Consider the following 72,089-nt stretch of genomic DNA (forward strand, 5'->3'; position numbering starts at 1 on the left):
GCTTTTCCTTTGATTTTCAGCTTATTCTCACAGCAGCTTCCAAAATAAGCCATTTTTATTCAGTTTACCAAACACAAAAATGACCCTCAGCTTTTTTTCACAGTGGTTTTTTTTAAAATCACCTCAATCCCGGGAAATTTGGAAAAATAACCAAATTTTAGATCTCATATAGAATTATAACCACCATTTTAATTTTATGATAATTATAACCAAAACTTGATGTAAAAGTATTAATATACCTTTAATACTAGGGTTTCTCATAACAACCACAACACAACCTTTAAACTACCTTAAAATGTTGAGGATTACTGCAGATTGAGGCCACTGAATTAACTTTCTTTTTAATTAGCAAGACAACCTATGAGAATGTTCTTCAGAAGGTACTAATTCCATAGCTAATTATTATTTTTGTAATTAGATACTTCGATTTAGTGTTTCACTGACTAAATTGCATACATTCCAATATATTTTTCCAGTGGATGAAGAAAGAATACGAAATTGCATATGCAAAGTGAATAGTGAAAACAAAAAAGTGATGAAGATTAATTTCTCATTTTAGGATAGTTTAAAGGTTTGTTTTGGTTGTTGTGAGAAACCCTAATATTAAGGGTATATTAGTACTTTTACATCAAATTTTGGTTATAATTATCATAAAATTAATATGGTGGCTATAATTCTATATGGGGTCTAAAATTTGATTATTTTTCCAAATTTCCCCTCAATCCCAAACGGGATCTTAGAACTATTTCTGAAGAGGGACTGCTACTTCTAATTATGTTCCTGTTGTTTTATGGCAAGAAGATTCCGCGCGGTGTGTGTAGGAAGGAAAGGAAACTTCCCCGCAATATCCATGCTATATGAATGTGGAGGGCTGAGGCTTCTCTTCTCCACGTCGCATTTTCTCATAGGGATTAACCTATTATAAAAAACCACTCAAATGGAGATACGGCGACGGCGACGGCGACGGTTGGGGAACATCGAATTTTCGATGGGTGGTGTCCTTTGTCGAGCGGTAGAGGTTGTGAACGATACGGATCCGGGCGTGGAGCTTGCGATGACGGAGGTGGAGGGCAATGAAACGCAGGGCACAGAGATTCTTAGGCTCGGACCTGGGGAGAGGAGAATGATCAAGGGCCGCCAGTTCATAAAACGAAGCTCGATTTCTAAAGTGCACCGAAGCATTCATGTCACTCCCGTGCTTGCCAGCGGCGAACGAGCGAAAAAGGTCTTGTCGGCAAACCATTTTGCTCGGCACGGGAAGGTCACATTCCGGATAGTGGAAGGGGAACTGACAAACGACTCGGTAGAGATCTCCGATCTCCGCCGCTTGAGGTGAACATTAATTAAACTTTCTGAGAGCTTATACTCAAACTATATTTGCGATGATATCGTATCGATTCATGACCTAAATTGTATGTGTTTTGCTTGTTAGGTTCTCCGCCTGTCTTGGAGGAAACCGGTACATATCTCTTTCCTTTCCGAATAATCTGTGCTTAGCAAGTTTTGCTTTTTACTCTGACTCTGTGTTTTGATTTTCTACTTTGATTTGGTGTTTCGATTTTGCACTTTGGTTTTGTTGTTTTCTGATCTGCTGCGCAAATTTAGGATTTTTTTGTTTGTTTTTTCTGAGATAATATTATTTTCCGGTGAGAACAGTTCCCAAATTTTGTATAATTCGGTATGTCTTCTATATGTGCATTAGTAAAAGGAATTTTCCGAGAGCTTATTATACTCAAACTATATTCGCGATGATGTCTTATCGATTCATGACCTAAATTGTATGTGTTTTGCTTCTTAGGTTCTCCGCCTGTCTTGGAGGAAACCGGTACATATCTCTTTCCTTTCCGAATAATCGGTGCTTAGCAAGTTTTGATTTTTACTCTGATTCTGTGTTTTGATTTTCTACTTTGATTTGGTGTTTCGACTTTGCACTTTGGTTTTGTTGTTTTCTGATCTGTGCTGCGCAAATTTAGGATTTTTTGTTAGTTTTTTCAGTCTTGGTGATTTGTGTCTCTGTTCTGATTTAGATTGCAGGATTGTTGACATTATTTGTGGTTTTTTGAGGTATAGCAACTAGGGAAAGCTCTTCTTTTCGAATTAACAGCTTCTGCTTTGATATTTCCAGTTGTATTGAAACCTGTAGTATTTAAAAGTGGTCATTTGTATTCTAAGATAATATTATTTTCCGGTGAGAACAGTTCCCAAATTTTGTATAATTCGGTAGGTCTTCTATATGTGCATTAGTAAAAGGAATTTTCTCTTTATTGTCATACAGTCTTGTTCACTCCATTGAAACAAGTCCACTATTCTATCTTCCTTTCTTCCTTGTCTCGTCTTTCTCTGGGTCTTCATCGAATGGCTCCTCCTCTTCACTCTCTGGTCTTCAGCGGATGTGGCCAACCTTTCAATTTCCCTGCATCACTTTGTTTCGCAACCTCCATTGTGTTCCTTTTGCCCAATTTTAGTGCATCTATTGTTCTTGAATGACGAAAACCGTTTCCACTTTGAGAAATGGGCGTTTTGTTTTGTTGCTGAGGAAGTTAGATAAATATAAGCTTGATTGGAAATGGAAATCGTATTTGCATATTTGGATTTTGTTATTTTCTTGTATGTCTTTAGCAATGGCTGGTTCGGATTGTTGTATATTTCTTATGCCAGTTACGGTTTGATGTGAACCTTGAGATTAAACTTGCAAATCCATGATTTAGTTGCACTTTAGTGAGCAGGTTGCCCAAACAAGTAGCTGTATAATGCTTCTATTACTTTAAATACCATCACTTCGCAATCCCTTGGTACTTTGAAGTCCCTCAGTTTGTTACCAGCCCTATACATTGGTCTAGTGAATTTTGCCAATGCAGTTCAGCCACATTACTTATCAGCGACACTCCAAAATAGCCACAACCATGGCCCGTCTAAATGTCACACAGCTCCTTAACCACATACAAATTGAGAGTATTTACTGTAGTGCATCACTTTGTTGACTGGGATTTCCCTGACCCACTTTATGGTTTTATGTGAACTGAGTTTGGTGGAAATGGCTTTAGTCGCAAAATGTGTTTTTGTTCATTTAACTTTTCAATTTTGGTGATTTGTGTGTTGGATGATTTTCTTACATGGTTTCTTTTCTGGTTTGGATTGCAGGAGTCGCTGAAGTCCTTGTGCTGTTTTACGGGGTATAACGATATTGGAAAGCTGGTATTAGAAGTCTGAGTTGGAAGAATCTGATTTAGGGGGTGTAGTTAATTTAGATTTCAGAGGATTTTAATGTACTTTTTTAGGTGGCAGATTTCAAAAGAGTTTAGAAAACTCTAGAATTGTATATAGATTTTGATAGATTTATATGGATTATATAATAGATTTTTATTGATTTGCATGGACTTCTTTCATGGATGGATTTCGTAGTATTTTGAAAAAATTGGAAATCACATACAGAGCCGTTAGATCATTTTTAATAAAATCTTATGGCTGATATTAAACTGCATTCATGACCTACTGCACACCAAACGACGCACGCAGCATAAGTACTTGCCTAAGAGAGCATGAGACTGGTGGGGTGTCCTCTGTGGAAAGATTAGAACTTGCCAATATAAGGAATTAGGGTTTAGGGTGAGTCACTTCACCTTGGAAAAAATGGTCGTAAAAATGGTGGCTGCTGTTGTATTCTCCCAAATTCCCTTTTTTCACCAACACGCCAAGATTAGAACAGGCAAAGGGGATTAGAACTTGCCAGAACCCAATAGTTAATTAGGGATTAGAATGGATTTTTTTATTAATTTAGAATTTTATTTGTGAGTTTGGATTGCAGGAGTCGTTAAATTCCTTGTGCTGTTTTACGGGGTATAACGATATTGGAAAGCCGGTATTGGAAGTCTTGAGTTGGAAGAATCTGTTTTCAAATATTTAATCGCATCGTGAAGAAGTGTAATCTTGCAAAATTCAGTGTTTTGATAATGTGGATCTATAAAAGGATTTTAGTTCTTATTAGCGATATTTCAAAGCTTTATTTGCAGTATACCCATATCTGGCCCTGTATGCCAAGCACAGAGGCCATGGATTCTCGATTTGCTTCGGTGCGTCGAGACGTCTGGTTACTGATTTTTCATGCATCATTTCCAACAAAAGCGCCTCTCGAGCTCTGATGTCATATCTCTGCCGTGAAGTTTTTACTTGCATCCAGTTCGTCTCATGGTTCCACATATCCTTCAATTCTTCATGTTCCTTCCCCCATCACCCACCACTTCTCCCACCCCCCAACTCTCTTTCTCTCGCACCACTCTCTCTCCCCAACTATCTCATTCTCTCTTAACACTCTCCCTTACTCGAAGAAAACCCCGATCGATCGGGTCAATGAAGACCACCACCATCTCCGACGAATTTCAGACCACCAACACCGCCATTAAAATCTCTTTTTCCCCTTGAACTCATCTCTGACGTCAGTTTGGAGAAAAAGGAACCCCAAACGTCGATTCGACGAGCTCCGACACGGAGCTACTTTGCCGGCGAGTTTTGCCCGTGTACTGGGGGAAGATCTTGGCGGGGAGGTTCTCGTCGGAGATGGAGGCGCAGTGGAGAGGGAAGTGGCTGCGGGTGATGGGGATGGGGGAAGGGGTGGGTGATGGAGGGTGGGCACGGCCGGGGAAGAAGGGGAGGAAGGGGATCTAGGTTTTGTTTTTTTTTTTTCTTTTTTAACTTTTCTTTAAATAATTTTTTTAATTTTTTAATTTTTTAAATTAAGTTTTTAGTCACGTAGCACAAATGTGGCAGCCATGTCAGCACACATGGGAACCTTATATTTGCCACGTTATCACTTAACAGTTTACTTAACAGATTTTCTAACGGATGCATGAAATTGAAATAAAATGATAAGTAAATGTTTTAAAGATGATGTAAGGAATTGAAATCGACCTCAAACATGAAAGATTAAAATGTAATTTACCCATAAATTAATGAAAAATGATTTTCTATATTTTGTAGGCGATGAGAAATACAATTTTCTATTATCACGTTTGCTAAAGACGAGAAAATAAATATGAAATCGTTCGACAAATTTGTAATCTTAATATCTGGTTAGGGATGAAATTGAAAAAAGAGAGCTAAGTAGAAAGAATATTAGCCCCTCCGCACGTGAGTGGGTGCGTGCGAGAGGCAGATTCTTTTCTTAGGGATCTCGTGATCTTATCTGTCTATCGTATATTGTATGGTCAGTTTTCTTTAGGTACTATTCATATTTAATTTTAAATTTTGAAATAAATTATAACCGCACGATGTACGATGAATAGGTGAGATCACAGGATCCCTAGGATTCCTAGGAAAATGATACAACGAGGATCCTCTTTGTTTTTTTTTTAAGGGAGTTTTAACGAAAAGTCCATGGTACTGTTCACTTTAACGAAAAATCACATTTTTACACTAAAAAGTCAAACCTGCTACTATTCACTTTACCTTTTATTTTATCTTTATCATAAAAATTTAAAGTTTTCACGTTATTTACATTAGTTTTTTTTTTTTTTTAATTCATTGGTCCTGCACGACCCTAAAGATTATATGTTTGCGTGAGACGGTTGTCAAAAGTTCCAAAAGAGATCATATTAATAATAAGAAATTAAATGAAGGTCACCAAGAGCATTCGTATATGTACTCCCTCTAGAAAGCTCGCTAATTCAGAACGTTAAAATGTATTCTTTCAATGTGTTGTGTGTACCTATTGAATAATTATGACTCATTTTTGCTATAGAATAGGGCATTAGGGTTCAGTCATTGAACATTGTATATCATCAACACCATCATACTCACGTGCATGCGAAATGCCTTTCTTAAATCACTGGTGCTATGCGCTCTTAAAGATGTCTGGCATTAGTTGTTTTTCCTTGTAATTGTCAAAATGCCTCACTGAACAAATTGAAAACGACTAAAGCAAGAATTACAATGAAAAACAACTAACACAAGACATCTTTAGAGCGTAACAAATTTGTTGATAAATATGTAAACGAAAATAACATTAATGTTTAATTGTATGGTGTAAGTCACATTTTTTCAAGTTATCATAACCAAGTGATGGTATATTACGATACATTGATCCAAAACAAAAAGATGAACAATATGTACATACAAAAACATAAAGTCTACTTGTAATGTGATGGTGCCATTATCAAATCATGGTCGTGCAAGAGATTTTTTTTTGGGTAAAGTACAAAAAATTACCTCAACTATTGGTGTCGCGACACTTTCATATCTCATTTTTTAAAATTGACAATGTTATACCTCATCCTTAGAATTTGTGCCAATGTCATACCTCCGTCATTTTTTTTGTTAATTTTTCTATTAAGTGCTGACGTGGTTTGATCCGGAGCCCATTTTCTATTAAAAAATGATTAAAAACTAAAAAAAATCATTTAATATTTTTTTAAATATTAAAATAATAAAGAAAAGTTAAAAAAAAAAAAAACCAACAATCAGTTCGTTCCCTTCCCCCCTTCTCTCTCTTCTCCCCATCTTCTTCTTCTTCCCCCTTCATGCAACTTCAACCTAGAAAAAAAGAAGAGAAAAAAAAAAACTAATTTGTCTTCCCCGCTCCCCACCCCCTATTCTCCCTGCACCCAACCTCCCTACCTTCCCACCCACCCTCTGCACCCAACTTCGCACCCACTACCTGCAACCCAAAAAAAAAAAAAACCCCAGATCTCGTTGAGGTGGAATCAGGAAACCTTCGAAGGTTGAGAACTTGGGCGCGGAGAAAATGGGGGGAATGGATGTGGAGGGAAGAGGGTGGGTATGTGGGGATGGGGGGCAGGATGGAAGAACTGGGTGTCCTTTTTTTTTTCCTTCTCTCTTTTCTTCGTCTTCTGCAGGTTGGGGGGGGACGAGCTGGGTGTCCTTTTTTTTTTCCTTCTCTCTTCTTCTTCTTCAGCAGGTTGGGTGGGGGGGAACAAACCTTTTTTTTTTCCCTTCTCTCTCTTCTTCTTCTTCAGGTTGGGTGGGGGGAGGGGAGACGGACGAACTCGGTTTCCATTTTTTTTTCTTTTTTTTCTTCTTCTTCTTCCTCCTTCTTCTTCTTTCTGGGTTGGGGGAGCGGGTTGGGGTTTTTTTTTTTTTTTTAATTTCTTTTCTTCTTCTTCTTCTCTTCCTCATCCTTCTTCTTTCTGGGTTGCAAGAAGGTGGGTTTGTGGTGGTAAGAGGGGGACAAACTGGGTTTGGTTTGGATTTTTTTTTCTTTTCTTTTTTCTTCTTCTTCTTCCTCATCTTTCTTCTTCTTTCTGGGTTGCAGGAAGATGGGGAAGAGAGAGAGGGGGAGGGACGACTTTCTATTAAAAATGGGAGAGAGAAGGGAGAGAGAGAGTTTAAAAAAAATTATTTTTTTAATTTTTACTTACTAAAAATATATTTAATTATTAGTGAGTGGATCCTGCATGTAGCCACGTCAGCATTTAACGGAAAAATTAACAGAAAAACTGACAGAGGTATGATATTGGCACAAATTTTAAAGATGAGGTATGACATTGTCAATTTTAAAAGATAAGGTATGAAAGTGTCGTGACATCAATAGTTGAGGTAGTTTTTTGTACTTTATCCTATTTTTTTAATCACGAGCGCTAAGCGGTTCGAAATATATATTGTGCCAGTTGTTCTCATGCAATAGTGAAACAACACGTGCGTGTGAGAGGATTAAAACAACCTTTTTTTAGGAGGCATTAGGTGTTTATTTTTCTATCGACATTCATATTTGTTGAGAGCTGATTGGCGAATTTCATTTATTTGCGAGGGGCATTTTCTTAATTGCTCATGCGGCTTGAAGGTCGCTAGCAAAGGAATCCAGGGGTCCTCCCAGATTTTGATCCTAGAGCCCTCACCAACAAAGACCCAAAGTGAAAATCTGTGAAATATATTGCAGAAATATACCAATTATTTATATGATCAAATATATCAAATCAAATGTATAATCACTATCAAACTTATGAAATTTAAATTGGGAAAAAGGAATAAGAAAATCTGGCCTGTGAACCAAAGAGAGGTGCGATGTCGCTGCCCTAAAGTCGTAGACGCCTCCCTACGTGCAGGTTATGGTGGTGCCTACAACTCCAAGATACAACCCAAAGCCTCACAGGATGTCTGATCCAATATGCACGTCAACGGCAGACGGGATTGCCAAGTAGTGATCAATTGCCCAAGAATTATGAAGTAAGAATGTAAATAGACTGACAGAGATATGAGAATTGAGGAAGACATAAAAGTTTTAAGCGTATATTGTTTTCTGTCTGAGGTTTCATATTTAAAGAACTCCTCATACCCTTTTAAAAGGAATATGACTTTTCAAATAAAACACAACTCTTAAATATTATAAATAAATAAAATAAAATAATAATAAGTTTGGAATCTTTAAAATAAAATATTATTAAAATAATTAAAATAACCAACAATCCTCCACAAGATTCAAAACTTTATGAGGAATAAAATAGACACAATTGAAGAAACGGAAGTTTGGGCAATTTGTATACCATGCAATGGGTGTGGGTGTCTTTTGGACTTGAACCTACACTTAGTATTCATAGTTTTCATCTGAAGGAATCATAGTGAACTAAGTCTTGAACTAGATTCCTCTAATTCAGATTACAACATATGACACACATAGTATTGATAAAAAACTTAGCGCGGGTTAGCACTATTAATGGCCTTGTGCTTAATCTTGATTCTCATGAGTGTTTTTAGAGAACAACCCAATTCTCACAGTCACGGCCTCACGACTACTCTCACTTAGGTGAGTCCTCCAAGAGTACATATGACCTGTACTCTGCGGGAGATTGCCCGCCTTGGAACTCATTCAAGACAATGTCTTTCCTTAACATCACATATCATCAGCACAAATGTCATAGGGATGAGCAGGGAATTTTATTTCAAATCTCCTATTTTAAAGTGCTGAAATATAAGTCACGCATTATGGATTGTTTCTACCCATTGGACCTTCTTCATGGGATCTCCAATCACAAAGGTTGGGTTTCTTCCCTAGGTGACTTCCTTATGGGTTTAAGCCCATCCCCCTTGACAAATCTAGGACTCCATTCCTAGATAGACCTTTGGTTAATTGATCGGCAATGTTCTTTTCCAACTTCACATAGTCCAAAGAAACAACTTATTTAATTTCTTATTTGTATGTGTCTATCTCACTAAATCTATCACAGCCTTATTATCACAATGTATGGAGATGGCAGGTATAGGCTTGGTCACCAATGGGATATCAAGCAAAAAATTCTTAATCCATTCAGCCTCTATACATGCAGTATCAAGAGCTATAAGTTCAGATTCCATTGTACTTCTAGAAATTATTCTTTGTTTCTTAGATCCCCAAGATATAGCTGCTCATCCCAATAAAAATACATAACCTGAAGTGGATTTCACTTCGGAGCTATCAGTGATCCAATTTGCATCACTATACCCTTCTACTACATAAGGAAATCTTTTATAGTGTATAGAATAATCCATAGTTCCTCTTAGATACTTAAACACTCGCCTTAACGCATTCCAGTGTTCTTTACTTGGATTATGAATGTATCTACTTAGCCTTCCAACCGCATAAGCTATATCGGGTCTAGTTTTATTTGCCATATACATCAAAGACCCAATCATTTGAGAATACTCGAGTTGACACACGGGTTCACCACTATTTTTAAGTAAGCTCACACTTGGTTCATATGGTGTCGATACAGGATTGCAATTGAAAAAATTGAACTTTTTAAGCATTTTCTCAATTGAACTAGCTTGGTTTAACCTGCTTGTGTTCTTTCTACTTTCATTCCCAAAATAATATTGGCTTCTCCTAGATCCTTCATATCAAATCTCTTTGACAGATAAGACTTTACATTTTTCACAATTTCCAGACTTGTTCCAAATTGTAATATATCATCAACGTAAAGACATAAAATAACACACTGTCCATTGCATTCCTTATAGTAGACACACTTTTCATGCTCATTAATTTCAAAATCATATTCTAAAATGACTTTATCAAACTTCTCATGCCATTGCTTAGGAGCTTGCTTGAGTCCATATAGTGATTTAACCAACTTACACACTTTATGTTCTTGGCCTTTCACTATAAATTCTTCGGGTTGCTCCATGTAAATTTCTTCATCTAAGTCTCCATTCAAAAATGTTGTTTTAACATCCATTTGATGTACTACTAAATTCTGTATAGAAGCTAATGTTATGAGGATCTTAATTGTGGTAATCCTAAACACAGGAGAGTAAGTGTCAAAATAATCAATTCATTTCTTTTGAGTGAATCCCTTGGCTACTAGCCTAGCTTTGTACTTGTCTATACTTCCATCAGGCTTCAGTTTCTTCCTAAATACCCACTTACAACCAATTGGTGTAGTACCGGGTGGTAAATCCGTTAACTCCCAAGTGTTGTTTTGTAAAATAGACTCAACTTTACTATTCATAGCTTCTTTCCAAAATGGAGCATCGACGGAGATCATGGCTTCCTTATATGTTGTTAGATCACTTTCAATTAGAAAAGTATAAAAATCATCACCAAAGTTCTTCTCCACTCTAGGTCTTTTACTCATTCTAAGTTCAGCTAGAGGTTCTTCTTCATTGTTACTTGATGGCTAATACTTGTGGAGGCTTTATCAGTACTAGTGCATGATCTATCTACCACTTGCTTTTGCATTCTAGTCTTGAAAGGAAATATGTCTTCAAAATATGTTGCATCCCTAGACTCCAATATAGTGTTATTCAAAATTTCATTTATTTCAAAGTTGATGACTAGAAATCTATTGGCACTACTATTATGAGCATAACCTAAGAAAACAGTATCCACGGTTTTAGGTCCTATCTTCTTTCTCTTAGATTCTGGGATTGCAACTTTAGCCAAACACCCCCACACTTTCAAGACTTGGAGATTTGGTGTTCTCTTTTTCCACATTTCATATGGAGCAGTAGTGTTGTCTTTAATGATTACTCTATTTAATATAAAACATGCAGTCAAAATTGCTTCCCCCCACAAATTTTCCGGTAATCCAGAACTCAAAAGCATTGCTTTCACCATGTCCAATAAAGTCATATTCTTCCTTTCTGCAACTCCATTTGATTGTGGAGAATAAGGTGATGTTACTTCATGTATAATACCATGCTCTTCACAAAAAACACTAAGATCGGTAAGAGTGTACTCACCATCTCTATTAGACCTTAGTCTTTTTATCCTTTTCTCTAATTGATTTTCCACTTCTGTCTTGTAAATCTTGAATTTACCAAAGACTTCATCCTTAGTCTTTATCAAATAAATATAACAACACTTCGAACAATCATCTATAAATGTGACAAAATACTTATTACCAGCTCTAGTAGGTAATCTATTTAAGTCACAAACATCACTATGTATAAGCTCTAAAATTTGGGTATTTCTTTCGACGGACTTAAAAGGTTTCTTGGGTTGTTTTGTTTGTAACAAATTTCACACTTATGCTTGAGATTCATGTTTGACTTTGGGACTAGATCCAAATCCATCATTTTCTTAATTTTGAACAAGTTTACATGTCCCAAACGTCCATGCCAAACATTACTAGATTCAACATTAAGAACTTTTGGAATATTATTGCACTCGGAAGAAACACTTAACTTAAATAATCATTTACTGATAAAACCTTTTCCAATAAATACATTATTCTTGGTTATTACAACCTTATTTGATTCCATTATAACTTTGTAGCCTTGCTTTACTAAGCATGATCCACTAATTAAATTTCTTCTAATATCAGGTACATGTCGCACGTCCTTCAAAATTAAGACATTTCCAGATGTCATCTTTAGTTCAATGTCTCCAATTCCAAGCACTTGCGACATTGAGTCATTTCCTAGAGTTATACATCCTCCACCTGATTTTTGATAGGTTTTAAAAAATTCACGATCAAAACAGACATGTATGTTAGCTCTAGAATCTACCCACCAATCCTTATTTTCATAAGTAAAATTGACAAAGGAATCATACTTAAAATGTGGTTGAGAAGATTGTTGCTCCATCAGCATATTCACTTGGGCTTTTAGACCATTATGATTTGACTTATACTTGTTCTCCTCAGTCTTCTTGTAGAAGCAATCCTTAGCCTTATGATTGGCTCTTCCGCAAACAAAGAAAACCCCCTTCTCTCTCCCCTGATCCTTAGTCTTGTGAAAGTTCTTATTTTGGTTGGGTGATTTGAATTTAAAATTTGTTCTTCTAGGTTTTAAATTCCTCTTATTATTTATGGTGAACTTGGTTTTGTTTTTTCATATTTGTTGGTGTCATTCTCAACTAAGTTCACAGTTGTTTGTCTTTCGGTTTCCTTCTTTTGGCTTGACCTATGCTTCTCTTCGATCCTAATTGAATTTATGACTTGAACCAAAGTAAATTCTCCTTGTTTATGCCTTAAGGTTCTAGTATAGTCATTCCAAGATTGAGGCAATTTATCAATAAGGCATGAGACTTTAAAGTCCTCACTAAACTTCGTTCCTTTCTTTTCAACACCTCTTAATAGCTCTTGATACTCATGTATTTGTTCCCCCACAGACTTATTATTTACCATCTTATAATCATTAAAGTTTGAGACCGTGAACCTATCCATCCCAGCATCTACAATTCCATATTTCGCTTCTAAAACCTCCCAAAGTTCTTTGGCGGTAGATGTAGTAGCATGATACACATCATAGAGATGATCAGAAATGGCACTTAAGATTCTATTGTGACAATGGTATTCTATGAGTTCAGGGGTTAGTTTAGAAGATGACTCTTTAGAAGAGGAACCTTTGTTTGATTGAGTTTCTTCAAGTGCAGATACAAGTCCTAAGACAGTTAGCCAATATTTCACTTGTTTTTGCCACCTACGAAAATTATGCCCACTAAATTTTTCAGGCTTAACACTATTGACTTCTTCTAGGCTTGCCATTTGTTATGTAATACTGACTAATAACAAGAGAGAGATATAAGATTGCTATAATACTGTAGAAATTAAAATAGTTTGTCACTCAAAAGTTTCAACACATGTAGAAATTAAAACTGTTTAATAATCACAGATCAATTAATCATGCACAGATTTAATTAAAGCATAAAAAAATTCACAAATATCAGTATGCAAATGTAGTCAAATTGTAATAATCTCGTTCAGATTTAATTAAAGCATAAAACAACCAACCAATGTCAGTATGCAATTGTAGTCCAATCACGTCTGTTCCAAAACTATTCAATTGTACTGTAAATTGATGACTGTTCAATATTTAATAACTACTTGCAGTTAATTATTAGGATTTTCAAAGATGCACGGGTTCCAATGATGCAATGAACGTGATCTTGGCTTTTAATAATTATTTGATACTGAAAAATCACACACTAATGCAATTGTATGCAAATCACAGTACACAAGTAATATTTAATTATTAATTGTGGTTTACCAAGATTATCAACCCCAGACAAAGTTGACAGATTTGCAATATTAAAATGTTTTGGTACTACAAAATAAAAAATAAAAAAAATAAAGAGAATGCAAAGAGTCCAAAAGACAATGAATTAAAGGCAAGGTTTGTCTTCTTTGTCAATTCAATGACAGGACACAATAAATTAAGCCTTCTCAGACAATTCAATGACAGGGATGAATAAAACAAATGCACTGAGTTAAAAAACAACGACAGGACCCGAAACAAAAATTAATAATAAGAATGCAGAGAGTCAAAAGTGTATGAACGACAGAACCCTAAAAAATTTCACTTTCAACACAGGAAAAACTACAATTTTTAGGGCTTTCAAGGTATTGTAAAAATAGATTGTAAAGTTTGCAATTATATTATCACATGGATACGGATTTAGATTGTGATATATTACAGAAATATACCAATTATTTATATGATCAAATATATCAAATCAAATGTATAATCACTATCAAACTTATGAAATTTAAATTGGGAAAAAAAGAATAAGAAAATCTGGCCTGTGAACCAAAGAGAGGCGCGATGTCGCTGCTCTAAAGCCGTAGACGCCTTCCTACATGCAGGTTATGGTGGTGCCTACAACTCCAAGATACAACACAAAGCCTCACAGGATGTCTGATCCTATATGCACGTCAACGGCAGACGGGATTGCCAAGTAGTGATCAATTGCCCAAGAATTATGAAGTAGGAATGTAAATAGACTGACAGAGATATGAGAATTGATAAGACAGAAAAGTTTTAAGCGTATATTGTTTTCTGTCTGAGGTTTCATATTTAAAGAACTCCTCATACCCTTTTAAAAGAAATATGACTTTTCAAATAAAACACAACTCTTAAATATTATAAATAAATAAAATAAAATAATAATAAGTTCGAAATCTTTAAAATAAAATATTATTAAAATAATTAAAATAACCAACAAAATCTTCCTAGCGGCGCAAATACTCTTTCAACAGAATGAGGCATCCGAGCTAACCTGAGCTTCCATGAAGAAGCATGTTGGAAAGTATTTAGCTTTAAGGACATAAGCCACCAAAGAATTTGGCTCCGAGAATCCGCCAACCCTGTTTAGCGAGCATACTCATATTAAACGTATACAGATTTCCAAACCCAAGTCCACCTTCCGATTTTGGAGAACACAAATTGTTCCACGAGCTCCATTGGATCCGATTCTCCCGTCATTCCCGTTCCACCAATAAGAAGAAATAAGCTTGTTCAAATCATCACAAAAGGACTTCGGGAGCAAGAAACATCCCATCGTATAAAGGGGGATGGCCTGAGCAACAGTTTTCGCCAAGATTTCTTTGCCGGCAGCGCTGAGAAGCTTACCTTTCCAGCTTTGAAGACGTTTCCATAGCCTTTCTTTAATATACCCAAAACAATTGCTTCGATTTCGTTCCACGAGAATAGGCGTCCCCAAATATTTGTCATGTCTGCTCACACACTTACCCCAAGTAACTGGGCGATGCGGATTTTGATTGGGGCCTTAACATTCCTGCTGAAACAAACCTGACTATTTAGGAGGTTGACTTTCTGCCCAGATGCTTGTTCATGTGCATGGAGAACATTTGAGATTTGTCGGCATTCATCTTCCCTAGCACGGCAGAATAGCAAGCTGTCGTCGGCGAACAAGAGGTGGTTAACCGACGGAGCACCATGGCAGAGAGAGATACCCCGGGTTAAACCATCCCGTTCCAAATTAGCCATTAGAGCCGACAGTCCTTCCGCACAGAGGAGGAAGAGATAGGGAGAAAGGACCCTGACGAAGGCCGCAAAAAGGGCGAAGAAAGCCACGCGGACACCCGTTGACGATGAATGAGTACGAAACAAGGAGACGCAAGCCATCAAGAGCTCAACCTATCGATTAGGAAACCCCATTTTGGAAAGGATCCCCCTAAGGTAGTTCCACTCGATACGGTCATAAGTTTTACTGATGTCCAGTTTGAGAAACAAAAGACCATTCTTTTCCCTGCTGACGCCGTAATAATTGGTTGGAAATCTCAGACGCGAGGATGGCATTATCAGCAATGTTCCGTCCTGGTACAAACGCACCCTGGGATGGGGAGATAATCTGGGTCAGATGACATTATAGTTCACAAGTAAAAATTGACGATGGAACACTAATTTACCCTTGAATTTGACGAGATAGTTGATGAACTTTACCGACAATGGATTAATCGGTTAATTTTAAATAGTTTAAGGGTTAATTTTTAAAAGAATAATTTAGGTCAATTTCAATTGAACTAATAATTCAAGTGACAGTTTACACGCTAGAAAAATTTCTGCTACCACGCGTAAGCAAAGTAAAGGAAAGAAGTTTGCGGAAGTTTCACGGGTTGTCCATTTCCTGGAAGTTGTCCCAACCTTTACTTTTATTTATGGAGTCGTGTCGAACCTTTTCCTGAAGAAAGGAGAGATGATAAGAAAACTTTCTCAAAAATCTATAGACTCTTAATAAAAATAAAAAAATAAAAAATTGGACCGAATCTTACTCCAAGAAGTTTGTCGGCTCCGTAACTTCAAATGAAATGATGCTCAGGGTTCTTTTTTTATATTAAAATGAGTTTTAACGAATCGTTTTTTGTATTGTTTATTTTTAATAAAAAATTATATTTTAATTTATTTTAGTATTATTTACTATATTTTTATTTATTATTTTTCATTAAAATTAGATTTTTTTTTTAACTTTTCGCTAATTTTCGTTATATTAAATGGATTAGAGCGCGGTTGTCGATTTCGGTGGAAATTGTCCCACCCTTTACTGTTACTTTGGGGGTCAAGCGTCAAACCTTCTCCTGAACAACTGTATATTTATCCTCCCCGGCAGCAGGATCACCTCTTTGCTGGAATAAATCATCAGTTTTAGCTATGGACTGCCATGATTCGTCACTCATCACACCAAACAGAAGAATAATCCGCCGTCAAGAACTAGACAGGGCGGAGAACGCATGGAAGAAACTGGAAGGCGTCGGCGAAAAACAAGAGCAAACAGTAAGGCGTCTGGAAACAACGGCGATGCTGTTGGTCGGATCTTATGTCTACCTGCAAAGCCTCATATTCCAATCTGTTAGCCGCATGCCGTGCGAGTTCTGGTGGGCGCCGTTCAGCCTCTCGTGTCTGATTTGCGTCGTCTTCGCCATCCCCTTCAAGAGTTTCGTAACGAAATGGGAGCGCACGCAACGTTATTACGAGATCAATTTTCTTAAGGAAGATTTGGTTCACCTCCAGATTGTGGTTTTCTCCCCATCGGATCACGATGAGCAGCTGGAGCGGCAGCAGCAGCCGGCAGAGATATTGAGGAACGATGCTGCGAAAATGTATCAGAGACGCGCTTTCATCTGTTTGGTTTCTTTAGCTCTTGTTGCGTACACGATTGTTGTCCTAACGGCGTGTAGATCTATTCCCTGTCAGAGAGTTGCTATTTTGTAGACGTACGGTACGTTCTCCTATTAATCCTTTCAATTTACATGCGAATTTCCGAATTCAATTTGAAATGGAAAGCAGATAATAAAGTCAAAATACCCTCTGAAGACCTTCTTGCGGGATCGGAGGAAGCTTTTGCGGCGTGGCTGGATCTTACGATCTCTCTCGAAATTTTCTGACGTCGTTTTCTAACGATCCGTCAAGGTCGATTACTTGGTTGTTCTGGATTGTATATGTAAGGCATTATAACAATCAAACAATTTCATATTTTCTTCATTTTGAATTCTAACAGCTACAAAATATGAGGAAATCACTTTCCGTAGAGAAAGTTGATTAGTACCTACCCAGAGGCGACCGAACGGCAGCCACTCGGATTGCGAGAGCTGCTTCGGATCCATTTATATTTGTAAAACGTGAGTAAATATTAAAAGGGAATGTAAAGATTGTGTAAATATTAGGAGTTCTTTATTAGGAAGGATATATGTTTGTGTTCTTTATTGTTTCCTTATGAAACAAGGATTATATGTGTATATATTTCAATTATGTAAACAATGAAATTTGTTTGTACCATACTTGATCAATCCAGAAATGACTAATTACCGGTCAACGTTATACCGTCAAGGACTCAGAAGAGTTTCCCTCCAACCAGGAGGCCAATCACAGTGCAACACGTGTCGACATCAGAAGCCAATCATAGCACAACACGTGTTAACATCAGAAGTCAATCACAACATGACACGTGTCAATGTCAGAACAAAGCTAGAAATTCTCTTCTATAAAAGGAGATCATTCTCCCACAATATTTCTTTGTACTAAATTATTCACTAGTACTCAATAAATGAGACTTTCAACTTATATACTTGTGTAAACCCATCACAATTAATGAGAACTCATCTATTCCGTGGACGTAGCCAATTTGGATGAACCACATACATCTTGTGTTTGTTTCCCTGTCTCTATCCATTTACATACTTATCCACACAAGTGACCGGAGCAATCTAGTGAAGGTCACAAACTTAACACTTTTTGTTGTATCAAAGTCCTCACTGATTTTGTGCATCAACATTTGGCGTCGTATGTGGGAACGACACTTATTCTCACTCTCTTCAGCTTTGTTAAGCTAGTTTCCACCATTCGTACACTTTCTTTTGACTTGGCATCCCTTTCCAACATGAGAGCGAAGGAAGCCACAACACACAGAATGACACCCCTCTTGCACCTAATGCAAAGTAACGAAAAAAGGAAGGAAAGAAGATTGATCTTCAAGCTAAAGTCGATGAGCTAGAAGCTCAGAACAACAAGATAGCCATGAAGAATGAGATCCTCTAGGAGCAGTATGAGAAGCTCTTTGAAACGCTCCACGAAACTAGACGTACTCAAACACGCGAGCTCGTTACCTATGTGGACATCAACCATCATCTGGGTGCCCCCAACACGAAAGGTCACCTTCCTTCGACATGGGTATCCCTGATGAGGAGCGAGCTAATCATCAAAACATTGATCAACATGAGACTTCTCTCAACCCAGCTGCTTCAACCCGAAGCAGGAAAAGTGGACGAAGACACCTCCTTGCAGAAGGGTTTGAATGATTAAAAGCCGTTTATCGTGACTGCGGAGACTTCCTAAAGCAACATCGAGAGAATCCCCTCCACATATGCTCAAGATTAATGACCCAATGGTTTCTGAAAGACTCGGTCCCCTCCTACGACCCAGGCCAGCTGCCAATCTAGGGAATGAACGACAGGTCCCAGAGGAACATGAAGGTACAGGAAACTCGAATGTATTTCGACAGACTCGCCCTAAAAGTCAGTACGGCGAGTCCAAGGAAAAATCACACGTTCTTGCTCAAACTTTCCTACTTCCAAGAGGCGATGGAGATTTACGAAAGAAAATTCCAGTGGTATATGACTCCACTCAGGACCCCCTTATCCTACAGCTCATTGAGGAAGAAAACAAGTTGAAGGCCGAACGTCAGGCCGAGACACCTGACTGGAACCAACCCAGGCCTGACCTTCTCACAAGGAGGATCCTTGACACCTCCTTCAAGCGAAGACAAAACAAAATCTTGGTTTACAACTCTATACTGAAAGAGAAGACCCGATTGAACACCTTAACCTCTTTGAGTCCACCATAGCATATCGGATGCACACCGATGAAGAACAATGTCTTCTTTTCCCTTCCACCCTCTCTGGCGGAGCTCTAAATTGGTATTGCTGTCTTCCACCTGACACAGTAGACTCATTTGAAGAACTGAAGAAACTGTTTGTCTTTCAACACATCTTCCAAATCGATCGCTTGCATTCTGCAGATGAGTTGTACACTATTCACCAGAAGCCAGACGAGTCGCTAAGAGAGTATGCCGGTTGTTTCAGCCATGAGTATTCTCGCTGCGCTGAGGCAGATGACAATACCACCCTCAAGGCCTTCACTGCAGGCCTACGTGATTGTTTCTTCAAGTACATGATCAATGCCAAAACTTGGAGGATTTACTCTGAGGTGATGGCATATGCTTACAACCATGTCTCCGCCGAAGTAAGGACATACCAAGGGAACCCCCATATGGTTAACCTCTATCAACAAGTGGGAAGTGGAAGTCAAGTTCTACCAAATGAGGAGATCTTGACCATTCAGATACTTATTGCATCATCTCCTGCCTCATTTAGCTCTCAGCAACAGGGATAAAAGTTCGTATCAAGACAACCAGGGGTGAACGTACCGTCGACTATTATGATTATGGGGCTAAGCCTCACTCTTTCAAAGTGGAGGACTAAGTATTGAAGCAAATACTATTATAAGAAGGCATACACATTACAAATGTTTTAACCCTCAACCGCTTGAGATCTTTTGTCACACAAGCCATTCGGCAAATATTTAAAGAAGAGGGAATTCAGACAACTTCTCTTGAGTCTTTTGCATTCCTAGCACTTGGACCCTTGGTCTATGCTGACCTACCCCTATACTCTAACTCAAAGCTTCAACATGGGTACTTTGACACAAAGTATGTGATACTAAGTGTTACAACCAACGTGGTTCACATATCGAAAGCATGGATCCCTTCACGCATAGCAAAGCATTCATAAGCATCACTTATGTCAATCAACATAAACATAATACATTCTAACACATTCATACATAAACATCATACATTCCAACACATTCATACATAAACATCATACATTCCAACACATCCATACATAAGCCAACTGTGCTTCGAAAGGGTTCAACATACTTTGTATCATTCGACACTTGCCACAATGTGCCTTGACACCTTACTCTTATTCTCACCAACCAGGTGATGAAATGTGAAAAAGGAACTCATCTTCATGCCACCAACATGTGATAAAATGTACAACACATACTCTCCTTCATGCCACCAACCAGGTGATGAAATGTACAACTCGTACTCTAATATCATTTGGTAACTTGGCACTCATACCACTAACCAGGTGAAGAAAGAACTCATCTTCATGCCACCAACTAGGTGATAAAATGTGATGAAAAGTGATGAAGGAATTCACATTCGTACCCCCAACCAAGTGATGAAAGCAAATCACCATTCATTCCACCAACCAGAAGACGAATGGTACAACTTGTAAATGTAAACTCTTAACATTCACAAATAATCAAAAACCCTCAAGCTTTACAACTCAACTAGGGGATGACTTATGTCTAACAAGAGTTATAGTCACCAACAAAGTCTTATTGCAAGCCAACAACGGCTTCAGTGCATGGTATACGAAGATCAAACTCTTTAGCCCTCTTGCATCTGCTTCAGACATTTCTCCTCTGTAACAATGCAAACACTACAACTCATAGAAAGCTTCACACACTTTTGATCAAGACTGTTCGAAGCAAATTCAATTCATATAGTTCATCCAAACCTTCGACTACTACAAGGTGTGACTTGCATCACAATCTCTTGCTCAATATTGTGGAAGCAAAATTTGTATACGTTGTCTCTCCCACATTTTTAAATTTCTAGTTTTCCCAAAAAAAAAAAAAAGGAAATTCAACAAAGCTTCATCAATGAATGACAACTACAAATTCTCAAAAGCTTCACACACTCTTAATCAAGATAGTGTGAAGCAAAACCAATTTATGGTGGAAATCAAAAGCTTCATCAATGGAGGGCAACTACAATCCTCAAAAGCTTCACACACTCTTGATCAAGATAGTGTGAAGCAATGGAGGACAACTACAATTCTCAAAAGCTTCACACACTCTTGATCAAGACAGTGTGAAGCAAAACCAATTTATGGTGCCAACAAGAGCTTCATCAAATGAGTTCAACCACAATTATCAAAAGCTTCACACACTCTTGATTAAGACAGTGTGAAGCAAAACCAATTTATAGTGCCAACAAGAGCTTCATCAATGGAGGGCAACCATAATTCTCAAAAACTTCACACACTCTTGATCAAGACAGTGTGAAGGAAAACCAATTTATAGTGCCAACAAAAGCTTCATCAATGAAGTGCAACTACAATTCTCAAAAGCTTCACACACTCTTGATCAAGACAGTGTGAAGCAAAACCAATTTATGATGCCAACAAAAACTTCAACTCCAAAGTTTCAACACAAAAGCTTCACCTACAAAGCTTAAACACCAAAGTTTCACCTATAAAGCTTCACCTACAAAGCTTCAACACAAAAGCTTCAACTCCAAAGCTTCACTTACAAAAACTTCAACTCCAAAGCTTCACCTACAAAACTTCAACACAAAAGCTTCACCTACAAAACTTCAACATAAAAGCTTCACCTACAAAGCTTCAACTCCAAAGATTCACCTACAAAGCTTTAACTCTAAAGTTTCACCTACAAAAGCTTCAACTCCAAAGCTTCACCTACAAAGCTTCAAAACCAAAGATTCACCTACAAAGCTTCACCTACAAAACTTCAACCTCAAAGCTTCACCCACAAAAACTTCAACACAAAAGCTTCACCTACAAAAGCTTCACCTACAAAAGCTTCAACTTCAAAGCTTCAAGCTTCACCTACAAAGCTTCACCCACAAAAACTTCAACATAAAAGCTTCACCCACAAAAACTTCAACATAAAAGCTTCACCTACAAAGCTTTAACTTCAAAGCTTCACCTACAAAGCTTCACCTATAAAACTTAAAAATATATATATATTTTTTTTCAGAAATTAGAAAATTCAAAAAAAAAATTGAAAAAAAAAGAAAAAAAAGGAGAGCTTAGGCCTCTCCTTCTTTGGGTTTAACAACTTTCATAACAAATGTACATGAAATAGGAGTTTTGAGTTACCACTTAGAAAAGAAAATGGTGAAGTTTTGTTACTTTGGAAACTTGGCTACTAGCAAGGCACCTCCTTCGTCAACTCCCTCGACCAAAGACTTGGGGGATTCCTACCATATGCTATTGCACCTTGATACTCGGAAGTCTTACGACCACTCAGTGACTTAGATTTTTCAAGTCTCCAATCGAGAAGTTTACCTCACTCGGAAAATTCAGGGAGCACTACCTCAACCTACATGCTTCACTCACAAAACTTCAACATACAAGCTTTAACAAAAGAAAAAATTCAAAGAGCTTAGTGAAGAAGGCTTTGCTGTATTTAACACAATACGTTGAAATGTAGCAAAGCTTATTTATTGATATCTCCGATAAGTTACCAATATGTACATATACATGAATCAAAATAAATAAACAGGAGGGAGCTTTCACAAAGGTTGCTCATGAGAAGTCTCAGCAGTCGGCAGAGCCCCAGAAAGAGAAGACACCCGAGGGTGATCATTCGGAGCCTCAGTATTGGGCAGAACTCTAGAATGAGGAGGCACCTGAGGTTAATCATTTGAAGCTTCATTACGCGGTACAGCCCAATAAGACTAAGGCAATAAATGCTTTTGGAACAAACCCACAAACCTTTGATGATCAAGTAAAATCTGACCATCAGATTTCTGCAGCTGATCAAGCTTTCTCTTCATGTTTGTAGCATAGTCATGTGCGACCTGTGCAACTGTTTCTTCTCATGCTTGAGTCATCTGATCTCCTGTTTGAGACTTATCACTTCAGCTACCAATGATTCAACTTGGCGGGTTCAAGCAAATAGGCGTTAGGCAATATTAGACACAGAACCTGCACACTGAACACTGAGAGCCAGAGAATCTTTAACAGCCAACTTATCAGACCGTTTGGAAAGTAGTCTATTATCTTTGGGAGTAAGAATGTTCTTAGCCACCATCGCAGCGGTCATATCATTCTTCATCATAGAGTCCCCAACGGTAAGAGAACCAGTAGGGGATAAGAAAGATGGACACCATATGTTGTCTTGAGGAGGCATGGCTGCCTCTTCACCAAAGTTCAAGTCAAAACAACGGTCAGATGGACCAGACATTTTCAGAAATGATGAATAAGAAATGAGGTCCAATAAATATATGAAGTACAAAAATAAAGGGAAAATTCTTACAAGCAATAACTCTTTGAACGTACTTCTTGCACACAATTGGTACCCCTATAAAAGAAATTGCAGCATGGCCATTTGTTCAAAAATCGAAGAGGCACCATTCTCCGGATTTCGAGAAGCGGCTTTTCCTGAGTAAAATATGTCTATAATCTCCACACACAACATCAGCTCCTGGGGTACCACAGATAACTTTACCAAAGATCTCCAACAAAGTTTAGACACATAAATTTTGAAGGTCCAGCTACTCTACTATTACCCACAAGGGTAAAGGAACAACACCACTGCTTGATAACTAGAAAGTCCTTATGCGTGCCAACCTCCGTGCTCCGTGGCAAGGCAGACTGGTAAAAATGCCCAACCTTTACTCACATTTGATAAAACACTCCCAACAAGATTGCTTGCTCAAAAATCGAAGAGGCACCGCTCTCCGAATCTCGAGAGCCAGATTCCCAACAGGATTACGTGCTCAAAAATCGAAGAGGCATCGCTCTTCGAATCTCGAGAGTCAGACTCCCAACATGATTTCTTGCTCAAAAATCGAAGAGGCACCGCTCTCCGAATCTCCAGAGCCAGACTCCCAACAAGATTGCTTTCTCAAAAATCAAAGAGGCACCACTCTCCAAATCTCGAAAGCCAGACTCCCAACATGATTGCTTTCTCAAAAATCGAAGAGGCACCGTTCTTCGAATCTCGAAAGTCAGATCTCCGACATGATTGCTTGTTCGAAAACCGAAAAGGCACCGCTCTCCGAACTTTAAGAACCAGATTTCCTTGGATAAAGTTTGTCTACAATCTTCACATGCAACATCAGTTTTCCAAATACCACAGACCATTTTTTCAAAATGCTCTAACAAAGTTAAAACACGTGAAGCTTGCAGCTCTCACTACATTGCTATGACCAAGAAGGGTAAAGGAATATTATTACTACTTGTTGTTGGGGAAACTCCTATATATGTCGACATTCATCCTTCACAGACAGGCAGACCTGCAAAAATGCTCAACCCTTTTTCATATCTGAGAGGGCACTCCCAATGAAGCCTCTCGAAATACTCAGCTTTCTTCCCCCCAATAATACCTCTGCAAACCAACCACACAAGAGCAAGAGTATCTCATATCATCAGGGTCAAAAGCAAGAGTATCTCATATTATGCTTTTTTCCTGTCTTTTCCTTTGCCCTTATTTTTACCTGCAAGACAAGGAGAAAGAGAGCAATCAGTCAACACTTGGAATTAAGCTTCAAGTCAGGAACTGACTGCCTGGAACCCCTTGCCTGATTACTTACCTGACATTGCTCTCGAGTACTCATCTTCAACATCTTATGCTTCTAGAAAATATACCACATCTGCCTGAGGAACAGATAGGGCAAGTGAAAATGATACAAGCATGTAGAGACAAACGCAACAAAACACGTTCTGATTCATCTATTACTTTGTCAATAGCAAAAGTATCTCATATTATCAAGGTTGAACGCACTCTTGATTTGATGGACTTATTTTGACCCTCAAATTCTTGAGTCGACCTTATACTCTGAAGGAAACCAGAAAACCCTCCAGCCCAGTTCAAGAATAAGCATGTGGAAATTTACTTCTTCAAAAGCAAAAATATCTCATATTATCTCTTCTCCTTTTTCTTCTTTTTATCCTTCCTGGGACTGATTGTTGGGAGCTCTGATTGCTTACCTTGTCTGTCACCTCTTTCGGCAGATCTCATAGCTCGGCAACTTAGGGGACTCCTACTACATGGTTTGTATTGCGCTTGACCAAGCCTGAAACTACAAGTAAGCTTCAAGTGAAATTGATAATTACCTTGTGCATCTCCACCGGTTAAAGATACCACCCCTGGATTGAGGAAAAGTACTTCCAGAGAAGATGCCACATTTACCTATGAGACAGATAAGGCAAGTGAAAACGATACCACACTTCAGTACTTAGAAGTTTCGTGATTACTCAGCGGCTTGGATCTTGCAAGTCCCCAACAGAGAAACTTCAATCACTCTAGAACTTAGGGGAGCATTGTTTGTACCATACTTAACTAATCCCGAAACTACTAAGCACCGGTCAACGTTATACCGTCAAGGACCCGGAAGAGTTTCCCTCCAACCAGGAGGCAAATCACAGTGCGACACGTGTCAACATCAGAAGCCAATCATAGCGTGATACGTGTCAACATCAGAAGCCAATCACAACACGACACATGTCAATGTCAGAACAAAGTTAGAAACTCTCTTCTATAAAAGGAGATCATTCTCCCACAATATTTCCTAATGTCATTTGTACTAAATCATTCACTAGTACTCACTAAAGAAGAGCTTGAACTTATGTACTTGTGTAAACCCTTCACAATTAATGAGAACTCCTCTACTCCGTGGACGTAGCAAATTTGGGTGAACCACGTACATCTTGTGTTTGCTTCCCTATCTTTATCCATTTACATACTTATCCACACTAATGACCGGAGCAATCTAACGAAGGTCACAAACTTAACAATTTCTGTTGTATCAAAGTCCTCACTGATTTTGTGCATCAACAAAATTCAAGTCGTAAAATTATATTTGGCACCCAAGCCTGGTTTACCGTAACCCTAAAAATTGTAAAACTTTTTTCTATTGCTGTGCTACTCGGCCGACGTAAGTGTCTGCGCTCTTCCTGCAGTGTGACCTTGATGCTGTTGTGTGTTGTGAAGCTTCTTCTTTCCTTTTTGTAAGTCAAGATGACTAGTATGGGAGATAACTCAATGTTGAAATTAGAGGGTGGTTCTCGTACACCAACCAGTAATCGAGTATTGAACCCTGTTGTCATCCAGAACAATGCGTCCGCCGTACCAGACATTGTGAAACTCAACGAATCAAACTATCATCTTTGGTCCAAGGTATTGGAGATACATATCGCTGGACGTGGTAAAAAGGGCTTCGTGACAGGTGGTATCAAAGAACTTGGTGAGGACAATGCTGAGTATGAGACGTGGAAGACGGGAAATGCAATAGTGAAAGGGTGGTTGATCAATTATATGGAGCATGCTATCATGGGATTTTTCATTCACCTTCATACAGCTAAAGAAGTATGGGAAAATGTGGCTCGAACATATTATGATGGTTCAGATATTTCTCAAATTTATGAGTTAAAAGTAAAATCGTTTTGACTTTGTCAAGAAGGCCGTCCTGTTGGTGTGTATTATGCTGACCTCAAGTCTGTTCGGCAAGAGTTAGGTCAACGGAGACCAATCAAGATGGAATGTGCTACAGATCTTAAGACACTTCGTGAAGAAATCCAAATAGATCGTGTTTATGCGTTCTTGGCCGGTTTGGATGATATCTTTGATAAGGTACATAGTGATATTTTACGAATTCAACCCTTACCATATTTCGAGGTGTTTTATGTTGTTATGTGTGAAGCACAACGGTATGCCACTATGATGGGTGGGAGTAACATAAATAGCCAAGAATGGATTTTTTTATTAATTTAGAATTTTATTTGTGAGTTTGAATTGCAGGAGTCATTAAATTCCTTGTGTTGTTTGATGGGGTATAACGATATTGGAAAGCCGGTATTAGAAGTCTGAGTTGGAAGAATCTGTTTTCAAATATTTAGGGGGTGTAGTTGATTTAGATTTTAGAGGATTTTAATGTACATTTTTAGGTGGCAGATTTCAAAGGATTTTAAAAGACTCTAGAATTGTATATGGTTTTTGATAGATTTATATGGATTATATAATAGATTTCTATGGATTTGTTTGGATTTCGTAGTATTTTGAAAAAATTGGAAATCACATACAAAGCTGATAGATCATTTTTAATAAAATCTTGTGACTGAGATTACACTGCCTTCATGACCTACTGCACACCAAACGACGCACGCAGCATAAGTACTTGCCTAAGAGAGCATGAGACTGGTGAGGAGTCCTCTGGAAAGATTAGAACTTGCCAATATAAGGAATTAAGGTTTAGGGTGAGTCACTCCACCTTGGAAAAAATGATCATAAAAATGGTGGCTACTGTTGTAGTGTCTCTAATTCCATTTTTTCACCAAACATGCCAAGATTAGAACAGGCAAAGGGGATTCGAACTTGCCATAACCCAATAGTTAATTGGGGATTAGAATGGATTTTTTTATTAATTTAGAATTTTATTTGTGAGTTCTTGAATCCTGGAGAACTAGATTTTATTTAGAATTAGGGATTAGAACTTGCCAGAACCCAATAGTTGTTTACGAGTAGAATTGGAAAAAAAAAATCCATGATAGATAAGAATGAAGACGATGAAGTCGAAGAGGACGATGAAGATGAAGTGGTTGAGAGGTTCTTCTTTGTTTGAGGGCGTGAAAAGAAATCAGATGGAGGATGGTAGGATTCTTGATAGCATTTGGTATATGTACCATCCACTTTCAAATCCATCAAAATCCCTCTCCCATTCCAATCCTACCAAATCTTTTGCATTCTCACTAAAACTGGATTTAGATGTATTCTTTAAAATCATAATTGATTATTTTTGGATTTGGATGTATTCTTTTAAAATCCTCTTAAATCCTACTTTGACTACACCATAATTTCTAAATCTTTTAAAATCATCTTTTAAAACTGTAATTGACTACACCCTGATTTTAAAGCCTATCAAATCCTATTTGACTAAACACCCCCCCCCTTAATCGCATCGTGAAGAAGTGTAATCGTGCAAAATTCAGTGTTTTGATAATGTGGATCTATAAAAGGATTTTAGTTCTTATTAGCGATATTTCAAAGCTTTATTTGCAATATACCCATATATGGCCCTGTATGCCAGTCACAGAGGCCATAGATTCTCGATTTGCTTCGGTGTGAGACTTCTGGTTACTGATTTTTCATTTTTCAGGACAGCCACCAGTTCTGGTCACACTATGATTGGCACTGGCTTTCTAATCGGTATTTGACCTTCAATATGTGCATCATGTTCTTCAAGCTTTTGTGGAAAATATCAACAGCATTTTCAGGACTTTTTGCCTGAGATCCGAGCTAGATGTTAATGATAGTATTGTTAAAGATTCAATTGGTGATAAAACTTAGAGTTGGTTAGTTTGTTGTAATTGTTGTATTAGACTAGCAAATTAGTTGAGATTGTTACAATTGGTGGCAAGTTAGTTAGAAGGTTAGAGTTATGTGAGAGTATGGAAGGTTGTATATATATACAACAATATTGTAATATTATTACTCAATCAATGAACTTCATTTTCTCTAACATGGTATCACTCGCCTTCTGTCCATCAACTTGATCCAATCCACATTTTCCTTCCCACAGCTTCTTCGCTAAGCTTTCTTCCTCCCTAACCTTCTTTGCTAAGCTTTCACCACCAAACTCTAATTCTCTCCCATGGTGACCTCAGCTTCTCCCTCTTCTGAGTCAACTACACGGATATATCCTGATCATATCTCCAATTCAAGCTCTACTCTCTCCACACCTTCAATCATGATTCAAAATATAGAATCCATGGTGCCAATCAAGCTGACTACGACTAATTATCCCGCATAGAGTGCGATGTTTTCTTTGATCTTACGTCGCTATAATTTCACTGAAATCCTTGATAGTTCGATGCCCCCTCCATCTCAATTCATCTCTGATGCTGCTGGAAATCAAGTTCTGAATCTGGCATAGGTTTCTTGATTCGAGAACGATCAGAACATCCTAATCTGGATCAATTCCACTCTATCTGAATCAATCATCCCTTAAATTATTGGAGTTACAACATCCAGAGAGCTTTGGGCGAAATTGGAGTCATGACTCGCGACGGCCTCTTAATCGCACATCTACAAGCTCCGATCACGTTTACGCAGCATTTCGAAAGGCAATTCCACAGCTGATCAATATCTTCAACAAATTGAAGAGATTGTTGATGCTTTTGCCAATGCCCGTGCTCCGGTTGAAGATTATGAATTAATCTTTATCACACTTCATGGTTTACCACCAGAATATGAATCATTTGTTGATGCGATACAATTCCAACTCAGTTCCACCACACTCGATGAACTGCATGGTCTCCTTCTCAGTAAAGAGATTCAATTGACAAATTGGAAGAAAATTACTCCGACTGTGCAAATTCAGGCATATAACTCCACTGTAGACATCATTCCTACTCAAACTTCTCAGGCCTTTGTTGCTCAACATAATTCTCAAGGTCGTGGTGGTGATTGTAATTTCCCTCAAGGTCATGGTGGTGATCGCAGTTTCTCAAACCCTAGAAACTTCCAGGGACGAGGCAATTTCCGATCCAAAAACTATTGTCCAAATTCTTCTTGTAACAACTCTCAGCGCTACAACCGTGGTGGTCGATCAAACTTCAATTTTTTTGGAAGAAAGATTTCATGCCAAATTTATCGTCAGTTCGAGCATGATGCCATATGTTTCTCATTCTGCTATGGCTACAAGCATACATTCTGCCCAACCTACTTGGATTGTTGACTCCGATGACAGCACTCACATGACCAATTCTTACAGCACTCTTCAAAATCCAGAGCCATACTCCGGACCTGAGCAAGTTTACATTGGAGATGGCAAAGGTTTGCCTATTCTCCACTCTGGTTCATCTACATTACATATTCCTCATCATAATTTTGAACTTAGTAATATGTTACATGTTCCTGATTTGGAACAAAATCTATCTTTATCTATTTCACTTTGATGTGGAGGATATTTCTTCAGGGAATATGCTCTTTAAAGGTCCTGTGAGAGATGTCTTATATCCATTTCAACCATAGCCTTCCAGTTCTGTGATATGCAATCACAATGCTTTTGTTGCTTTTGTTCATACTTCCAGAGATATATGGCATCAAAGACTTAGTCATCATTCTTTGAAGATACTAAATAAGCTGGCTACTAAGTCTTGTATTTCTATTTCTAGTGGTTCAAATAAGTCTTTCTATAATGGTTGTGCTTTAAGCAAACGTTCCAAATTGTCACTAGCTTCTGTACCTTGTCATACAAGTAAGCCTTTAGAGCTGCTTCACACAGATATTTGGGGGCCAGCATCTGTCACTTCTGTGAATCATTTCAGATACTATGTCATCTTTGTAGATGATTTTACAAAATATTGTTGGTTCTATACTTTGCAATATAAATCAGATGTGTTTCTTACTTTTGTTAAATTTAAAAATCTTGTTGAGGACTTGTTGTATACCAAAATTGTTGCTCTTATATCAGATTTTAGTGGGACATATCTCAGCACTCAATTCTCCAATTTCCTTGTTGAGAATGGTATCAGTCATCAATTAAGTTGTCATCACTCTTCAATAGAATGGTTGTGCATAGTGCAAGCACAAACACATAGTTGAGATTGCCAGAACATTTTTAACAGTTTCCAAGGTTCCTCACACTTATTGGGATTATGCTTTTCCACTGTTGTGTTTCTTATTAACAGATTGTCTCCATGGGAACGTCTATTCCACATATCACCTACATATGCTACCTTGAAGGTTTTTGGGTTTAGTTGTTTTCCATGGCTACAACCTTACTTTAAGTCTAAGTAGGATCCCAAAAGCAATCTATGTGTGTTCCTCAGTTACAGTCTCAATCATAAAGGCTACAAATGTCTGGATCTCACTACAAATAAGTTATACATCTTAAGAAATATGGTCTTTGATGAAGGCAGTTTTCCCTTTCATAACCTTGCAATTTCACAGTGTTCTCATTCCTCAGAAGCATCTTCATCTCCAAATACCATTCATACTCAACTCACATTCACTCAACCATAGATCAATCTTCTCACTCTACCTCCACAATCCTCGCCACCTCATATTATGCCAAGTAGCTCTTCTCAAACAACCTCTATATCATCTTCAGTACCTCAATCTCACTCAATCCCTACCAATACTCATCCTATGCAAATCAAGTCCAAATCTGGTAGTTACAAACCAAAATCCTTTTCTGCAACAAAACATCATCTCCCTTCTCATCTTTCTCATGAATTTGTTCCCACTACCTATCTCTATGCTTCAAAATATCCACATTAGGTTAAGGCAATGCAAGAGGAGTTTCATGCCTTGCAACAGACTGGTACTTGGTCCTTAGTACCCAAAACTGCTCATCAAAACATTATGGAATGCAAATGAGTTTTCAGGAAAAGAAAACCTGATGGTACCATAAATAGGTACAAAGCTCGCTTAGTTGCCAAAGGTTTTCATCAACAAGCAGGACTGGATTATACTGAGACCTTTAGTCCAATGGCTAAACCAGTGACCATTCGATTACTACTCACTATTGCTGCTCAGTTTGATTGGAGTCTAAGTCAACTAGATGTAAGCAATGCATTTTTTAATGCGACCTTGTCTGAATATGTGTTTATGCTACAACCACCTGGCTTTGAAGATGCCATTCATCCTACTCATGTTTGCCAGTTACATAAATCCTTATTTTCTAGGAATTGAAGTTAAAGTGATCTTCCAAAGGTATCTTCATTTCACAAACCAAGTATATCTTGGACCTGTTAAAGAAGGCTAACATGGCTGGAGCAAAACCATCTGCTACCTCTCTCAGTACATAAAAGCTGGATCATTCCTCTTCATTGCTTGACAATCCTACAGAATATCGATCTTTGGTTGGTGCATTACAATACCTTAGTTGGACTCGGCCAGATTTATCTTTTGCAATCAACCTTGTTTGTCAATTCATGCACAATCCAAGGCAATCTCATTTTCAAGCTGTCAAAAGAATCCTTCGATATCTCAAGGGTTCTATTGATATTGGTCTTTAGCTTACAAAATCTACTTCTGCTCCATCTCTCAAAGCCTTCTCTGATGTTGACACTTGATCGAAGATCAACTGGTGGATATTGCATCTTTATGGGTTCCTCTATCATTAGTTGGAGTGCTAAGAAGCAACCAATAGTAGCTTGTTCTTCAACAGAGGCCGAGTATCGATCTCTAGCCAATATTGCAGTTGAAATTACATGGATATGTCAGTTACTTGTTGATATTGGTTTCCTCTTCCTTCCTTAACTCTGGTGTGACAATCAATCAGCCATCTCTCTTGCCAGAATCTTTTGTTTCATGCTAGAACAAAGCATGTTGAGATCGATTATCACTACATTTGAGAAAAAGTGTTATCAAAGGCTATTTCAGTTCATTTTGTATGCACTCAAGATCAGATTGCAAATATCTGCACTAAGTCACTTTCCAAGGACCGGTTTCAGCTCTTACGATCCAAATTGTCCCTTCGAACTCCTCAGTTTAGTGTGAGGGGGGATGTTAAGGATAGTATTGTTAAAGATTCCATTGGTGATTAAACTTAGAGTTTGTTAGTTTGTTGTAATTGTTGTATTAGACGGGCAAATTAGTTGAGATTGTTACAATAGGTGGCAAGTTAGTTAAAAGGTTAGAGTTATGTGAGAGTATGGAAGGTTGTGTGTGTGTGTGTGTGTGTGTGTGTATAACAATATTGTAATATTATTACTCAATCAATGAACTTCATTTTCTCTAACACTAGATTCCATGTAGCGGGTCTGATATAAAGCAAAGAAATCTCTTAGGGTGTTCAAAATGCGTGCCCGTACTTCAGGTGTCATTCATCATAGAAGGGAACAGAGTAAAAATTATGTTTCTTCCTTCACTGGATAACTGAGAAGAGCAATTATGTGTTTGCATAGTTTTAACCGGCTGAAAATAACCGGTTTAGGCTAACCTAGTAAACTTGTAACGAATCGAGTTGTTAGCAAGTTCTTTGATGAGAATTTATTAATGAATTAGGTTGTTAGCGGACCACACTTTATGGATTTATTAAAATAAGAGTAATGGTATGAAGATTAAATTTGTAAACTAAATGACCTATAAATTGATGATTGGATTATTACATAAGCGTTGATGTGTTCATTTTTATTGATGACACAATACTTGGTTTGCAAATTTTATATATAACTTTAATTTCTTTAATATTACCTTTTAAATAACATTATTGCTAATCATTTTAATACTTAATCCCTCCCCACTCTTAAATAATATTATTTGTTAATATAAATAAATAAACTTTCTCAAAAATAAATAAATAAATAAAAGGTATAACAAATAAACGTCATGACCCGTCGACCGACTGTATAAGATAATCTGTCGCTTTCGGACATCGCAAAGGGTAAGACAATCAGAGGAAAAAGTCTAGATTTTTAATTTGGTCAAAGACTGTCTTGTCTTAAATAAAAAGGTGCACTCTTATAACTTTACTTCACTTAAAAAGATTGTCTTGGTCGTATTACGATTTTGTGATATTCCTTTTCATTTGATAGTGAAATATTTTAGGTTCAAATCTTATAGATGATAAATTCGAAACCAAATTAAGCTGCTCATGTGGTTTAACCGAACTCCTTCCCATAGTGTAAAATATCAATGTACTAAAAAAAAAAAAAATTATATTGTCTTGGTCAAAAACGTCATGACCTGTCTTGCCTTAATTTAAGGAAGTTTTAACGAAACATTCCTAGTACTGTTCACTTTTAACGAAAAACCACATTTTTACTTTTTTCTGGTACTATTTACTACACTTTTATTTGTCATTTTTCATTAAAACTAAAGTATTTTTGGACCTTTCATTAGTTTTGTTTAATTTAAACTAGCTATGGACAAAATCGTCCTTGTCAGTCAAAAGAGAGTGGATAAATAATTTTACACATCAAATTTTCTTGTTCTTTTTTAAACTTCACCAGCATGCCATCCAAGCATATCTTTAATTATAAAATTGAAAAAGAAAAAAAAATCCTTTCCCCATTCCCATGTTTTCTCTCCTCATTTAAAAAAAAAAATATTTAAAAATGTCGACAAAGCTTACGGGTGTTTCGTATACGTGTAGAAAAGAATAAAAGTTGATAAATAAAAAATTGACTTCAAAGTTCAAACCCTGGACTTATCTCTCGTGAAAAGACAAAGTTTTAATTGTTTCAAATAAACTATGAACATCCTCCCAAAAAAACAAATAAATAAATAAACTATGAACACAGCTAGATTCTGTTTCTATCACCTCATTAATCTCGTGTTTTCAGTATATCATTCCAGATGCTATTTTCTGAAAACAAACAACAAAAATTCATTCTAAAGTTCTTAATCGTTGGTATACATTGCTATTGGCTTATATATTTTCTGCGTACAAAGGACCTCAGGTGAAAATTTTGCCCCGATCTGCGGCGGAGGAGGCACCAAAACTAGTTCACAACGCTATGAATTTCAATCTGCATAGATGTCGAAAGTTGTAGGACAGATCAACCACTGAACTCGTATTACGAATGGAACAATATTAGCTTCCGCATATTATGTAATGAACAAGATCGCGGGGCAACTAGAGCCCAACCCAGTATGAACGTCCATTGCTGTTGTGAATTGGTGAATTGGAGGGCGATGCCACGCACCATTCGTACCAAACCTGCATCACCATCCAATAGGAACTCATTCATAGGTTTATTTTTCATCAGAAACCGTAAGCACATAAAAAGATGCAAAAGCACACTATTCTTGTGCTCAAGTATTATTATGCCTTTGGATAATGGCCTCAATTCCTTGTAAACAAGAAAGAATATTACCTTGGTAAGACGACATCACCACCAAAAATGTACTTCAAGAGAAGCGCCAGGACTAAGCGTAATTGGTATCCCTAGTGGGAAAAAAATTGGGAACGTAAGAGAAGCGCCTGAATATATTTCATTGTGTCCTCAAATGTCTCATAGGTTTGAGCTTCTAGATTATCCATGAGAGGCTGCATTAGAATAGCAGAGTTGGCCTAACTTGTAGCTTATTACAAGAGGAAGGAAAATCACATGTAAAAATGAAAATGTAGGAAAAGGGATTAAGGTATGTACTAAGCAAAAGATAATAATACAATCACTCGGGAAATAACCGTACCTGTAAGGGTGACTGCAAGTAATCCCTGTAACCAATCTGCCATAAGAGACTTAAAGGGTTAGAAAAAGACCACTATTAGAAAATTAAGCAACAATTGAACCAATATGGCTGCTCTAACAGATTCCCCTAATACACAGCATATTAATTACATCAGTACTCAATATGGCTGCTCTAACAGATTCCCCAAACCAGCGTCCAAGAGAGTTTACAAAAGGTCGTGAACTTCTGAGGAAAAAAGAAAGTTGTTCAGATTAAAATAAAATGAAAATTACTCCAGGCACAATCAAAACACATAAACACAAATTACACAAGTTAAAAGAAAATGGACATTGTTACACTTACAAAACATCAAGAGCAACTGATAACTGACTATGATGTTCACATATCAGATGAAATGAATTCCAAATCTCCCAAGAATCATCCTGCAAAAAATAATGTTAAGAAAAATGAGTTTTATCACTATGATGTTCACATAGCAGATGAAATGAATTCCAAATCTCCCAAGAATCATCCTGCAAAAAATAATGTTAAGAAAAATGAGTTTTATCATCTGGTATGTCAAATTGTCAATCATCATGCCGTTATTTTACACACATAAAGAAGGCCAAGTTTATGCAGAAGGTTTAAATCCCATATAAGTTTGACTACCCAACTGAATGCACAATAAAAAAGAGGCAACTCTCCACACCTGACCTCCCTATTTGGTATACAACATCTAACAACAAAGCCTTTACACGGACTACAACAGAAGACAAAGTACTACACATCCCAACTCGTAATGCTTTAGTAGATTTAGCACAAGAGTTATCATTTTGTAGGGTCAACGAGAGCCATATGCAACAGAGGTTGAAAATCTATGTAAAGTGTAGTATATATTGGCCAAGAGTCATGACTCAAGTTGAAAAACCAGTCGCTGGAAACTACGACTTCCACCAAAAGAAGGAAAATAATTATCAAAATGGTAAACCTGTTTTGAAAACTTAAATGAGAAGGTACCTCATTCACCCATGGAAGCCGCAACCACAACTACAATAGAACATAACAAGAACAGAAAACCCAATGAGCTCCAAAAGTAGATTAAACAAACAGGTCGAAATATGTACACTGATTTGGATTCACAATGGTACCTGTGTACTGCTTATGCCCTGTAAAAGCTGATTTGCACATCGAGCATAATTAGCACAGGATTTCCCCTTTGGAGCTGGAAGAAGGCATGCCTGCACCAAGCAATAGATGACAATTAAAAGCCAGCAAGACAGTAAAACTCAATAACCATTTTCCAGAATCAATTATTAGCAAAGCACGCAGAAAATTATTCAGCTTAGCATGCGGCCTGAGATAGCAAATCAAATATTTCACAACACTGCAGTTCCAATAAATAAGGATTCGACGTAACTGTGGAGGGCCGGCTGTCGACTACCTGACGCCCTCCCCCTCCTCCTTTATCCGGGCTTGGGACCGGCAATGTAAGATAAACTTACATAGGCGGAGTTACTGCAGTTCCAATAAATAAACAAACAAATTTCAATGCTATCAACCTGCAGGGACAAATGAGAAGCCCATCCTATCTCTTGCTTCAAAGTAGTTTCTGAATCGCACCGGAGGATCTCATCTTCTGAATCCAAGTCAATCCATGAGCTAACCTTTCCTGAATAAATTCAAAAAACCACTACGAGCAGTCATAGGAGACAAGGAAATATGTGGTTGAAAAGTAAACAAGCTTATCCCATCAAATCCATTATTATCCAGCCAAGTTCTTAGTAAACATAAAACATAAGTTGAGTAAAGTCCATTAAATTACCAAGAGAAGACAATGTAACACAACAAAAGTCTACAGAAGTACATACCAACAACATGACCGCTCCATTGGGAAGGACTCAAAACCAAGTCTGACCCAGCAAATGGAAGAACACCAGAAACACCACTGTCTTTTTGCATTAAGCTTGGTCGATAAGCAGGATCCATCTACATCATGAAGTTGAAAAATAATCACTACCCTTTGTCCAAGTTGTGTATCAGTGATCAAAGAAAGCGAATGGGGAAAAAAATGATCATACACAGACAAACACTTAGCAGTACGAACGAATTGCTGAACAGAAGTCAGAAAATTAACACCACATGAATATGTAATGCATTTGACATACATGACACTCGATACCAAACAAGCAATAAGATGAAAACCTTTGTAGTTAAGCAAAGTCCCCATAGCCACTAAGGATAAGATATACGAAGGTGTCACAAATTTAACAACATAGTTAATAGCCTAAAGGTGAAACCAGAGTTTACAGTTCACCATTAAGGACCACCAACAAAGCCTTCTTTTGGTGAGCTCACTGACCATTCACACAAAATAGAAGCCCATAGTCCCTGTCCAAAAATGCATGCTCACTTCTCTCTTGAAACTTGCCATCGTCTTCTGGACCATTCTTTCGACTACTTTTCAGTCCATCTTCGATATCATCAGTATTCTTGTCAGCTGATTCGGGCGCAGCAAGCCCGAGAACAGCTCTTAATGTTTCCGTTTGTTTCTCCTTCCTAGCGGCAATTTGGTGGGTCTGCGTATCTGAAACCCTATTTAAGTAACAAAATTTACAGTTAACGCTAATCAACTTTTAATCACATTCTTGCTTTGCAAAACCTCATTCGAATCCATACGACATTACTTAGAAATACAAGAGAATGTCATTCAAAATGCAAGATTTTTCTGCAACTTCCAAACTTCCAACAACAAAAAGAGCGAGCAAACTTGCTTCTTATCGGAAACAACAACAGCGCCGGGTCCACCACGCTCCTCTTAAGCCGCGGCAGCTTCGAGAGTCTTCCGAGCCTCGTCAAGCTTCTCGGCGATCTCAGCGTCGGTAAAACCCTGATCGATGAGCTTATCTTCGAGCACGACGAGCTTGAGCTCAATATGGCGCTTGCGATCATGCTCGAGGATGTCTCTGTTGGGCTTCTTGGTGACGGCGCCGGTGCCGAAGCCGCGGGAAGAGTCGGCGACCTTCCCGGTCCTCGATTTGATGGAGAACTTGTTGGTCTGGATGTAGCCATTCGTCCCCGAACCCCTCGGAATCTGTAACCCTATTCCGTTGTACATCTCGCCCCTTCGGAACCCTAGATTCGAAACTTAACGGATGTAAATCGAGCAGAAGCAGAAGCAAAAGAGGAAGAAGGTGTTTGGTGAACGAAGAATTGCGAGGGATTGATATTTGGGGAAACAAACGGAAAGTTGATTACCGCCCTCCCTCTCTCTCTCTCTCTGCTTGCCGCCACGGGGGGGGGGGGGGTGGGGTACAAACGGAAACTTGATTATCGCCCTCCGGCCCTCTGAAATCCTTCGAAAATCCTATGCCCAATAACCCTCGGCCGACCCTGTGAAATCCTACTCATTTTCGACACGTGTCCACCACTTAACAATGCTAACTTCCAAAATTGGAAGAAAAAAAAAACGAAAAAACCTTTTGATGAGTTAAAAAAATCATTGCTGCAATTGAGTTGAAGAACCATTGTTACAATTTACTCAGCATATAGTTGACTATTGGATTGATTTTAACAACGCAGCACAGATTAACAAAATATGAACTCTGCTATGGACCAAGATTATCTGCTCTCCCATTTTCCATCCACTTCCAACCCCTCGTACTTTTCCAGGTCACGTGACTCACATCAGCAAATTTAACGAATTGACTATTGATTGTATGATATTTAAATAAAATAATAAATAATATATAAAATTGAAATGTTTTAAAAATAATGTATAAAGTTGTAAAGCACAAGATAACTTACACTATTATTATTAAAAATTATAAAAGAGTAGGTAAATAAATAAAATTTGCCTTGAAACTCTTTGACTCATCTTTCTTGAAAAGACAATTCTTAATCATTTCAAATTAACTATAAACACTTTACCAAACAAAGAAAAAATAAATAAATAAACTATAAACACTGCTTAGATCCTCTTTATATCTCCTAATCAAGTGATTTCGGCATATCATGTCAGATGCTATCTTCTGAAAACAAACAACAAAAATTTCAATCTTAACAGTTATCAGTTGGTATGCATTGCTATTGGCTTACATGTATTCTACGTACAAAGGAACTCGAGTGAAATTTTTGCCCCCTTCTGCGGCGGGGGCACCAAAACTAGTTCACACCGCTAAACCCTGAACCCTGAATTTCAATGGGCGTAGATGTCGAGAGTAGTTGTAGGACAGATCAACCACTGAACCCGTATTACGTATGGAACAATATCAGCTTCCACCTAGATTGTAATGAACAAAATCGCCGGGCTACTAGAGCCCAACCCAGTATGAACGTCCGTTGCTGTTGTGAATTGGCGAAGTGGAGGGCGATGCCACGCACCATTCGTACCAAACCTGCATCACCATCACCATTCCATAGAAACTCATTCAGAGGCTTATTTTTCATCGAAAACTGTAAACATACAAAAGAGATGCAGAGGCACAGTATTCGTTTGCTCAAATGTTATGCCTTTGGATAATGCCCTCAATTCCTTGTAAACAAGAAAGAATATTACCTTGGTAGGACAACAACACCGCCAAAAATGTACGTCAAGAGAAGCGCCAGGACTAAGCGTAATTGGTATCCTTAGTGGGAAAAATATTGGGAACCTGGGGGTAACAATGAACAGCACGTAAGCCATACAACTACCACATAAGTTTTAGCCATCATGTGTTTACCACTTAAAGAACAAGTAACCATCAAAAGATAACAGAACTTGGGGAAAATTGAATATTTCAACAAGAACTAAGATGAAAAAGGATAAGACGGAGTACATACCAGCTAAACATGTTTGGTGTTGATGTTGATGGTTCAATGCCAAGATGAACTTCTTTGTATAGTGTTGCATCAAAATAGCCAGCAAATCCTGAAGGTTTAGAAAAGAGAGATTTTATTGACTCGAAAAATAGGCCCAATGAGTCAATCAAGTTAACAATAGGCAACATACTGACAAATTTTTTCATTCAAGAATATTAATCACCTAAAGAAAAATTATGCCGCCACATACCATGAATCATGGCTGAGCCAGTATCACTTGTTATTCCAAACTGCAACTTCGTGTGCTGGTTATTGCTTTTGTCAGTTGAGCGATTTGGATGATCAAACGTGAACACCTAACAAAAAAATCCAGTGTTCGTGACTAAATGATTGCTGAATAATGACTCCCTATACAATCAAATTCATAAAATTAATTATCAAATCAGTCCAGTGAGAAAGCTCACAGGTTGAGGAGGAGCAAGTCTTGCAATGTTGTGCAATTTAACAACATAAGCAGTTTCGAAGTGTGCAATATCTTTGTGCGACTTAACCTGAAAGATAACCACAAAACTTTACAAAGGAATCCTCAAACAGATAGAAATGAACATCTTTGGGCACAAAGACACAGGCATACATCATTGTAAAGCTTTGAAGCAGTCACTGGTTGGATAAAACTCGTGTACCTGAAAACAGGCGCATAGGCTTTTTAGAGAGGACGCTAATGGAGAAAACTCCAAAAATAGCTTTCAAAAGGAAGTATTGATGTTGAACATTTAGACACCATGAAATCTGGACAATATCACGACAAGATATCGCAATGTCGATAATGACTTTTGGACAGATCATAACTGGGAAGCACCTTTGATATAAAAAAAATACAAAATAAAGAAAAGTATACATACGATGAAGGTATCGAGATTCCATCATCCTTCAATAGTCTCTGGGCTCCATCAAGGCACTCAGGAGACAGCTCGTTATCACCAAAAGAACCCAACAATTCACTAACCTATTATGCAATCAAAGGCAATTTTAATAAGGAAACCAAAAAACAAAACATGACTATTCATAAGATTACTTGCATACCAAAATGTCAGCTTTCTCTGGAGCATCCCAGTGACGCATATCACATGAAATTATGGAAACAATGTTTTCCCACCCCTCCAGTTTAACCAAGCTCTGCTCCAACAAATATAGACAAGTCAAAATAAAAAATGTGGACCATGAAAAAACAAGGAAAGTCTACTTCAAACAAATACCCACAATAACACTTTTTTTGTGTTAATGTGCATGATGAGTTGCACATCCTAGAAACATAATTTTACAACTTAGCAGAGAAAGAAACAAGATAAAGAGAGAATTTGCAACTCACATGAAGTGTAACAACTGCATTTGGATTTTTTTCAACAGCGTAGACTTTAAGCTTGCGCCCAGTTTCTTCAGCTGCCTACATGAGGAATTGGATCCACATCAATATGACCTGCTCCATGTAACATCGAGTCTGAAGATAAACAACATAATCCAAAAACAAGTATGCAGAAGGAAGAGAAGGCACCTGCAATGATGCCCTTACAAGAGGTCCACGTCCTGCTCCTACAACCATCAATACCTTAACACAAATGCAAATATCACATACGCAATGTCAGGATATTTTGTCATCAAACTTAATAAAACACCATTCATGAGAAAATTGGGAAAGCAAAGTGACAAGTGAGCAGCTTACGGTAGTTACTGAAGATGCCTTATCATCTGGAACCCTGTCCTGTAAAGCTCTACAAATTGCTCTTTGGTACTAACAAAGATAAAAACAAACTATTACAATTGTGATCAATATAAAGTAATAAGCATTACTATGTCTTCCTTTTCAGAAGCCTTGGTCCCTACAAGAAGAAAAAGAAAAAGGAAAAATAAACACAGTCCAATGTTTTGTTGATGTATTTAAATATGATTATGATTTAACTTAATTATATTGTTGACATGCAAATTGCAGATTAGAAAATAACAATGTAAAAATATCTGAAATGACCATTTATGCAGTTATTTGCAAATGCAGGCATACCTGAATATATTTCATTGTGTCCTTCTCAAATGTCTCATAGGTTTGAGCTTCTAGATTATCCATGAGAGGCTGCATTAGAATAGCAGAGTTAGCCTAACTTGTATTTGATTACAAGAGGATGGAAAATCACATTTAAAAATGAAAATGTAGGAAAAGAGCGATTAAGGTATGTACTAAGCAAAAGATAATAATACAATCACTTGGGAAATAACAGTACCTGTAAGGGTGACTGCAAGTAATCCCTGTAACCAATCTGCCATAAGAGACTTAAAGGGTTAAAAAAAATTAAGAGCAGGGTAAAAAATTTCCAAAATCCAAAAACACACCCACAGAGAAAGAAAGAGAGAGGGAAAGGCACCTCCAGCCGTTCTTGCTCCGGAAGGGGATCCATCCTCTGGTAGAGATAGCCAACATAATCCAAATACAGCCTCAACGGATGTTTCTGGACACCTGGATGTCAAGAATAATATAAGCCAATATGCTATTAAGAAACTCAACTTATATGGTTGGGGTAATCGCTTTATGAAAATGCATTGTGTTAAACTGAAAGTGTTTTCTTTGTCTAGGTATCTTTTCGCTTGCTTCTTGATTTTGTTCTGTCAGCAAAATTAATAAATAAATGTTTTCCCTTTACATTGTTTCCTTCATATTTGTATTTGATCTATATGAATCCTGAGGTTCAGAATCGAACAAAAATCATTTAGGAAATAAAAGTAGCACTTTAAAAGACAACTTGAAGCACTTGAAAAATAACTAAGTTACATATATTGGCTTAGATTTTCTGCCTCCAATAGTTCAATTACCATACAAGTTTCTATTATTCAAGACAATGCACTTGTATACAGAAGGTAGGTCTTACCATCAACATTATTATCATTATCATTGGCAGCTATATGTGAATTTATCTTGGGAAGACTATGCACTGGTTCTCCTGATAGAACTATCTGCAATTAAATTTTCCATGATGACAAAGATTAGAAAATATTGCAAGAAGGTGACCATAAGATCTAAAACAAATTAATGATGTCTATGAAGAATTTTTGCAACTACAAAATCATACTTAGATTGGAACTTGCTTGAGATTGTAAGTAACTTCTGAACAATAACCATAGAAACAATTTGGAAAGAAGGTAAACCATAAAAATAAATGTTTAACTATGGGTTGCTTATGCTGCAATGCACAGAAATGGAAAACAAACTCCAACGGAGCATAGAAATACCGTTGATAACTTCTTCGTAAATACCTGCATAGAATGATTGAAAAGCCCATGAACAAGATTCTGGTGGCGCTTTGACAGACATGGATAGCCTCGGGCATTTGTTAGAAAGCACTAGCAATGAACAAGACCACTATTAGAAAATTAAACAACAATTGAACCAACAAGTAATCACCTTAAGGTTTCCTTAATAGACCAATTAGCATATAATTACATCAGTACTGAATATGGCTGCTCTAACAGATTCCCCAAACCAGCGTCCAAGAGAGTTTACAGAAGGTAGTGAACTTCTGAGGAAAAAAGAAAGTTGTTCAGATTAAAATAAAATGAAAATTACTTCAGGCACAATCAAAACACATAACACAAATTACACAAGTTAAAAGAAAATGGACATTGTTACACTTACAAAACATCAAGAGCAACTGATAACTGACTATGATGTTCACATAGCAGACGAAATGAATTCCAAATCTCCCAAGAATCATCCTGCAAAAAATGAGCTTTATCATCTGGTATGTCAAATTGTCAATCATCATGCCATTATTTTACACACATAAAGAAGGCCAAGTTTATGCAGAAGGTTTAAGCCCCATATAAGTTTGACTACCCAACTGAATACAACAACAACAAAGCCTTTCCCACTAAGTGGGGTCGGCTATATGAATCCTAGAACGCCATTGCGCTCGGTCCTGTGTCACATATTCCGTTAGATCCAAATACTCTTAAGTCTTTTCTTAGAGTTTCTTCCAAAGTCTTCCTACGTCTTCCTCTACCCCTTCGGCCCTGAACCTTTGTCCTGTAATCGCATCTTCTAACCAGAGCGTCAATAGGCCTTCGTTTCACGTGTCCAAACCACCGTAACCGATTTTCTCTCATCTTTCCTTCAATTTCGGCTACTCCTACTTTACCTCGGATATCCTCATTCCTAATCTTATCCTTTCTCAGTGCCCACACATCTAATGAAGCATTCTCATCTCCGCTACTACCCAACTGAATGCACAATAAAAAAGAGGCCACTCTCCACACCCGACCTCCCTCTTTGGTATACGACATCTAACAACAAAGCCTTTACACGGACTACAAAAGAAGACCAAGTACTACACATCCCAACTCATCATGCTTAGCAGATTTAGCACAAGAGTTATCATTTTGTTGGGTCAACGAGATCCACATGCAACAGAGGTTGAAAATTTATGTAAAGTTCAGTATATATTGGCCAAGAGTCATGATATAAGTTGAAAAACCAGTCGCTGGAACCTACAAGTTCCACCAAAAGAAGGAAACTAATTATCAAAATGGTAAACCTATTTTGAAAACTTAATCAGAAGGGACATCACTCACCAAGGAATCAGTGTTCACATCCATGGTTTCACTGTCTGACCTAACCAATGGAAGCCGCAACCACAACTACAATAGAACATAACAAGAATGGAAAACCCAATGAGCTCCAAAAGTAGATTACACAAACAGGTCGAAATATGTAAACTGATTTGGATTAACAATGGTACCTGCGTACTGCTTAGGCCCTGTAAAAGCTGATTTACACATCGAGCATAATTAGCACAGGATTTCCCCTTTGGAGCTGGAAGAAGGCATGCCTGCACCAAGCAATAGATGACAATTAAAAGCCAGCAAGACAGTAAAACTCAATAACCATTTTCCAGAATCAATTATTAGCGAAGCACACAGAAAATTATTCAGCTTAGCATGTGGCCTGAGATAGCAATTCAAATATTTCACAACACTGCAGTTCCAATAAATAAATAAACAAATTTCAATGCTATCAACCTGCAGGGACAAATGAGAAGCCCATGCTATCTCTTGCTTCAAAGTAGTTTCTGAATCGCACCGGAGGATCTCATCTTCTGAATCTAAGTCAATCCATGAGCTAACCTTTCCTGAATAAATTCAAAAAACCACTATGAGCAGTCATAGGAGACAAGGAAAAATGTGGTTGAAAACTAAACAAGCTTATCCCATCAAATCCATTATTATCCAGCCAAGTTCTTAGTAAACATAAAACATAAGTTGAGTAAAGTCCATTAAATTACCAAGAGAAGACAATGTAACACAACAAAAGTCTAGAGAAGTACATACCGACGACATGACTGCTCCATTGGGAAGGACTCAAAACCAAGTCTGACCCGGAAAATGGAAGAACACCAGAAACACCACTGTCTTTTTGCATTAAGCTTGGTCGGTAAGCAGGATCCATCTACATCATGAAGTTGAAAAAGAATCACTACCCTTTGTGCAAGTTGTGCATCAGTGATCAAAGAAAGCAAAGGGGGGAAAATGATCATACACAGACAAACACTTAGCAGTACAAACAATTTGCTGAACAGAAGTCAGAAAATTAACACCACATGAATATGTAATGCATTTGACATACATGACAGTCGATACCAAACAAGCTATAAGATAAAAACCTTTGTAGCTCAAAGGAAAGTCCTCATAGCCACCAAGGATAAGAAATACAAAGGTGTCACAAATTTAACAAAGTATTAATAACCTAAAGGTGAAACCAGAGGTTACAGTTCACCATTAAGGACTACCAACAGAGCCTTACTTTCGGTGAGCTTACTGAACATTCACACAAAACAGAAGCCATCTCTGGCTATATGTGACTGGCTAATTAGCCACCAATTGCAAAGAAATTTCCCAAACGCCGACAAAACAAGTCTGCCAGACAACATAGAAACATTAACTAAGAAATTCATACCCACAAATGATTGACAAGGAAATAATCAATATTTACGATCATTTCAAATGGAAACTGATATTGATGTAGTTAGTGGCTGTGGAGTGAAGCTCTATTGTCGAGCAGCTGCATAAGCAACATCCACCAACATGGCATTGCTGTCGGTGAGCTTACTGACCATTCACATCATAAAAAACAGCTGAAAAGCCAATTATGTGACTGGCTAATTGGCCACCATACAAGAATTACAAAAAACAAGTTTCAATTGACTATTTCTATCACTCCTCGACAAAAACAACTATACAAGTCATATCAACAAACAATTGGAGTGAATCATCAACATTTCTAATATTGTTAAGTCGAATTTGATACTAATGTAGTTAGTGGCCGTAGAGTGAAGCTGCATAGTCGAGCAGCTGCACGAGCAACAGCCACCAACGCGGCATTGCTATTGGTGAGCTTACTGACCATTCACATCAAAAGAGAAGCTGCGAAGCCGATTATGTGACTGGCTAATTGGCCACCATTTCCATACGAGCATCACAAAACACAAATTCCAATCAACTTTTCCATTCATTCCTCAACATAAACAGAAGAATCAAATGAAATACGAAATTTGAAAAATAATTAGGAAAAAGAAAGGAGAAATGTACGGACCAAAGGAGCGAGGACGAAGTCGAAGGAGCCATGGGAGAGATTGAAAGCGAGGACGTGGGGCATGTCATCGTTGAACTCGGTCTCCACGCCGCAGAACCGAGACTCGCTCTTGTCGCCGGCTCTTTGCCCGAGTGGCATTTTGCTCCACGCAGAGCAGGAGGAGGAGAGTGTGGAAGTAGAGTAGGGTTTTGGTGGGGTTTTTGATTGATTTGATGTCAACGGAAATGAGCTGCGTCTAAATAGGGTTTGCGGAGCTTTAGGACTAGGGTTTTTGGGTAGACGGGTTTGACCGGATTAGTTTAACGGATAAGATTGAATTTTAATTTGTGGCATGAAAAGCCCAGTGGTAATCTGGGTTGTTACGGCCCAGCCCTAAGAACCGAAGCATAATTCTGTATTCGATTTCTCATTGCAGGCATCATAATCAAAACCGTTGGGCTTTTTTCAGCTGGTCTAGGGCCCTCTCTTGCAGCTCTTATGTGAATACTCTTCAAGATCCTTTGTTTTCGATTATCTAATAAATCACTTAATGGAAATAGATTATCTTTCCATTACATGAATTATTAAACAATCGAAATCGTTTGGATTACTAACGAACAAAATTTTAGATGATTCATCTTGAAAATCTTAATAGTTAACAAAATATTCGGTTTGTTTGATACATATGAATTAGTACTAAACGATCACTAATTTGATCGATTTTTTGCACAAATAAGCTTTAACTTGTGATATAAGAAATAACATAACCTTTCATTTTTTTTTAAATAGAGATTAGTTGTGAAACTCACCCTACATCAAACTTCAATGATCCGAATTGTCTATTTTGTAAGTCTCGATTCATAAATTATCCTTGCAAAAATTCAATTTAATCCTAAACTATTTCTTATTTAATTATCACAATGAAATTTCATTATTTCTTATAGAACAAAGTGTTCGTCAATTTCTTTAAACTCAGTTAGATGTCTCAAATATTTTCAAATTGACTAATATTTTAAGGATGATTTAAGAAGTGCAACTTGAAAAATAGATAGTTCGAATTATTAAAGTTCGATGTGGTGTAAACCCCACAACTAATTCCCTTTTAATAAAAAAATGATATCCCTTTCTTTAAAGGTTTGCTAAGAATTAAATAGCAACTACTAACTAGTGGAAAGAAAATTTGAGGAAGAGTTGGAGAGGTCAATTTAAAAAGGGAATTTTAACGAAAAGCACCCTGTACTATTCACTTTAACAAAAAATCACATTTTTACAGTAAAAAGTCAATCCTGGTACTATTCACTTTACCCTTTATTTTGTCATTATCATTAAAACTCAAAGTCAAGCCCTTTTCATTAGTTTTCCTATTTAAAAAGTTAATCCTGCTTCATTTTACCAAATCCATAACCACAAATAGATAGTACCGAACAATCTCCAACCGTATCTACATGCATTTTCACTACATAAAGTTGCTCGACAAGCAAGCTTACGAACATAGATATGAAATAGAAGAGTAGTACGTATGAAACAGACATCCTGGCGGCTTCTCGCGACGCTAGCACACTTCAAGCACTTCCTAGCTTATATATATATATATATCGAGATTCATACATGAAACAATGCATAGCATACATATCGTTAGCATTCTTTTAAGCCGTCAGAAAGACTAAGCATATTTTCTTCATCATGACAATCGATGAGACTCAACCTGTTCAAAAATCCTTAATCATAGATGCTCATAAGTTCAAAATTTGGCTTAACCAATGTGAATGGCAAAGCAAATGCATGCACCAGCACACTATGCATCCATGTATATATTGAAATAGATTCGTGTTTGTGCTTCTTTATACTTGGAAGCCCCTTGATATTATATAATATCCTTCAAAATATAATTGATGCACGACACTCAATTTTACAAGCAAAATGACACAATATAACAAATATTCGAAATTGAGAACAAAGGTTTAGCAGAAAAGGATTCAAAATAAAACCTTATGAAAGCCCTAATTCATCATGCTTTAACTCATCACACTATAATCATGCATATAAGAGAACAAATTAATCATGCATAAAACAATGAATTGAGTTACCTAAATGCATCACCGGACCCATATTCGTTGACCAGACCGAGATTTCTCGACCACAAATCAACAAAACAAATTATCCATCAATCCTCGAGACCCATCCATGTGGATTGTCATCACCGCAGATTCCAGTGGACCCGTATCATCGCAGATTATCGAAATACATCGCCATTGTTACAGACCCGCCGAACCAAAATCATCGCCAAAGTGATGGCCCAAATCCCGTCGACACAAATTCCCAGAAAAAAGATAAACTGTAAACGTTAATATCTCTTGGACAAACAAAAAACTTATTAATGTCTTCAAACCAAGATTTCATCTTTCTTTTATCTTACTTATATTTGGTATGTACAAGGCATATTTTATGAACATCTTTATAATCAAATTCATTAATCCAAACCGATTAGACCCACGAAAACAATAGCTTATGTACTCGCATTCCATAATTACCCAATGAATCCTTGATTACTTCTTATAAAAATTCATCATCATGGAATCAAACACACATAAGAAAAATTAGTAGCTGCTGAAGCTTAATAGTTCAATTTTACCAAATTGAATTCAACATTTAGCCATCATTCGTTTGGCAGGCAATCACAAATATTACAAACCCATATTGCGGCAAACATGATATGCATATAACTCAAAACCTACATATTATCTCACAAAATAAGCTTGACCACTGCTAATTTACCATCACGTCTTTTGTTGTTTTTTTTTTTTTTTTTTTTTTTTTTTTTTAACTTTCAATTTGAATTCAAGAGCAACAATCTTAGGCTCTGATACCACATGTAAGATTAAACTTATCAAAAATATAAGTTAAGAGATTAAGCTCATGAACCACAAATTTATTCAAGTATTAAAATCATAATTCGATAAACACAATGACAAACTAACTCATAAACGCAGTAGAAGAAGAAGCCAAAGCAGACTTCTAAACAGTGCACCTTCTCCTCTCTTGCAAAACCAAAAGTACTCAAACTAACAATATGTCTTAGTTCAATATTGAGCGTGTATTTTGTGAGAGCAGTGACCACTGTTTATAATATATTAATCCTAATAATTCTCCTATTAGAAACACCATAGATACCAACTATGAATCCAAATCATATCTGAATTACAATCCTACAAGAATTAGGATAGTTTTAAGCTTTCTAGCCAGACTTTTCTATATCAATTGAAACACTACAACCGGCTATAATATTCAGTTTCATACTCATATTCTAACAGTTGGCAGTCTCCAATTGTTTACAATTTGAATGCAAAGTCCATTCGTTGGATTTGTGTCTATTAATGTAAATTTCATTTTGATTTCAACCATTCAAATTAATTATCTTTCTCATCAATGGATATGACTATCCGATATATCACGACGTCATTAATTTAGGGATTACCATACCACAAAGTGAGTTTCCCCCAACTCATAATAAGTCATAGTAAAATCAATTTGACTTTGTGTTGACAACAAAACTGACGTTGCCTTAAGTTGAACTCATTTTAGATGAGTGAAGATAAAATGAGAAACTATATCTTCACACATTTCTACTTCTTAAAGCATGAAAAGTGATTTTATTGATAGCGTTAAAAGCAACCACAATGTTAGCGAATTGTGGGGATGACTTACCTATGGCTTACCTATCTTTGAGAATAATATATACTTAAAGAAGAAATAAAAAATAATTTGTATCTTTTGAAGTGAGTGAGTTTAAGGTATTGAAGGGTTTCTAACATTTTGAAAAATACTTCAAATGTGGGGGTATTTACCCAAGCATAGGCAAATTACTTAGTAATTAAGTCCTAATATATGTTTGGATGACTTAACAAAAGAAATCAACTACTCTCAAATCAAACTCATTTACATGCATGGATGAGTTTTGAGATGGCCATATAGTATGAGTACATGATGAGATCCATAGTCATTGTAGTACGCACATGATGAGATCACAAAGTCATCTTAGGAATTTCGAATTAATTTCACAAATGGGTAGACCGAAAAATTAAGATCTTTATTACAAAGCATAAACAAGCCAAGAAAAGCAGAAAAAAAAATGGTAACCCTAGCTACTGCAGATGGTTACACTTGGAACCCTCATCACAAAGCCTGGTGCATTTATCACTAAGATTGGACTGGAGCTTACAAATGCCTTGTCCTGCAAAGAATCTTCCTACAAGCCACAACCATGATGGCGGAAACGCCCAAAAAAAAAGCCAAACAAACAAACAATAAAAACATATGTTTGAGCTTTCTCCAACCATCAACATGAGTTCCAGCGGGTGACGAATCATCAACATGAGTTCCAGCGGGTGACGAATCATCAACATGAGTTCCAGCGGGTGACGAATCATCAACATGAGTTCCAGCGGGTGAAGAATCATCAACATGAATTCCAGCGAGTGCCGAAGCGTGAGAAGGTTGCCCGGGTGCCGAAGCGGGAGAAGGTTGCCCCTGGGTGGCGGAGGGGGAGAAGGTTGAACTTGTGGTCGGTTTCTGTAACTGTAAGCGGACTAGCTCAGCATTCAATTCATCGTAACTATTCCAGCAGTCATCTCGATGGGAGATTGTATTAATATATTCACGTCCAATCAAATACAATGCAACCAAATTAGGGCAGGCAGGTAATAAAGAAAGGGAGATGAGCAGCCAACTGTCACTGCATGTGAAGACCTTGGCACTATTAACAATTGCCCCCAAAATGACTCCCTGAAAGACCAGGTAGAAGTTTCCAAGTTGGAAGGCGCTTGATTGAAGATGATTGAGACGAGTATCATGTTCCCGAATTACAGTTTGAAAATCTTCCATTTGCTTCCTGAGCTGTTCAATTGAATCACCTTGTCCATTTGTTTGGTTGTTAGACATGATATATATATGCACTATATATTTAGCCCGTCTCGCTACGATGTAAGTGTTTGTGCGTAATCCTATGACCGTAGCTGAAGGCTAAACTCTGTTTGTGGGAGAGAGAGAGCTGCAGACAATGCGTAAGTGAGGGTCATTATCTCATCTGAAAGCTAATATATATAGAGGCACATATACGTAAGATTCTAACCTTGACCAAGTTATAAGCTCACTTGCTATTTACCTCAGAAAACTTAAGTAGTTAATAATTACATTTTTTTTAAAGAACGAACAAATGACTATCTCTAACTCGAAATTTTTTATTGTGACGGGAACATAATAGTACATCACGTGTTTTTATGTAAGTGGTGAGAAATTTTATTTTTTAAGTTATTAACTTTTTTAACATGCATATCTCATTATTTATATAATGACACGTGATGTATCACCTCGTGTGCCGATCATACTGAAAAATATCTCCAAAGACTTAAGCCCTAATATAGAATTGTACATGAAACTTTGGTCCAGCTAGTCTTTGTAGAAACTCTTCGGTGAGGGTGTCGCGAGGTCCAGCGTGTCGGGTTACTTAATAAATCAAAACGCAAGGGGGGCTATGTGTGTGTGTATGAGAATGTGGAGGCAAAGACTCACACGGGCCAAATGGAATCGATTTGGGATTAATATAGTTGTCCAATCGGACAATAAACACATGTTGCCGGCAAATTTGTCTTGGGCACAGCTACTAGTTGTTGGAATTTGATCCCCTCCAGAGCAAATGGTGGGGATCCTCATGACCAACAAACACGGGTCGTTGGATTTTGATCAAACGGTTATAAACAGAGGGTCCTTCTAAAAGTTATAATAATTGTATCCGTTAGATCAAAATTCAACGGCCCATGTTTGTTGGTCATGAGGATCCCCACCATTTGCTCAGGAGGGGATCCAATTCCCTAGTTGTTTACTAAAATTTGTTTGTAACTAACTTTTATATTTAGGTAATGCTAGAGAGACTAAATGATGCGTCACTAATAGAAATACGCACGTTTACATATACTTAAGTAATGAACCAATCATCAACTTCCATGTCTTTTAGTTTTTAAAATTTTGTCTACAAATTTAATCTTCCTAGCATTACTCTTTATATTTTTATCATGGCATTTTGTTAGTTTTTGAGACATTTTATTCTAGCTTTTTATTCTCTCGTACACTTGTATATTAAAAATGGTAAACTTACTAAGCGGGTCCGGAAAATGTGGATAACCGTAGCTTGTCACTCATTGTCCTTTTTTTTGAGAAGAAAAAAAACTAATATGATACAATATAATTGAATTTATACACAAGCATATGACAAAATTAAGAAAAATACAAAATAAATTATATATACGAAAAGTTTGAGAATATAAAATAAAATAAAAATAAAAAGACCAATTAAATATATGAATTCCAAGATATGTTGAAAAAATTCCCAGATTACTCCTATTTCGAAAGTTTTGAAATCCAATTCGAGCTGAAACTTTTGGAATGAAAGTGTTTATACCTAATTTTGCATTATCAGTCCGTTTAAATGAGGCCATAGGATGACTCCCAAAATAAAGAAATTTTTTTTCTACATTACTATTGAATTATCATAGTAATTATATGGAAAGTATTTTGGAACTTGCAGAATTGTGGTGTGCGTTGGATTCTATTAAAGTTAATTATCAATTACTCAGTTTAACTTGAGATAATGACTGCAAGGTTTGAAATTTGAATGGGTGAGGACTACGTCCTACGACAGTGTGTGTAACGTAAGTTGTGTTGGAAGACTAACTCCATGCAATTAATTGGTACATCCTAGAGTCCAATTAACTAAAGACGCTGTCATGCATGTTAACGGCGGCATGCATGGGATAATTAGCACAAGGATGAAAGATAGGGCTAAAACTAGCAAGCGGTGGTGATGTAATAATGATTATCACACTGCATAAGTTAATGCGTGGTGGTTTTCATAGAAGAGGAGATCAGCTTCCAGGAGGCATGGTGCTATAGAAATTGCTTTTACAGTTTATCATCCAAGGTATATATGTCCTGATGTCCTTATGAATACGAGAGGTTTTGCAAGGACCTTCAACTAACGCACAAATAAATGTTCTATTCCAAACCCTCTTACACCCGTGAGAAAAAAAAAACTATTTGCTCCAGTAATATGTCAACACAAATTTAGTTTAGTTAAACATCATCGGAGTCATAGAATCAATTCGGTTTAGGAGTCTCTTTAGTTTGGTTAAACAATATTTTCTCCTTTTTCGACTGGTTGTCTATCTGAAGTCTTAGCAGGCAAAAAGTTTTTGATTTTTTGTTTGAAAGAGGGCACTTCATTAGCTTTTCCAGTGAAGTGAGGTATTCTATGATCAATTATTAACAAGTGCATTTTTTGGTTCAGCATGCATGCAGATGGCCGAATTATCTTTACCATAAAGATGCTTATTTCTTTTGAGTATCTTTGTACCTATAGCTTGATTCATGTCCAGCATAAATTATTCTCACCAATACAGTGGAGGCCACCGAACCTGGTGCAGAAGATTAAACTTCACAGTGAAAGGCATAACTTTGTCTTCAGGTTTTACAACGCTAGGCCGAGAGTATTTATTTTTTGGTCGAAGTTGCTCGTTGTAAAGCTTGCGGTTCATCACAACACCACTATATCCATCTTATTTGCCCGACTCAGTTCGGTGGTTAGTGGCACTCCGAATCAATAATCATTTACAGAAAAACATAGTTAGATTAATAATTAGGCCTACGTGCCTGACAGACTTCGTAATTTTTAAAGTCAACAGAAAGAAACATTGTTTCCGATTCCCCTAATCATCTTACGACTTAAAACCCATGAGCCAACGGTGGTAGTGAGTCCAAATATCCAAATATTTAATTCCATTGAGCATCGACCCGAACAACCGAGTGGTTAAGATTCTTAAGAAAACATAAAATTTTGATTTGCAGCTGTCAGATGTTTAAGCACTTAAAATAAACTCTCTTGATTGGCACCAACCGCGTGTACCAACTAGTTTACAGCTGAGGGGGTAAGGTTCCGCTTAAGTTTCAACCAATTATCATTTCTCATATAAATATTCAGTCTATTATCATTTTATAATGTTGGCACGAAAAATACTAAACTCTCTTGATTGGCGCCAACCGTGTGTACCAACTAGTTTACAGCTGAGGAGGCAAGGTTCCGCTTAAGTTTCAACCAATTATCATTTCTCATATAAATATTCAGTCTATTATCATTTTATAATGTTAGCACGAAAAATACTAAAAACATAAGATGACGGAGAGTCTATAGAGAGACCCTTTTTCTATATAGAATTTCCTTAATGTTTCCCTATTTATATTTCTACTTTTACAGAAACTACTACTTCAAAAAATTTTTTACTCCTAAGTTTTAGGTGCCTGGAGTGGTCCACTGGTCCCCCTGCTCACTCTAGGTCAGAGCCGGCCTTATTTTGGGCTTAACTTGTTTCGGTTGAACATTTTGGCTGGGTAAATTACATTTTACCACCTCAAGTTTGTGATCGATTTCAATTCCTTACAACATTTTTAAAGCATTTCAATTTCATACATTTACTATCATTTTATTTCAATTTCATACATCCGTTAGAAAATCCGTTAAGTGATGACGTGGCTGCCAAATTTTGTGCCACATGGCAAAAATAATAATTTTTATGCATTTAAAATATTATAATAATTTATTCTATTTCAAAAAAAAACACCCATCTTTTAGCACACCCCCATCCCACCCCACACCACCTGCAACCCCCCCCCCCCCAAAGCTTGGAATATGGCTTTGAGAGAGGAGGTGGTGACGGCCGGGTCCAAATTGAAAATGACAATTGTGCCCTGGTTGTGGTCTGGGATGGCTTTCAAGGCTGGAATGACGAATTGGGCCCACACGGCCCACCCGGCGATGAGCCCGCAACCTGGAAGAAACAGAAGCGGGAAAATAAAAAGTGGTAAATCTGATGTAGCCGTCGTGAACAATAAGGCGGCGTAATGGTTGCGAATCTTGTTTTCCTACTACATGTGCTGCTGCCGAATCTTGTTCAACGCCCTCTCTACATGCCTGAGATCGTAGAAGTGGACGGTCACGAATCCCCTTTCCAGGGATCTGGAAGTCCATAATCCGGTGCTCGAGGGTGGGTTTTGGGTGGGGTGGGGGGTTGCGGGGGAGGTGGGGGTGGAGAGGGGTTTGCAGGTGGGGTGGGGGTTGGATGGGGTGTGCTCAGTGAAGAAGATGGGTGTTTTTTTTTTTTAATATGATAAATTATTATAATATTTTAAATGCATAAAAAATTATTATTTTTGCCACGTAGCACAAATTTGGCAGCCATGTCATCACCACGTCATCACTTAACGGTTTACTTAACAGATTTTCTAACAGATGTATGAAATTGAAATAAAATGATAAGTAAATGTATGAAATTGAAATGTTTTAAAAATGTTGTAAGGAATTGAAATCGACCCCAAACCTGAGGGGGTAAAATGTAATTTACCCTAGATTTTAATATGCAAGTGTGGAATAATTTGTTCGCTTGTGTTGTTGTGCATGTTAGACTTAATAGAGTTAGCCTTTGACAAGGATCACAATATACACATGTATATATGCATATATACATACAATGTGCTAGAATTGCAGACAAAATGGAGTTGTTATAGAAACATGCAAATTTCGTTGCATACAAATGATACATCGCCAAACTCCACATGGCATATGACTTATCACAAATAGATAAGTCATCAATATGGCACAAATCAAGCAAAGGAAGTACAAAACCTTCCTAAAACTCGGCAAAAGGGAGTCATCAATGACAAATGGCACAAATCAAGCAAAGGAAGTACAAAATCTCTCTTGAAATCAGCAAGAGGGACAAAATCTCTCTTGAAATCGGAAAGGGGATCCAAATTGCTCCCTAAACTGGAAAAAAAGCTAAAGCATCTTCATAAAATAAGCAAGAATTAAAGATTGCTCACATAATAGACAAGAAGTCCTATAATTTGGCAAGGATAAGATAGAGTGGCCAAAACAAGACACAAAACATGTCTAGATTCTTCCATGGACGAATTAAGCCACAAATCAAGTACAAATCCATTTGTAAGCAAGACTTGAGAAGTCTATAAATACAAGGTCCCAGGACAAACAAAAGGTCGGTAATTCTACATCCAGAGGAACCTCTGCACCAAATCTTTGAAAACTAATACGCTGCTAAAGCTCTCTTTGAAGAACGCATGACCAAAGCCGAAGCATTCCCTTGAAGAATCAACAAGCACTTGTGCCGATTCCTTCAAGACTTTGTTCCAAGCTCAAAACTTGTAACAATGTTTGATTCAAGATCAAGTCGCCAAGACCCTTGAATCAACAAAATCCCACGTCTACATCACCTTTGTCGCAAGTTACACATAAACCTTGAGGTAAAGACTATCCACGCATTGTTTCAAGCTCAAAACTTGAAGTAATTGTTCAACAGTTCGTCCGAGATCAAGTCATCACAATCCTTGGATCAATAATTTACACATCCACACATCAAATTTGAAGACTAAATAAGAGGAAACTTGTAAACAGAGATTGTAACCTTACAAATTCATTAATACAAATTTACTTTGTACACGTGTTCTTGTTTCATTCGTTACAGAATTGTCGTGTTTATAAATTTGGCACACCCAGTGGGACATCTCTGCCTCTCATCTATGTCTTCAGATTCGCAAGAACCAAGTAAACAACAACAGATAAAGTAAAAGGTCTAAGCAAAATGAGAGTTGCAGCTCAAGATACAACGGGATATCCACACAAGCTTTAGGCCCGAACACTGCAAAAGAAAATAACAAAAAAACCCTAATCCCAAGTAGCATAAACCATACTGTCGCCACAGTCACAACCTCGGAGGAAGCCAAAATCCGAATCGAAAGGGTATACACAAGATCCAAGTCCCATTCATGAACCCCCTACAAATATATACAAATAAAGTATCATACATGTAAAGTGTGAGGCTAAGGGTATGTAAAATACCCAACACTTGTCCCCGATGGGGATTCAGCATGCAGTTAGGGAGGAAAGTGGATATGATATCAAATTTTTTATTGGATAAGGATGAAGTATCACGGCTAAGAAGAAGGGATGAAAGAAAACTAAATGACAGAAAGTAGTAAAAGCAGGCAAAAAATGCTAGATAAGGATCATGAAGCCCAAATTTGAGACAAGCTCAGGGAATAGTTGAGACTCAGCTCAGGGAAAATGAGAAAAAAACTCAGGGGAGAACAGAGAATAAAAACAAATGAATGAGACTAGAAAGGGAGAAGGAAGATGAGTTGGATGCTATAAGGGGAAGGGGGAACGAGCAAAGGTAATGAAAGGGGAGGAAAATAAGGAAAAGGAAAATGAGAGGGGAGGGAAGGAGGAGTAGCGGGCTGTCGCCTATCCCGAGCGAATGTAAGGTATTCTAATGTGACAAACCCTACCCATCTTATAGTTTGCCAGGTGTCTCTTAAATTACTTCTAGTTAACTTTTTAATTAAACAATCACTTTTAACTTTTAAAATAATTTTAAAACCAAACACAAAAAAACTTGAAAAATAAAATAAAGGGAAATCTCATTTTACTACCCTGAAGTATTTTGGTTTTCAACATTTCATATATCAAATTTTTTACGTCCCAGTGTGGTACCTAAAGTCATAATTCAGGGACACTTTCATACATCCGTTAAGTTTTAAGTTAGAATCTCCGTTAACGGATGATGTGACACCCATGTGGACAATGATTGGGTGCCACATGTCAATATAGGCTACATCCATCAAACCTTTTGTGATAACAATTTCATGATCTCATCACCATCGTATATCTAGTACCAGATTTCAAAGCCATAACCATGGGTGTGCATGCTAGAGCATTTAGCAAAAGAAATACGTTAAATACTTCGTTATATTATTCATTCTCTAAGAAAACTAAATCCTAAAGATTACATATCCTAATCTTACTTAAAATAGGACTCCAATAACATTTACAATTAAGACTCAAATCAACACTCCCCTCAAGTTGGTGCATAAATATCGTACATGCCCAACTTGATAATTGAGTCTTGGAAAACCTTACTAGGTATTCCATGAGTAAGAATATCAGCAAACTGCTCTCCTGAAATCGCAAACGGTATAGACACAATTTTCCTTGTCAAAGTGTCGATCAACCTCCACATGCTTTGTTCAATCATGTTGTACCGGATTATCAGTTATCTCCCTTGCATATTTATTATCACAATATAATACCTAGATAAAATACGCCAACCAGATTACCTCTAACAAACATAAAATACCTAGATATAGACTGTCTGGCAATAACATTACCAGCCCAATTTACATCTGTAAACCTTTCAACCTTTAAATGCCCATGTTTTCCATAAAGTATTCCTTTACCGGGTGCAGACTTCAAATATGTCAAAATTCACATTACCGCAACCATGTGATATTCACTGATGAGTTCATGAACTGACTTACAACACTCACAACATATGCAATATCAGGACGAGTATGAAATAAATAAATTAATCCCTATCAACACTCACAACATTCACAAGTCTTTGGTATCTACCCCTATCAACAAGAAGTTGATCTGGGTAAACACCCAAGTGATGCTTATCTACCATAGAAGTATCCACAGGTTTACACCCTAACATACAAGTTTCTTTTAACAAATCCAACACATATTTTCGTTGTGATCAAAAAATACCTTTAGGTGAATGGGCCACCTCAACTCCAAGGAAGTACTTCAATTATCCCAAATCTTTCATCTCAAATTTAGATGCAAGATTTACATGTAACTTTTGAATTTCTTCGGAATCATCCCCTGTAATAATCATAGCATCCACATAAATGATTAAAGCAGTCAATTTGCCAAGCCTGCGCTTCAGAAACAAAGTGTGATCTGAATGACTCTAACGATATCCATATTTCTTCATTGCTTGAGTAAACCTATCAAACCAAGCACGGGAAGATTGTTTGAGCCCATAAAGAGATTTACACATTATGCACACTAATGTATTACCATTCACATCATATCCTAGTGGAAATACCATATACACTTCCTCTTCTAAGTTCTCATGAAGAAATGCATTCTTCACATCAAACTGTTTAAGAGGCCAATCCATATTTGCTGCTAAGGAAATCAAGACTTGTACCGTATTCATTTTTTGCTACCGTAGAAAAGGTTTCTTGGTAATCTACAACATACGTTTGAGTCTACCATTTAGCCACTAACCTTGCTTTGTACTTATCTACTGATCCAGCAACCTTGTATTTGATTGTAAACACCCAACAACAACCAACAGGTTTATTCCTTTTTGGTAACTACACTATCTCCCAAGTTTTATTTTGCTGCAAAGCTGACATTTCTTCATCCATCGCTTGTGTCCACTTAAGGTCTCATAGGGCTTCTTCTACTTGAGCTAGAATTTTGGTTAATTCCATATGATTTACCAACGCCCTACGTTCAGGTGAGTAGCGCTCACATGATACATAATTAGCAATCTGATACTTGACATTCCCTTCCACAGAGAACTTGCCAGATGGCACACCACGATTCTGTCTTACTGACAATTTATAAGTACTTACAATAATATAAGGATTAGTTGTAGTATCATTTAAAGTACTTACCTCTTGAATATTCAAAGGAGATGGAACGGGCACGACATGATCATAGAGATAAGGGATACTACAGACATACTGGGCAATTTTGCAAATTCCTGCTAAACAGAGTTGTATTGTTCTGTATAGCACTGCCAATCTAGGTGGTACTCTTCGATAGAACTCTGTCGAACATCTCTGATTTCTTCGGCTGGACTATTTGGTTTGATGGAAGCTTGCTGAACTGAAATGTTAGGTTCGGTAGGCTCTGGTCAAACAACTGGGCGGATTTCCACCACTTCGGTTTCTCCCCCTGAAGTATATTTCAGCCAACTTAGATCACCAATATCACTAATATCCCCTAGTGTTCTGAATTGGATACAGAAGAAGAATAAAAATATTCAGACTCCGAGAAGGTCACATCCATAGTTACAAACATTTGTTAACTAGCAGGATGATAACATTTGAATCCCTTCTTATGTGGGGCAAATCCAAGAAAGACATATTGGAATGCACAACGATCAAGCTTACTACACTGAGCTTTCTGAATGTGAACATAGATCACACAACCAAAGATCTAAGGTGACAAAGTATTTGAAGAAACCATTGGAATATGTTGAGTAAGTTCTTGAAGTGATGTTCGATAGTTCAAGACCAGAGAAGGCATACAGTTCATAACATAAACTACATGTACAACTGCTTCATGCTAGAAACATTTGGGAACAGATGCACCAATAAGCATGAGTTGTCTCCAAAATATGACGATTCTTCATTTCCGCCACCCCATTTTGTTAGGGGTATGCGGACATGTAGTCTCATGAATAATAGCACGATCTTGTAGAAAACGATAACTCAGAATTTATGTACTCTCCACCATTGTTAGAACGCAAAACTTTAATATCATAGGAATATTGAGTTTTAACCATTTAATGATACAGACAAAAAACATCACAAACCTAACTTTTATTTTTCAACACATACAACCACGTCATACAGGTGCAATCATCCACAAAGGTAACAAACCACTTAATTCCCGAAGTAGTACTAATAGGGGAAGACCACACATCAGACGCATGCCCCAAACGACGATGCAATAACAATACATTATGTAGATTACTATCATGTGACACACAAACCAAATTAGCTATTCCAGAAACCACGTCATCCACATAATATAGCCCTTCTCACTTAGTGCCACGTCCAAGGATCAATTTGTATGAATATCCTGAAGCAAGCAAAAGGAAAGATCCATTAATACAACACAATCCAATTGTTCAGTAACTTATGGTACCGACAATAAAGGATGGGACAATGACGGAACCAATAAACAATTATGTAAGGTGAGAGAGGGTGTAAGACAAATTGTTCCTACTCCAACAACAGGAGCAGTAGTACCATTGGCAGCTGCCACACACTTTCTATGAGAATGTTTTATAAATTGAAACAAAACTTTATCATATGTCATATGATACGTTGCATCGGAATCCAAAATCTAACATGTGTTCGCCATTACAATAACACGCGACTAGACAAAAAGAATTGCACACGAGACCTAGTTGCAGCAGAATACTTCTACGTGGTAGTGCAATTGCTTAAGCACAACAATCGTACATGGTAGAATTGTAATCACACACAAAAAATTAATTGCTCTTTGACACGCTGGACCAAGGCAGCAGGCAGCGGCATATTTTTTTTCCTTTTTACTGGAGTACGCATGTCACAGAGAGCAGCAAAAACACACTGCACAATCAATTGCTCACGTTACAGGCTTACAGTAAGTGGTAAAAGACCCCACGGCATAAAGAACATGTACTCTGACAATATGTCGCAACCAATTATAAATCGAACAAGGATTATTTGCCCTCCCTTTTTTCATACCCTTTCATGCCTTGTTGTTTATGTGGTCACGGTTTAGTCATGTCAACATTTTATATTACTATTCTTTTTTGTCTTATTATCTTTATAAAAAAATAATATAAAATGTTAACGTGGCTTAACCGTGATCACACAAAACAGGAGGGCATAAAAAAAGGAAGGGCAGACAATCCTTGTCCTTGTAAATCTGCACCAATATCAATATGCAATTGCACATCAATTACAAGGAGGCAAATTCTCTGCCCTCCCACTTCCTGTGCTCTCCTATTTGTGTGGTCACGATTAAACAACGTCAACATTTTATATTACTATTCTTTTTTGTCTTATTATCTCTATAAAAAAAAATGGAGTTTTAACAAAACATTCCCGGTACTATTCACTTTTAACGAAAAACTATATTTATACATTTGCATGGTACTATTCACTATACCTTTAAAAATGACTTTTCATTAAAATTGAAGTTTTTTTGGGCTTTTCGTTAGTTTTTCTTAAAAAAAAAAAGGGGTTAAACTCTGTTTACCCTCATGTTTCGTGGTTTTCAACATTTAGTACATCAAGTTTTTTTTGTCCCAGAGTCATACCTAAAGTGTTAATTTTGGGACAGTCTCATATATCTGTTAGTCAAACTGTTAGTTCTCCCGTTAAGTGATGACGTGACGCCTATATGGACAATGACTGGACGCCACGTGTCATTAAAAAAATATTAAAATAATTAATTTAAAAAAAAAACACATTCCTTCTTCTTCTTCTTCCTCCTCCTCCTAGATTCGGAAGATTCGGTTTTTTTCTTCTTCTTCTTCTTCCCATATTCGGTTTTTTTTTTTATTCTTCTTCTTTCTCCTCCTCCTTCTTTTTCTTCTTCCTTCTTCTTCTTCTTCTTCTTCTTCCCAGATTCGGTTTTTTTTTCTTCTTCCTCTCTTCTTCTTCTTCTTTTTATGGGTTGGGGGGGGGGGAGGGATGAGTTTTTTTTTAATTTTTTTTATAACTTTTATTTAATTAATTAATTTAATATTTTTTAATGACACGTGGCGCCCAATCATTATCCATATAGGCGCCACATCATCACTTAACGGGAGAACTAATAGTTTGACTAATGGATGTATGGGACTGTCTCAATTAACACTTTAGGTATGACTATGGGACGAAAAAAACTTGATGTACTAAATGTTGAAAACCACGAAACATAAGGATAGTAAACAAAGTTTAACCCAAAAAATTAATATAAAATGTTGGTGGCTTAACCGTGACCACACAAAACAGGAGGGCATGGGACGGCACGGGAAGTGGGAGGGTAGAGAATCTCCTAATTACAATTGCAAAGTAGCCAGCCAATCCTTCTTTTCTTTTTGGGTAAAAGACTGTTTACTACCCTCATGTTTCATGGTTTTCAACATTTAGTACATCAAGTTTTTTTCGTCTCAGAGTCATACCTAAAGTGTAAATTTTGGGACAATCTCATACATCCGTTAGTCAAACTGTTAAATTTGTCGTTAATTGTGACGTGGCGCCCATGTGGACAATGACTGGGCGCCACGTGTCAGCCACGTTTTTTTTTTTTTTTCTTTCTTTTCTTCTTCTTCTTCTTCTTCTTCTTCTTCTTCCACCCGACTGCAACATTTTTTTTCCCTTCCTCCTTCTCATTCCTTCCCCTTCTTCTCCATCTTCCTTCTCTTCCTCCGAATCTGGGGAAGTTTTTTTTTTCTTCCCTCTTCTTCCTCCTTCTTCCTTCCTCTTCTTCTTCCTCCGAATCTGCCCAGATTCGGTTTTTTTTTTTTGAGGAAGATGAAGAGGAAGGAGGAAGGAGGAAGGAGGAAGGAGGAAGGAAGAAGGAAGAAGGAAGAAGGAAGAAGAAGGAGGAAGGAGGAAGGAGGAAGGAAGAAGGAAGAAGGAAGAAGAAGGAAGAAGAAGGAGGAAGAAGAAGAAGGAAGGAAAAAAAGAAAAGAAAAAAAGTTGCAGTCGGAGGAAGAAGAAGAAGAAAGAAGAAAAAAAAAAGTCGAATCTGGGCAGATTCGGAGGAAGAAGAAGAAGAAAAAGAAGAAGAAGAGGAAGGAAGAAGGAGGAAGAAGAAGAAAAAAAAAAAAAAAAAGTCGAATCTGGGCAGATTCGGAGGAAGAAGAAGAAGAAGAAGAAGAAGAAGAGGAAGGAAGAAGGAGGAAGGAGGAAGGAGGAAGGAGAAGGAAGAAGGAGGAAGAAGAAAAAAAAAAAAAAAAAAACGAATCTGGGCAGATTCGGAGGAAGAAGAAGAAGAAGGAATAAGGAGGAAGGAGAAGGAAGCAGGAAAAAAAAAATTCCCCAGATTCGGAGGAAGAAAAAGGAGAAGGAGAAGGAAGAAGAAGGAAGAAGAAGGAAGAAGGAGAAGAAGGGGAAGGAAGAAGGAGGAAGGAAGAAGGAGAAGGAGGAAGGAAAAAAAAAAAAGTTTGCAGTCGGGTGGAAGAAGAAGAAGAAGAAAGAAGAAAGAAGAAGAAGAAAGAAGAAGAAGAAAGAAGAAGAAGAAAGAGAAAAAAATAAAAATAAAAAATTCCCCAAATTCGGAGGAAGAAAAAGGAGAAGGAGAAGGAGAAGGAAGAAGAAGGAAGAAGGAGAAGAAGGGGAAGGGAGAAGGAGGAAGAAGGAAGAAGGAGAAGGAGGAAGGAAAAAAAAAAAAAGTTTGCAGTCGGGTGGAAGAAGAAGAAGAAGAAAGAGAAAAAAAAAAAAAATTCCCCAGATTCGGAGGAAGAAAAAGGAAAAGGAAGAAGAAGGAAGAAAAAGGAGAAGGAAGAAGAAGGAAGAAGGAGAAGAAGGGGAAGGAAGAAGGAGGAAGGAAGAAGGAGAAGGAGGAAGAAAAAAAAAAAAAAAAGTTTGCAGTCGGGTGGAAGAAGAAGAAGAAGAAGAAGAAAGAAGAAAGAAGAAAGAAGAAAGAAGAAGAAGAAAGAAAGAAAGAAGAAAAAAAAAACGTGTCACAAAAAAAAAACGTGGCTGACACGTGGCGCCACGTCATTGTCCACATGGACGCCACGTCACAATTAACGGCAAATTTAACAGTTTGACTAATGAATGTATGAGACTGTCCCAAAATTTACACTTTAGGTATGACTCTGAGACGAAAAAAACTTGATGTACTAAATGTTGAAAACCATGAAACATGAGGGTAGTAAACAGTCTTTTACCTTTTTTTTTTTTTTCTTTTTTTTGGCAGACAGCACGACATAAAGAACAGTAGCGGTTTTTAAGTTTTGGCAGAACACGACACAAAGAACAGCAGTGGTGTGCTGTTTCCCACACTAGTCAAATGCAAAGGGGGCATTTGATTAGAAGGACGAAAGGTACTCGCACAGAGTCCTTAAAATTTTTACCATCTAATATCATGTAATAATGTTTTATGTTTAAAAAATTACTTTTGTTAGTACTATAAAATTGTATTGTGCATTCTTTCATAGTATTTTTTTCTTTCTAAATATAAAAACTCGGAGTAGAATAAGATATTTTGAGTGTTAATAATAACACTCTAAAAAACGATAGTTTCTTAATTTTATTATATAATAATGTTATATATTCAAGTGAAACTCTAAAGTTAGAATTTTAAAGTTTTTTTTTCATATTTTTGTTTTGAATTTTTTTTTTTAACAAACGATATTATCTACACTAAATAAGTGGTGGAGTGGACTAGCAATAATGTGGTTTTAATTCGCTTTTGCAAAGAATCGAACCTAAGATCATTCACTTACAAGTGAATACTACTAGACCGTAGTACTAAGTGGCTTTGTTTTAATTTTTTTTTGAATAAATGATATTATCTACACTAAGGAGAGAGGTGGAATTATCATCACAATGGACTAGCAATAATGTGGTTCAAATTCGCCTTTGGCGAGAATCGAACCTAAGACCTCTCACTTACAAGTGAAAAGGAATACCACGAGACCATATTGTTAAGTGGCATCTTTGTTTTGATTTAAGTGAATGTTTTCTAGCATCAACACATTGTCCTACTTTTTTTTAAACTTAAAACTATCTTAAGGAGGGGCCTTTTTACAAATTTCGTTCAAGACCCCTAAAATCTCAGAGACGGTCCTGGTCAGATGGTGCAGCAGGCATACACAGACAGCAGCACAGCCTTTTACACGGACAGATGGTCACAACAAGCAGTAATATTTGGAGCATAAAACACGATACCACCAGAAGGCAGTCGAATAGGGCCCCAAATTTGAAGGGGCCCCTAAAATTTTTATCACCTAATATTTATATGTAATAATGTTCTATATTTAAAAATTATTTTTGTTAGCACTTTTAAATCTCATCGTGCATTCCTTATAAGCTTTAATTTTTTTCCTTTCTAAATATAAAAATTTTGAGTACAATGAGATACTTTTAATGGCAATAATAATACCTTAAAAAAGGGTATTTTTTTTCAATTTATTATATAATAATGTTATATATTCAAGTGAAACTTTAAAGTAGAGTTTTTGAAGTTTTTTTTTTCTTATTTGGTTATTTAAGATTGAACTGCTTTTGATTATTTAGTGAACGTTATGTTTGTAGCTATTTTTATTTATTATTAATGACATTTTTAAACTTGCAATTAGTGAGTGCTAAACTTTATTTTGAATTAAGTGATTACTTTCTAACGTCAATACATTATCCTACATTTTTAAAAAACTATCTTAAATAGGGGCCCTTTTATTAATTTCGCACAGAGCCCCCAAAATCTCAGAGACGGCCCTGGATACCACTCACGGGAAAAAGACATGGTACAATTACAATACCTACGACAAGGATTGTAGTAACACGTTTACGGTGCTCGACTTTATTACAGTCCCAGTAGCTTATAGTTTTTGTGTAGGGTTTTGGATCGAAACTTAGCTCTTGATGCCAAGAAAAAATACGTTAAATACTTTGTTATATTATTCATCTGTTAGGGTTTACATTATATAGGCATGCACCTTATTCTATAACGAAAGTAATTACAAAAAATAAGAAAACTAAATCTTAAAAATTACATATCCTAATCCTACTTAAAATAAGACTCGATAACATTTAAATTAAGACTCAAATTAACGTTAGCTACACCCTCCGCCTGCTCTTTCCCCTCTCACTCCCCTAAACCCACCCTCTAATTCCCCTTAAACCCCTACCGCGACACCCACATACGCCCCCTCGCCTGCCGTTGAAGCCCTAGAAAATATCGAAAACCTCCGCCTCAAAAGGATGGTCATCTCCTACTAAAGCCTTGAGCTTCATTCCAGGTAATTCCCAATTTCAAGTCTCCTCACCCTCTCTTTCTTATCCATGCAGAAGAACTTCTTGTGATGGGCCTAATTTCATGAATCGAGTTCGAAAATTTTGAACTTTGGTTTTGATTTTGATTTAGGATTTTGGAGATTTGACGAGGGGAAAAGGGTGTGTTTGGATTAAAACTGAACTTCAGGCCCAAGGATGGAGTCGGCCCAAAAGGGGGCCTAGAGGAATAGAAGATCAAAACCCAGCCGAAACTTGGGAAGGCAGGAAAGGGCATTTTCTGACTTGATACAAATCACAAAGGCCACTTGCCTACCTACCCAAGGACCAAGTAGTGTAGACTGATCAGACTGCACAGCCCATAAAGTACTTTATGATGGCATTACATGTAATAAAGCTGATGAGTCATCACCCTCAGACCGCATTCGGGCAAAGCTGTTGCTACAGGAAGCCGAGTCAAGTCGTCTATAAAAAGAAGAAGAGAAGACAGGAGCAAGGACACTCAAACAAACAAACAACTGCAAGCCAAAACTCTGCTCAAAGCCAGATTTGCCTTCCAAACGAAGCTGTAGTCAGCCAAGCCTTCATCCCATTCGGGACCAACCTTTATCCCTCGCGGGATACTCTTTTCTCCTAAACTTTGTAATAGCTCTGTTACCCTGCTCTAACTTGTTGTAGTATCGATTCACCCTTTTGTATTCTCCTTCCCCTCTCCACCTCTAAGCTTCCAGACCTGTGACAGAACCACAAAGATAAGGACCTGCAAGACGATCAGCCTTAATTGATAAGGTTTAATCTTGCCCGACCTGCTTTGTTCTGTCTTTGTCTTCTCTTTCTTTAAAGTCTAGCAATATGTTGTATATTTTTAGTATATGCAAGTCTGTTCCTAGCAAAATCACTATGACAAAGCTTTCTCAATACTTGGATCCGATTTAAATATATCTTCGATGCTTAAATCAGATCCAAGTCCTAAGCCTGCAGGCATGTAAATCTGATTAGTTTAAAAGTCCTTGGCCTCAAGGCATAAAAAAGAACTTTATGTGGACTTAACCCATCCACGACAATCCTTGATAAACGAGAAGTCCGAAGTTACTTGGGGCGCAAGTAATCGACCTACCTTCTAGTTTTCTTTCTATTATATCATGATTATCATAGAATGCTTAAGTATGGGATGAACTCTAATGGAAAGCCTCAAGGTCTACACCTAAGGCCTCACAAAGGCATCCATTTGGATTCATCCTATTCAGCGATCTTAAGAGTCTAAGCATAAGAATGAACTCTGATGGGAAGCCTCAAGGCCTACACCTAAGGCCTCACAAAGGCACCCATTTGGGTTCGTTCTATTCCTTGGATCCGGGTAATCAGAAATATAATAGTTAGAAGACTCCTACAATCACAAAAATAAATATTATGTGTTCGAGCACTGGTTTAGTTATTGATGGGAAGCCTCAAGGCCTACATTTAAGGCCCCACAAAGGCACCTGTTGTAACTAACACGGTTTCTTGGATACATATATATATATACAATGAAAGAACGACAACCATTTTACATCTGCCATGCTAAAGATGGCAGTGGCACGCCTGAGCACCTAAATGTTAACCTTGATTGTGAGCCTCAAGGCCTACACCTAAGGCCCCATAAAGGCACCTCTCAAAGTTAACGATGTCCTTCTTTCAGCCTTGCCCGAAGAGTCTTGCCCGACAAGACTTGCCTGACGAGGCTTGCCCGACAACGCCCAGAAACGAAGCAGAAGCCCGACAGCAGCCCTCAACCGGCGCCAACCTCCAGGGGAGCTGTGTGCTCGTCGGCCAGGAAACATCCCCAGCGGAAATTCCTGCCACGAACAGGGTGGGTCGGCGAGCGACAGGAAGGGATGGGCTTACGAATAGACAATGACGAAGGAGTCGTTGCATCAATGAAGATGGATGGCTCTGACGGCTCTAATTTGGAAGACGAGGTGGATGGCGGAAGTTCGCGCTTGGGTCGAAACGTAAAAAGGAGACGAGATCATCTTGATTGATTTTCAATTTTTTATTTTTATTAATTTTTTGTATTTTATATTTTTTAAGATCTGGGTCCATATTGACACGTAGATGTCACATCATCAGTTAACGAAAGTTTCGATTGAAAACTTAACGGATATATGAAAGTCTAGAGTTATGACTTTAGGTACAAATAGGAAGAAAAAAAACTTAAATTTATAAATATTATAAACTAAAAAACTTAAAGTAGTAAATTGAAATTAACCCGAAAAATAAAGAGTTATTATCATTTAAAATTAGAGTAAATTGAAGAGATAGTCCCTCAATTGTGATCGAATTGTAGCTTTAGTCCCTGATCTAAAAATCTATTAGATATAGTCCTTCAACCTTACAAAATGTGGAGCATTAGTCCTTTGGTACTAACACGTAAGATTTTCTGTTACTATGATGACATGGTATTTGTGGGCTCCACATTTTCATTGATGTGGATGCCATGTGGCCTAAAAAATCTATAAAAAAATACAAACACAAAGAAAGGAAAAAGAAACATAAAATAAAAAAGGTTGAATTCTCTCTCTCCCATCTTTCCCTTCCGCTCACCTTCTTCTCCAAACCCAGCCGTCATTGTAGCACTCTTCCAACAACCAAACCATAGAAAGTTTCAAATCTAAATTTGGAACACAATGACCTCCATCCTTGCAGCACCTTAGTCAACCTACCTTGACAGCTTAATCTCCGGTTCCCCACCACCTGCAATCACACATAGGTCGGAACTTTGTGGGCTACAGGTTGGGATTGACTGGGTTGTGGGGATTGGTAGATGGAGGAGGGGGTGGGGGGTGGGGTGGGAGGTGGGAGATAGGCTGGGGAGTTGGTCAAAGACTCAAATTTGAAGGGGTGGGCTGCGGGACTTGAAGTGTGGATGGGTCTACAAATTTTTTTTTTATTTTTCATTTTACTTCCTTTTTTTTTTAATTTCTAATCCAGGTAGCACTGAATTATTTAAGTGTGGGGCCTATAAATTTGCCACTCAATAACGGAAAATTTAACAAATTTGACATGAAAGACCAATGCTTCACATTTTATCAAGTTTAGGGATCAAATTTAATAGATTTTTAATTTAGAAACTAAAACTACAATTTAACCATAGTTCAGTGACTATTCCTTCAATTTACTCTTAAAACTAAACACAAAATAATAAAAAAATGAAGAGTCGACAAAAAGGAGTCGACTAAACACAGAATACTTAAAAAAATGAAGAGTCGTCATCATCTGCATCACCATCAAATTAATTTAAAACTAAACACAGAAACTTTAAAAAAAAAAGAAACAAAAGAGTCGTCATCATCTTCATCACCATCAAATTAAAAATAATTTAAAACTAAACAAGAAGTACTTGAGAAAAAAAGGAAAATTTGCACATATACTACATAAACTATTAGAAGTGTGTGCATTTACCACCGAACAAAATAATTTTGCATTTACAACCTGGACTTTACATTTGGGGGAGCATTTTTCTCACCAACACTAATTATAGAGTATGCTCACCACTCAATTCAATACTTGCCACGTGTAATCCACTTTAACCCTAGTTAAGTTTAATTTATTTAATTTTTCTACTCTAATTAATAAGACAGAATTCTCCTTCGACCAAAAAAAAAGAAAGAAAAAAAAAGGGAGTTCTCCTATCCCTCATTTACTTCCAAATTCACCCTTTCTTTCTCTTATATTTTATTAAAACTCTTGCTTTTGAATACAAACAGACTCCTGCACGCATCTTCTTTTGGGTTTTTCATTCTTCTTGTACGAAACCCACGGCAACAAATTGAAGAACCTGCTATTTTTCTCCGGCTAGAAAAAGTTATGCAGCTCCCTTTTATTTTATTAGTCGTATCGTCTATTGTTGTGCTGTAAAATTCAAATTGATGAGGACTTGAGTGCGTCAACTCATTGGTGCAATATATATGCTTTTTAGTTTTTGTTATAGGGTGTCAATTTAATTCAATATCAAGTAAGCTGATGCTTATAATTCCCATGATGTCGAATTACTCATTTATGAGTCCTTAGGTTTGTATCTTCATTGAATGTACTGTACAGTGTGCTATATATTGATTTGCAGAAAAACATTCAACTAATATCTTAGGGAACCACTCCTCAACTAAAATTTTCAAATCCACCAACATTTTAGATCAAATTGTTATAGAATTTAGTGAAAATTTTGTGGAACCACATCCGTTGAAGTGGAGAATATTCATCCTATTATCTTTGTACAATTTTGTTTTGATGAGTTTTGTTTATACCATATTTAGGGTCTCTGTATTTAGATCTCGTATAAATACTTGAGAGACTTAAATGTAATTATGTAATAAAAGAATGGGCAAATATGTAAAAAGGGGAGGAGCCCTTATTTTATAAAAGGGCATCCTCACCCTTACAAACCCTAAGCCTCTCCTATCTAGAGCAAAGCTCTCACACTCTCTCCCTCACAAATACTCTCACACTCTCTCCCTCACAAATACTCTCAAATAAATACAATCAGTGTGGACATAGTCCAAACCTTGGGGTGAACCACGATACATCTTGTGTTATTTACATTTCTTGCAGATTCACGGTCGGATTTACGTTGTTCCAAGACCTCCGGTTTTATGCATCAACATTTGACGTTATTTGTGGAAATCGATATGAAAAGTTGTGTCGGTTCTCTTTCATTTTTTCACATCCACTGTGAATCTGCAAAAACCCAAGTGCTCATCCTCAAAGACCTTTTTTCCTCTTACACTTGTTGGTTGTTAAGCTCTTAGCCATTTCCCGAAATGCCCCCGCCGCTGGATATGTCGCTCGACGATCTCATCTGGAGGCGCAAGAAGTCGAAAGCCAGAGGGCATCGCCTTGATGAGTGACAGATCCATCCAGAAAGAAACAAAGTCTAACGACGTCGTCC

At 37.3% G+C, this 72,089-nt stretch overlaps 4 protein-coding genes and 1 long non-coding RNA gene across 10 annotated transcripts; 2 read left to right on the forward strand and 3 right to left on the reverse strand.

Annotated features, from left to right (window-relative positions):
* The first annotated feature begins 740 nt into the window (after positions 1-740).
* Positions 741-3,373, forward strand: LOC103456125 (uncharacterized). Of its 3 annotated transcripts, XM_008395765.4 has the most exons (4): positions 741-1,332; positions 1,433-1,459; positions 1,799-1,825; positions 3,142-3,373. In XM_008395765.4, the coding sequence occupies exons 1-4, from the start codon at positions 938-940 to the stop codon at positions 3,149-3,151; spliced, it is 459 nt and encodes a 152-aa protein (XP_008393987.1). In that variant the 5' UTR covers positions 741-937; the 3' UTR covers positions 3,152-3,373. The 3 variants fall into 3 exon arrangements, with proteins under 3 accessions (XP_008393987.1, XP_017178218.1, XP_008393988.1); XM_017322729.3 differs by lacking the exon at positions 1,433-1,459 and having other exon boundaries at positions 744-1,332; XM_008395766.3 differs by lacking the exon at positions 1,799-1,825 and having other exon boundaries at positions 751-1,332.
* A 12,808-nt stretch (positions 3,374-16,181) lies between these two features.
* Positions 16,182-17,444, forward strand: LOC103415488 (uncharacterized). Its single transcript, XR_011576278.1, has 2 exons — positions 16,182-16,885; positions 16,981-17,444. It is a non-coding gene; the product is annotated as an uncharacterized lncRNA (long non-coding RNA).
* A 16,799-nt stretch (positions 17,445-34,243) lies between these two features.
* On the reverse strand, positions 34,244-38,024 carry LOC114821296 (protein arginine N-methyltransferase 1.5-like). Of its 4 annotated transcripts, none has more exons than XM_070814030.1 (10): positions 37,884-38,024; positions 36,981-37,098; positions 36,672-36,781; positions 36,261-36,350; positions 36,130-36,159; positions 35,476-35,555; positions 35,283-35,358; positions 35,134-35,169; positions 34,815-34,885; positions 34,244-34,657 (listed from the first exon to the last, which is right to left on the reverse strand). In XM_070814030.1, the coding sequence occupies exons 2-10, from the start codon at positions 37,096-37,098 to the stop codon at positions 34,546-34,548; spliced, it is 723 nt and encodes a 240-aa protein (XP_070670131.1). In that variant the 5' UTR covers positions 37,884-38,024; the 3' UTR covers positions 34,244-34,545. The 4 variants fall into 4 exon arrangements, with proteins under 4 accessions (XP_070670131.1, XP_070670128.1, XP_070670129.1 ...); XM_070814027.1 differs by lacking the exon at positions 37,884-38,024 and adding an exon at positions 37,427-37,615; XM_070814028.1 differs by lacking the exon at positions 37,884-38,024 and adding an exon at positions 37,472-37,612.
* LOC103456128 (uncharacterized) lies at positions 37,928-38,227 on the reverse strand. Its single transcript, XM_029093330.2, has one exon. It carries the CDS (start codon positions 38,225-38,227, stop codon positions 37,928-37,930), a length of 300 nt encoding a protein of 99 aa, XP_028949163.2.
* An 835-nt stretch (positions 38,228-39,062) lies between these two features.
* Positions 39,063-46,779, reverse strand: LOC103400227 (protein arginine N-methyltransferase 1.5-like). Its single transcript, XM_029094855.2, has 23 exons — positions 46,541-46,779; positions 45,280-45,397; positions 44,971-45,080; positions 44,691-44,780; positions 44,524-44,589; positions 43,589-43,668; positions 43,397-43,472; positions 43,210-43,296; positions 42,825-42,909; positions 42,324-42,415; positions 42,183-42,218; positions 41,966-42,034; positions 41,630-41,698; positions 41,462-41,515; positions 41,279-41,353; positions 40,993-41,085; positions 40,812-40,915; positions 40,544-40,592; positions 40,374-40,460; positions 40,160-40,265; positions 39,931-40,018; positions 39,668-39,761; positions 39,063-39,506 (listed from the first exon to the last, which is right to left on the reverse strand). The coding sequence occupies exons 1-23, from the start codon at positions 46,676-46,678 to the stop codon at positions 39,423-39,425; spliced, it is 1,950 nt and encodes a 649-aa protein (XP_028950688.1). The 5' UTR covers positions 46,679-46,779; the 3' UTR covers positions 39,063-39,422.
* Between the last annotated feature and the right edge of the window lie 25,310 nt (positions 46,780-72,089).

The sequence above is a fragment of the Malus domestica genome, chromosome 15 (genome assembly GCF_042453785.1).
Source record: "Malus domestica chromosome 15, GDT2T_hap1".
Classification (NCBI taxonomy): domain Eukaryota; kingdom Viridiplantae; phylum Streptophyta; class Magnoliopsida; order Rosales; family Rosaceae; genus Malus; species Malus domestica.

Excerpts from the sequence above, each read along its gene's own strand:
- LOC103456128 (XM_029093330.2), bottom strand. The coding sequence starts at position 38,227 with ATGTACAACGGAATAGGGTTACAGATTCCGAGGGGTTCGGGGACGAAT.
- LOC103456125 (XM_008395765.4), top strand. The coding sequence starts at position 938 with ATGGAGATACGGCGACGGCGACGGCGACGGTTGGGGAACATCGAATTT. Across the intron at positions 1,333-1,432 it reads TCCGATCTCCGCCGCTTGAG|GTTCTCCGCCTGTCTTGGAG; the intron begins GTGAACATTAAT and ends TTTGCTTGTTAG. Across the intron at positions 1,460-1,798 it reads GCCTGTCTTGGAGGAAACCG|GTTCTCCGCCTGTCTTGGAG; the intron begins GTACATATCTCT and ends TTTGCTTCTTAG.
- LOC103400227 (XM_029094855.2), bottom strand. The coding sequence starts at position 46,678 with ATGCCACTCGGGCAAAGAGCCGGCGACAAGAGCGAGTCTCGGTTCTGC. Across the intron at positions 45,398-46,540 it reads ACTTCGTCCTCGCTCCTTTG|ATGGATCCTGCTTACCGACC; the intron begins GTCCGTACATTT and ends TTCATGATGTAG. Across the intron at positions 41,699-41,965 it reads ACACAATGAAATATATTCAG|TACCAAAGAGCAATTTGTAG; the intron begins GTATGCCTGCAT and ends TATCTTTGTTAG.
- LOC114821296 (XM_070814027.1), bottom strand. The coding sequence starts at position 37,474 with ATGGTCAGTGAGCTCACCAAAAGAAGGCTTTGTTGGTGGTCCTTAATG. Across the intron at positions 36,782-36,980 it reads ATGGAGCGGTCATGTTGTTG|GAAAGGTTAGCTCATGGATT; the intron begins GTATGTACTTCT and ends GAATTTATTCAG. Across the intron at positions 35,556-36,129 it reads GGCTTCCATGGGTGAATGAG|GATGATTCTTGGGAGATTTG; the intron begins GTACCTTCTCAT and ends TATTTTTTGCAG.